Genomic DNA, 71,241 nt, shown 5'->3' with positions numbered 1-71,241 from the left:
GGGATCGAAAGAAAAAGGCAAGTAACCAAATTTGAGGTGCCAAAAAAAACTCCAAGAAAAGAAAGTTTTATAGTACATAGAGGATGACATGCGGGTCCCATTTAGCAGCAGCGGTATCACCGTTTGAGAGGCGGCAGGGATCGAAAGAAAAAGGTAAGTGACCAAATATGAGGTGCCAAAAATAATTCAAGAAAAGAAAGTTTTATAGTACATAGAGGATGACATGCGGGTCCCGAGTTAGCAGCAGCGGTATCACCGTTTGAGAGGCGGCGGGGATCGAAAGAAAAAGGCAAGTGACCAAATTTGAGGTGCCAAAAAAACTCCAAGAAAAGAAAGTTGATTGCACATAGAGGATGACATGCGGGTCCCATTTAGCAGCGAGCGGTCTCAACGTTTCCAAGGCGGCAAGGGATCAAAAGAAAAAGGAAGTAGCCGAGAAATCGGGGGTCAAAAAAATCCAAGAATAGAAAGAATTTTGGTTCATAGAGGATGACATGCGGGACCCATGATCCTGCATCGTAAACGGCTCGATCGGAGAACGTTGAACGAGATGGCGCGATCGAGAAAAAAAACAATGCCGGAGAGGCTGCCATCCGGGCCCTACATCCCTCGGCGGTGCGGATTTGCGTTGACTCGGCCGGCGAACCCGAGATTTCGAGATGCACCACGTCCCGGGCCACCATACGCGACGTTTTGGCCGCTTTCGTCGGGCTAGGTGGCCTCAAAAACGAGAAAAAAAAAGTTTTGACATGCACCACGGAGGGACCAAAAATCGTCGGCCATGGTACACCAGCAACCACGGCGCGACTTCAACTTCGTCGGCCATGGCAACTTTTCTTGTAGTGATAGTTTCATAGCGGAAGCGTAAATAGAAGGGACTCTCTAGTCCACAGGCCAACGTCTGACGTCAGAAGATTCCCTAGTTGACGTAGGCGTCCTGCTGGTCATCCTCTTGATAGTTCTGCTCCTCTTCATAGTCTGGCCATTTGAATAGCCAGGGACAAAGCCGTGAGTACTTTAAAGTACTCGCAAATTAATACTAATGTAAGTGCTAACAATTCTAGTAAGGGGTGCTAAGCTCTAGTTTATTTTGCATAATGCCAATTTTAGTTCACAAACATTTTTGTAAACAACTCTTCATGTGCTAACTAACTCGAGTGGGAACATTAGTGTCATTCCCACAACTCTGTTGTGATTCGAAGTCAAAGTCACCTTTCAAATTCAAATTCACAAGTCACCATTCACCATTCATAGTTTTTAAAAAAGTTCTGATGCCGGAACAGTATGGCCTTCCCAACTGTCCATAACCGCGGACGCGGCTATTCGAATAGGTTTAACTCTGCAGAGGTTGTACACTTGTGCCACAACAATTGCAATAGCTCGTCAGGGGTAACTGGCCCTGATTTATCGTACGCAGTACGCGAACTACCAATCCTAACCTTTCATTTACATACCCTAGCATAGGCACCTCTCCCCATGAGCTTGGCCTCCCGGTGATAGCCAACTGTTATCCCGGGAACTGCACAGGGCTTGGCCGTACAATTCACCTCAATTCACGTCATTTCACTTTCAACGGAGGCAGCCTCGGCATAACCCCTATGACGCTTGTTCAGAGGGAACCCATACTAAGACACCTAAATTTCCAGCTAAGCCTTACCCAGATTCAGGTATTGTGGGGGTACTTGTAAAATTGGAATGGTATCGCATCCGAACCCAACCATCAGTTTTTGTAAAGTTCACCAAGTCATTCACAGATCATATTCACCTTCAAAATCTTTCAAATAGAATGACTCATCATTCCAAGGTTTTCAAAGTCATTTCATTTCACAAGTTCCCAACTAAGGTAGTCACTTTTAATTTAGCACTAGCATCTAAGTATGAGGGGGGCTAAGTACTTTGCTTTGCTTCTAGGCTAACCTTTATACTCTTGTACTAATCCAATACTAATCAAGTGAATCATAAATCAAAAAGTACTTTGATAAAACAAAAGTAAATAAAGCTTGTAAAGTAAAACTGGGAAATAGGATCATAAGCATAAGGTAAAATGGGGTAATGCCTTGCTCATGGCGAGCTTTGCACTTTGCAAGAGTATTATCTTGCCTTGGTTGAGGTGGTGGTCAAAGTTCTCTTCTCCTTCCTCTTGGTAGAAGACCTCCTCCTCCTGATAGTCTCCGGTACTAGCGTCTAAAATACGAATACGGGGTACACAATCATCATACCAAACTTATTTACTAACTAAGCACACACATGATTCACACAACTTAAACTAGCATCACACATTACTATTGAGTTGGTGGATGTGTTTTTCTTATTTAAGAAAAATAATTTCCTCTCATACTAACTTAGATGTTATTTTCAATTACTTAGAGAAATAATTTCCTCTCGTTATCTTATTAAGATTTAATTTCTCTTATGAATAATATATGACCTAGGTTGACCAAGGTCAACCTCTTCATACTTATCATTTAGGAAAATGATTTAAATGAGGTGAAGCACCTCATACAATTTAATCCTAATATGGTAAAGATTTAAGATCATCAAACAATTCATATGAGACCAAAATGACCAGAGTCTCTACCTCATTTTGAAATGTTTGGGACAAGATTTAAATTCCTCAAACAATCATACATGAATTCATGTTGACCTAAGTCAACCATTCATTATCATCATTTGAGAAAATGATTTAAATGAGGTAGAACACCTCATACTATTTAACAATGCTTATTAAGATTTAAATTCACCAAGTATTTCATGTGAGAGTATTTGACCAGGGGTTCAAAATTCATATGAAAGTACTTGGGACAAGATTTAAATGAAGTGAAACACTTCATACATTTTGCATAATAGTTTTGGACAATATCACTTAAATAAACTAGCCATATTGTCCATTAATTACCCTAGGGTATGATCATGCAAAGTGACCACACCATTTTCTTGCAGAGACAATTAGTGTAAGTCAAATGTGAGCTATTGGAGTTGGAATTAACTTAATATCTATTTTGGTTGATTTTTAATAATTATTTGAATATGAAAAAGTCCCTGCCTTCATCTTTTTATTAGATTAATTCTACAATAGATCTTGAGGTGGGACCAGTGGCAGGTTGTAGATCTTTTCTCTAGCTTTTCAACAACATAAAATTCATCAAATTTGGTTGGGTAGATTTGAAACTATTCAATCTCTACAACAGGATCAGTATTTAAATTTCTGCCAAATTATTTAACCAGAAAAGGAGAAGTGGGCCGGCGGGAAAATAGAATGGGCCGAAAGATTCAAATCACTGGATGGCCAGCCCAACTAACGACGCGGGCCAGCTGACAACAGGCCCCACTCGTCAGCGAGCCAGGCTTACCGAATCGGTACCGTTCAACGTGCGCCGTCGGATTAAAAGCAGATCGTGCGGAGGAGCGTCGTCGTCGTCGTCGTCGGGAGGAGAAGCTTGCTGGAGCGGCGGAGGTAGGTGGTCGACGGCCAGGTGGAGCTCCGGCAAGGGGCGGCGACAGTTCTAGTTGACGTTGTCGTCGACGGCGAGTCTCCTGGTACCGGTGGCGTCGCCGATGGTGCTCCAATTCGTCGACGGTGATCTCAGGTCCGCCGAGGGCTCCGGCGATCAATTGGGCGGCTCCGGCGAGTAATTGGGCGCGAGAGGTGGTCGAGGAGGATCAGAAGAGAGAGGGAAGCGAGGTTGGTGTGAGGAGTTGGGTGCGGGAGGTCCTCTTTTTATAGGCGCCAGGGTGCTGTGAGGCGCGGGCGAGGTCGACGGCGAGGTCGTCGTTCCAAGGCGGCGAAGGGGCAAGGAAAGAGGCGCAGGAGGTAGGCGACATCACGGCGGTACTTTGAGCATTAATGGCGCGGTACGGCGAGTCGTACGACTGTCGGGCGAGGGCGCGTACTGGCGCGGCCAACGCGGGATCGCGTCGTCGTCTCCGGTGGCGGCGGGCAAGGGTTGCGGTCTTGCGCGTGTCTGGCGGGATCGTGCTGTCCTGGCGATGCTCCACGCGTCGAGAGAGGGTCCAGGGCGGGCGCGAGGTGGCCGTGCTGCGCGTGGCCAGTGGTGCCCACACGTGCACTGCTGCGACGTCAGCGGCATGGTCTGGGCGATCTGGGCGCGCGAATGCCGGGGTGTGTCGGCGTCCTTGCAATCAACGGCGAGCACTGTCGTACTCAGGAGATCTAGGGGAACTTGGAAGACAAGGTGGTCGTGGTTGGGAAAGTGAGGAGAGGAGGGGAGCATGTCCATGTGTGACATGGCCGGCATGGCCATGCCATGCAAGCTTGGCTTGCCCTCCTTTGGGTTTTGATGCTAGGGAGTGAGAGAGAGAGGGTCAGGAGACAAGTAGGAGCAAGGTGGTGCACTAGGTTTGGGCCAAAACACTATTTTAAATAGGGTTTGAAATTATTCCATATTTGAAATTTGTAAAGTTTGCCCAAATTTGGTTGAGCTCCATTGGATTCAAAATTTGAAAGTGGTGAGTTTTGTTAAGTTGTAAATGACCAGAGACAACTAGGTGTGGTGGTGGAATTTTAAAAAATCAAAGAATTGCAAAATTTGACAAAGTGGGATTGTTGCTCATATTAAAAAGTCTCAACTTTGCATGAGCATAGTTTTTGATCCAAGATGAATTTGGCAGGGTGGTCTTTACCAAAGTTGTTCACCTTGATGTTCTCTTGGATGACATGCAAAGAATTGGGAAAGTTTAGTTTGAAAAACTTGAGATAGAGGGGCTCAAAGTAGTGACCAGATTATAAAAGACAGATTTGACCATTATTCTATGTGAGCACAATTTGAGTTTGAAATTGATTTGAATTGTGTTTCTTTGATACCAAAAGTTGTAATAAGGGTTTAGTATCATATTACAACTAATAGTGAAGACCAAAATGGTCTAAGTCAAAGATTTAGAAAAATGGCATAAACCATATGTGAGGGTTTTGTGAATTTCTAACTTTTATTCTTTTATTTTTCTTTGCTTCATTTTGATAAGGGTGAGGTTTATTTGGTGTTAGAATAAGTGGGATAAAGGGTTCAAACCATTTTGAGGCAATGGAAGTGCCTATGTCAAGATTGGATATTTTGGCTAAGTACCACATATGCCTCTATGCATATGTTTGATTTTATTTTTCCTTCTCACTTGAATTGGTTGGTAAATACTTGGTTGAGTGTGTTGATGTATTTTCAATCACCTACCAAGGTTAACACTCAAGGTGGGAGCATTTGCAAAAAGTAGCCATAGGCTTGCATATGCCTTTTTCTTAGTTAAGATCATTTCTATTTATTTTGTTTTTCAAAGGTTGGTGAGAAGAGAGATGAGGTTTTAGGGTTTAGTGAGGTTCACCACTATTTAGCAAAAATAATAAAGGTAGGGTTCCAGATTTACCTATTAGGGCTATATGCCCACATATGTTTTTTTTTCTTTATTTTGGTTTCTCAAAATAGATCCACTTGGATTTGAGAAGGTTAGGGTTTAGGGTTTTTCTTATTTGATTTCTTTCTATTTTATTTGGTATGTGATCTTCACTTGATCACTTTAGGGTTTTAGGGTTTATCACACAAACATAGTAACACTCATCATGGCAAAGCACAAGTATCAGGTATGAGCACTATGCATAGTACTCTAGGTAAGAAAAGTTTTTGTTGGTTCTCATTTTTGGAAAAAGGACATTCATTTTCTCTTTGTTTTAAAATTTGGGATGTTACATAAAGCATATGAGATGAATGCAGCGATTCGAAGCAATGATGAAGATAATGAATAAACAAATGAATCATATAACAAAGACTTTTCATGACTAATACTTTCAAGACAAGCATCAATAAGACTTGCATAAGAGTTACTCATAAAGCAATAAATTCAAAGTAAAGGCATTGAAGCAACACAAAGGAAGATATAAGTTTCAGCGGTTGTTTTCAACTTCAACATGTATATCTCATGGATAATTGTCAACACAAAGTAATATAACAAGTGCAATAAGTAAACATGTAAGAATAAATGCACACAGTTGATACAAGTGTTTGCTTCTGGGATAGAAAGAATAGGCAAACTGACTCAACAATAAAGTAGAAGATAGGCCCTTCGCAGAGGGAAGCATTGATTACTATATTTGTGCTAGAGCTTTTCATTTTGAAAACAAGAAACAATTTTGTCAACGGTAGTAATAAAGCATATGTGTTATGTATAAGATGTCCTATAAGTTGCAAGCCTCATGCATAGTATACTAATAGTGCTCGCACCTTGTCCTAATTAGCTTGGATTAACACGGATTATCATTGCATAGCATATGTTTCAACCAAGTGTCACAAAGGGGTACCTCTATGCCGCTTCGTACAAAGGTCTAAGGAGAAAGCTCGCATTGGATTTCTCGCTTTTGATTATTCTCAACTTAGACATCCATACCGGGACAACATAGACAACAGATAATGGACTCCTCTTTAATGCATAAGCATTCAACAACAATTAAAATTCTCATAAGAGATTGAGGATTAGTTGTCCACACAGAAACTTCCACCATGAATCATGGCTTTAGTTAGCAGCCCAATGTTCTTCTCTAACAGTATGCATACACAAACCATTTGATCATGAAAATAGCTCTTACTTCAGACAAGACGAACATGCATAGCAACTCACATGATATTCAACAAAGGTAAAGTTGATGGCGTCCCCAGAAACATGGTTACCGCTCAACAAGCAACTTATTAAGAAATAAAACACATAAGTACATATTCTTCACCACGATAGTTTTTAAGCTATTTGTCCCATGAGCTACATATTGCAAAGGCAAAGAATAGAAATTTTAAAGGTAGCACTCAAGTAATTTACTTTGGAATGGCGGAGAAATACCATGTAGTAGGTAGGTATGGTGGACACAAATGGCATGGTTATTGGTTCAAGGATTTGGATGCACGAGAAGAATTCCTCTCAATACAAGGCTAGGCTAGCAAGGTTGTTTGAAGCAAACTCAAGTATAAAAGGTGCAGCAAAGCTCACATATAACATATTTTAACTATTATAAGACTTTACATTGTCTCCTTGTTGTTCAAACACCTCAACCTGAGAAAATATCTAGACTCTAGAGATCAATCATGCAAACCAAATTTTAACAAGCTCTATGTAGTTATTCATTAATGAGTACAAGGTACATGATGCAAGAGCTTAAACAAGATCTATATGAGCACAACAATTGCCAAGTATCACATTATTCAAGACATTAAACCATTTACCACATGCGGCATTTTCCGTTTCCAACCATATAGCAATGAATGAAGTAGTTCAACTTTCGCAATGAACATTAAAGATAAAGCTAAGAACATATTTGTTCATACGAAACAGCGGAGCGTGTCTCTCTCACCCAAACAAAGAATGCTAGGATCCGATTTTATTCAAACAAAAACAAAAGTAAAAACAAACAGACGCTCCAAGTAAAGCACATAAGATGTGACGGAATAAAAATATAGTTTCACTAGAGGAACCTGATAGGTTGTCGATGAAGAAGGGATGCCTTGGGCATCCCCAAGCTTAGACGCTTGAGTCTTCTTAAAATATGCAGGGATGAACCACGGGGGCATCCCCAAGCTTTGACTTTTCACTCTTCTTGATCATATTGTATCATCCTCCTCTCTTGACCCTTGAAAACTTCCTCCACACCAAACTCGAAACAAACTCATTAGAGGGTCAGTGCATAATTCATATATTCAGAGGTGACATAATCATTCTTAACACTTCTAGATATTGCACAAAGCTACTGAAAGTTAATGGAACAAAGAAATCCATCAAACATAGCAAAACGAGGCAATGCGAAATAAAAGGCAGAATCTGTCAAAACAGAACAGTTCGTAAAGACGAATTTTAAAGTGGCACCATACTTGCTCAGATGAAAATGCCCAAATTGAATGAAAGTTGCGTACATATCTGAGGATCACGCACGTAAATTGGCAGATTTTTTTGATATTTCTACAGGGACTACTGCTCAAATTCGTGACAGCAAGAAATCTGTTCCTGCGCAGTAATCCAAATCTAGTATTGGCTTTACTATCAAAGACTTTACTTGGCACAACAATGCAATAAAATAAAGATAAGAATAGGTTGCTACAGTAATAACAACTTCCAAGACTCAAATATAAAATAAAGTGCAGAAGTAAAATAATGGGTTGTCTCCCATAAGCGCTTTTCTTTAACGCCTTTACGCTAGGCGCAGAAAGTGTGTATCAAGTATTATCGAGAGATGAAGCATCAACATGGGTGTTGGGAGTTTTCTCAACTATGCATTTTATCTTATCTATGTGAGTTTCGAGGCTCCCTTTTCATTATTCTTAGGTTTGCTATCCTCGTCAAACAAATTTTCGTGTACAAGCCAACCATAGTTATTTTCTAGAGCGTCATTCATTCCTAGGAGCTTACAAGGTATTGTTGTCTTAATCTCCCCACCATCATTAATATTATTAGTGTACCTTACTCTCTCCATGTCCATCTTTTCAAGGATACTAACAAAATTGGTATAAGAGCCAAGCATCTTATATTTAATAAAGACCTTTCTAGCCTCTCTTGCTACACCACCAAATTCTTTAAGAAGGGTTTCTAAAACAAAATCTTTCTTTTCCCCTTCCTCCATATCACAGAGTGTGAGAAACATGTGTTGGATTATAGGATTAAGATTAACAAATTTAGTTTCCAACATGTGTACTAAAGAAGCAACAGCAATTTCATAAGTAGGAGCAAGTTCTACCAAGTGTCTATCTTCAAAATCTTCAGCGGTACTAACATGAGTGAAAAAATCTTCTATATTATCTCTCCCAATTATAGACCCTCGTCCTACCAGTATGTCTTTCAGAGTGAACTTAGGAGGAAACATGATGAAATAAACTAAAGGTAAATAAAGTAAATGCAAGTAACTATTTTTTGTGTGTTTTTAATATGGAGAACAAGACAGTAAATAAAGTAAAACTAGCAACTAATTTTTGTGTGTTTTTGATATAAGAAGCAAACAAAGCAGTAAATAAAGTAAAATAAAGCAAGACAAAAACAAAGTAAAGAGATTGGAAGTCGAGACTCCCCTTGCAGCGTGTCTTGATCTCCCCGGCAACGGCGCCATAAAAAGAGCTTGATGCGTGCAGTCGACACGTCCGTTGGGAACCCCAAGAGGAAGGTGTGATGCGTACAGTAGCAAGTTTTCCCTCAGAAAGAAAATAAGGTTTATCGAACCAGGAGGAGCCAAGAAGCACGTTGAAGGTTGATGGCGGAGGAGTGTAGTGCGGCGCAACACCAGGGATTCCGGCGCCAACGTGGAACCTGCACAACACAATCACAGAACTTTGCACCAACGTAACAGTGAGGTTGTCAATCTCACCGGCTTGCTGTAAACAAAGGATTAGATGTATAGTGTGGATAATGATGGTTGTTTGCAAAGAACAGTAAAGAAAAATTGCAGTAGATTGTATTTCGGATGTAAAGAATAGGACCGGGGTCCACAGTTCACTAGCGGTGTCTCTCCCATAAGATAGCGGATGTTGGGTGAACAAATTACGGTTGGGCAATTGACAAATAAAGAAGGCATAACAATGCACATACATATATCATGATGAGTACTATGAGATTTAATCGGGGCATTACGACAAAGTACATAGACCGCTATCCGAGCATGCATCTATGCCTAAAAAGTCCACCTTCGAGGTTATCATCCGAACCCCTTCCAGGTATTAAGTTGTAAACAACATACAATTGCATTAAGTATGGTGCGTAATGTAATCAACACAAATATCCTTAGACAAAGCATCGATGTTTTATCCCTAGTGGCAACAACACATCCACAACCTTAGAACTTTCCGTCACTCGTCCCAGCATTTAATGGAGGCATGAACCCACTATCGAGCATAAATACTCCCTCTTGGAGTCACAAGTATCAACTTGGCCAGAGCCTCTACTAGCAACGGAGAGAATGCAAGAACATAAATAACATATATGATAGATTGATAATCAACTTGACATAGTATTCAATATTCATCGGATCCCAACAAACACAACACGTAGGATTACAAATAGATGATCTTGATCATGATAGGCAGCTCACAAGATCTAACATGATAGCACAATGAGGAGAAGACGACCATCTAGCTACTGCTATGGACCCATAGTCCAGGGGTGAACTACTCACACATCGATCCGGAGGCGATCATGGCGATGAAGAGACCTCCGGGAGATGATTCCCCTCTCCGGCGGGATGCCGGAGGCGATCTCCCCGAATCCCCCGAGATGGGATTGGCGGCGGCTGCGTCTCTGGAAGGTTTTCCGTATCGTGGCTCTCGGTACTGGGGGTTTCGCGACGAAGGCTTTAAGTAGGCGGAAGGGCAGGTCAAGAGGCATCACGAGGGGCCCACACAATAGGGCCGCGCGGCCAGCACCTGGGCCGCGCCGCCCTAGTGTGGCGCCACCTCGTGGCCCCACTTCGTTTCCTCTTCGGACTTCTGGAAGCTTCGTGGAAAAATAGGCCCCTATGCGTTTATTTCGTCCAATTCCGAGAATATTTCCTTTGTAGGATTTCTGAAACCAAAAACAGCAGAAAACAACAACTGGCTCTTCGGCATCTCGTCAATAGGTTAGTGCCAGAAAATGCATAATAATGACATATAATGTGTATAAAACATGTGAGTATCATCATAAAAGTAGCATGGAACATAAGAAATTATAGATACGTTTGGGACATATCAGATACCGCTGTTTCGAGGGTGATAAAACTTCATTGATGAAATATACTGGCCTCTGCACTCCATGGAGTTTTCCTTCTTCCTCTCTTTCGACTACGAGTGCTGTGCTGACCACCTGAGGCGTGGCTACGATGTATAGCAAGAGAGGTTCCTTCTCCTTAGGCGCCACGAAGATTGGTGGTGTCGAGATTGTGCGCTTGAGATCCTCGAAAGCTCTGTCTGCCTCTTCGTTCCATTGAAAATTCTCTCCTTGCTTGATCAAAGCGTAGAACGGCAACGCCTTTTCTCCTAGTCTGGCGACAAATCTACTCAAAGCTGCGACTCGCCCAGTCAGCTGTTGTATTTCTTTCAACTTTGTTGGCTTCCTCATTGTTATGATACCTTGAATTTTCTCTGGATTAGCTTCGATTCCTCTTGCTGAAACTAGGAACCCGAGAAGTTCTCCTGTAGGAACGCCAAAGGAGCACTTTGTCGGGTTCAGCTTGAGGCAGAATTTGTCAAGCTTGTCGAAAGTTTCCTTTAAATCTTCGATCAATGTTGACCCCTTCTTTATTGTTATGACGACATCGTCGATGTACACTTGTACGTTTTTGCCAATCTGTGTTGCAAGACACTTCTGCATCATCCGCTGATATGTTGCCCCCGCGTTTTTCAGACCAAAAGGCATTGTTCTGTAGCAGAACACGCCATAAGGCGTTATAAACACTGTTTTGACCTCGTCATCTTCTTTTAGTCTGATCTGGTTATAACCAGAATATGCGTCCAGGAAGGAAAGACGTTCACATCCTGCCGTGGAGTCGATAATTTGATCGATCCTTGGGAGGGGAAAGTGATCCTTTGGACAGTGTTTATTGAGACACGTGAAGTCGACACACATGCGAAGGACTTTTGTGTTTTTCTTCGGGACCAGCACTGGGTTAGCTACCCACGTGGCCTCTGTATGTAACTCTTTGATAAAACCAGCTTCTCTGAGTCGATCAATCTCTCGACGAGCATGGCTTTGCGGTTTGGTTCCGAAAAAAGCCGCAAAGGTTGTTTAATTGGTCTCGCTATTGGATCCAAGTTTAGGTGGTGCTCGGCAAGTTCCCTGGGTACTCCTGGCATGTCTGCTGGACACCATGCGAAGATTTTCCAGTGCTCACGGAGGAACTCGATGAGCGTGCTTTCCTATGCGAGGTCCATGTTTGTTGCAATGGACATCGTTTTCTTGGGATCTGTCGGGTGAATCTGTACTTCCTTAGAATCCTTGGTAGTGCTAAAGGTTGGTTCCCTGAGTGGCCTTCCTACATCTGGCAACACATCATAGTCAGTTGTTAGCCTTGACACCATATATTCCGCTTGCATCCCGAATGTTTCTGACAGTCGATGAAAGTCCTTATCGCATTTATCAGCTAACGCGAAACTGCCTTTGACTGTAATCGGTCCCTTTGGTCCAGGGAGCCTCCACAACAAGTATGTGTAGTGTGGTACCGCCATAAACCTGGCATACGCTGGTCGTCTCAACAAAGCGTGATACTGTGACGGCTAATTCACAACTTCGAACTCTAGCCTTCCTATCCTGTAATTTTCTCGGGTTCCAAACTGAACGTCGAGATTGATCTTCCCCAGCGGATAACTTGGCTTGTCTGGCGTGATACCATGGAAACGTGTGTCAGTTGGTTTTAAGTTCGTCAGGGATATGTTCATCTTCCTTAACGTATCTGCATACATAAGGTTTAGACTGCTGCCTCCATCTATGAATACTCGAGAAACGTCCAATCCTGCGATCACCGCTGGTAAAATAAGTGCTGATTGCCCTGGTCGAGGAACTTGCTGCGGGTGGTCCGCTATTGTGAAGCCAATGTCCTGTCCCGACCAATTCGGGTACTCAATTGTTGGTGGAGGCATCTTCTCTGCCATGAATACTTGACGCGAGATTACTTTCTGGGCCCTGTTAGATGGCCTAGCTTTCTGAATCATCGAGACCGCGCCGTTGGCGTTGGTGTCGATATATGGAGGTGGGTGTGGTGCTGCCGCTATTCTGAGGTAGTGCCGATTTTCATCCGTAATTGCGGGAGGAGGCGGAAGGTGGATCTCACTCCTTGGCCCCTAGGGGTTTCTATTCGTTGCTTGAGCATTAGCTTGCCCTGCAAATCTCAACATTGCTTGAAAATTCCGACAGTCCTTCTGCAGATGTCCTGACTGCCTCTTCCCGTTATTATCAAGATAAAAATACATCTGACACGGTCCATTCATCATATCTTCGGGAGATATATATGGTCTCTGGAACCTTGCTCCACTATTTTGTCTGTTGTTACGAGAATCGTCTCTATTGTCGCCTCGCTGCTCGCTACTCCTTTGGTAATCATCTCGATTGTTTCCTCCAGTGTTTCCTCGAAACCCAGCCGATATTTGACCAGGAGCATCATAACTCGAGAACTGTCGAGAGAATCGTCGTCTATTTTGAAAGTTTCGACTGCGGTCCTCCTCTGGCGACCTATGTCGCTTGTTGTGTACAACATCTTCTCCATCTGCCCACCTGTTCGCTATTTCCATTAGTGCTGATATTGTCCTTGGGTTGGTTCTCCCCAAATCTTTGACAAAATCTCTCCGTCGAATTCCTGCTACAAACGCATCTATTGCTCTCTCGTCAGATATGTTCTCTGCCGAGTTTTTGATGATATTCCACCTCTGGATGTATTTTCTCATTGATTCATCATACTTCTGCCTGCAAGCCCTCAACTCCTCTAGTGATGCGGGTTTTTTTGCATATGGATCGGAAATTCTTCACAAAAACGTCCTCGAAACTATCCCAACTGTCGATGGACCCCGGAGGCAACTTCTTTATCCATGATCGTGCGGCTCCACTCAAGTGTACTTGGATGCTCTGCATAGCTGTTGCTCTGGTTCCACCTATCAGCTTCACCGTCTCGAGATAATCAACTAACCAATCCTCGGGATCTTGTAGACCATCAATTTTTTTGAAATTGTCGGGTAATTTAAACCTTGACGGGACTCGAGTTTTTCGGACTCGTCACGTAAAGCACAGGAGTCCACACATATCTTCTTCATCAACTTCTGGTGAATGCCGATGTTCCCTTCTGTCCTGTCGCGCTCTATCCACCCTTGCCTGAGTCGCTGCATCTCTTGCCCCACTCGCTCTCGGGGGATCCTGCACTGCTGTAGTAGATCGCGGACTATTTTGCCTTGCAGCTCCTTCGGGAGGTGTAGTTGCGAATGCTGTTCCCATGGCTCCAACTCCTGCCATGGCCATGTTATACAACGCTTCTCTTGGATCCCTGATACGTCTCCGACGTATCGATAATTTCTTATGTTCCATGCCACATTATTGATGTTATCTACATGTTTTATGCACACTTTATGTCATATTCGTGCATTTTCTGGAACTAACCTATTAACAAGATGCCGAAGTGCCAGCTTCCGTTTCTCGCTGTTTTTGGTTTCAGAAATCCTAGTAACGAAATATTCTCGGAATCGGACGAAATCAACGCCCGGGTTCCTATTTTTCCCGGAACCATCCGGAACACCCGAGAGCCGCCGGAGGGAAGCCCCGGGGGCCCCACACCACACCCCGGCGCGGCCGGAGGGGGGCCCGCGCCGCCCTATGGTGTGGTGGCCCCGAGCCCCCTCCGAGGCTGCCCTTCCGCCTATTTAAAGCCTCCGTCGCGAAAACCCTATTACGTTGGACGAAACCCACGAAACCTTCCGAGAGCCGCCGCCATCGCGAAGCCAAGATCTGGGGGACAGGAGTCTCTGTTCCGGCACGCTGCCGGGGCGGGGAAGTGCCCCCGGAAGGCTTCTCCATCGACACCGCTGCCATCTCCACCGCCATCTTCATCACCGCTGCTGCTCCCATGAGGAGGGAGTAGTTCTCCATCGAGGCTCGGGGCTGTACCGGTAGCTATGTGGTTCATCTCTCTTGTAACGGCCCCGGGTAGCACCCCTATTAGTTTTTGCTTGCTCTTTTTCTTTTGTGCATCATCATGGATCATGCATCATATCATCCACAAGTTTTTATCAAATAAAAATTATTTTAAATAAAAACTATTTTGTTTCTTCCTCTCATATGGTTTAATTAATAAACCTCCTCTATGTCTTCTCCTTTAACAAAACCCTATCACCAAAACTATCTAACAAATAAACTTATTTTAAAATGTTTTAAAATTCAATATTAAAAATTGTTTGGTTCTGGTTTTGATTCAAGTTGGTTTTTCAAAAACAGATTCAAAATAAAAATGAAAACAAGTTTTGAAATAAATAAAAACAAAACCTAACCTAACCCTAGCTAACAGGCCGCAGCCCCCTGGCCCATCTCTCTCCCTCTCTTCCCGGCAGCCCACTTCCCTCTTCTCCCTTCCTCTCTTTCGGCCTGGCCCGGCCCGAGACGAACCGGTACCTCCCCTTCTCGTCTGTCGTCTTCCTGGACGAGTCACGCAGAAGGCGTGCTCGCCCTTCGCCACCACGCTGTGGTCCTCCACCACAACCTGCTCCCCTCCCCTCTCCTTAACCCTCTCCGAACCCCCACCAAACCCTAGAGTTCTCCTCCTCCCTCTGCGCCGCCAGCAGTCTCTTCCTCACTCCCTTTCTCTTCCAAAAACGGAGAAACACCTCGCAGCACCCCTTGGCGCTGCCGCTACAGGTGCTCCCCCTACGAGACAACACCACCACCAGACGCGCCTCGTCCTCCTCGTCTTCCTCCCCAAGCGAATCAAGCCGTGGCCTCTCCATTCGCCCCAATTTTCGCCGTTCCCCTTCCTTCGGCCACCGGTGTTTCTCGCAGAATACGGCGATCACCGTCCTCCTCCGCCCTCCTCGTCACGTCCTACAAGTCCCCGGTGAGATGGCACACCTCTCTGTCTTCTTCTCGCTCTTTCCCCCTCACTGGTTCGTCATCTCGCCGTTGACCGCCTCCGGCCACCCGCAGATGTCTTCGCCGGCGTCGCCACGGTGCTCCCCCGGCTCCGAAATCGCCACGGGAAGACTCCCCTTCTTCTTCCGCTTCGAACCCGCACCCGCGCGCATCCAGGGGGCCTCCACATCGCCCGCGCGCGTCACGTCCGCCGCGGTGACCACCCCTGCCTGCGACGCGCGTGGCACAGACCTCCGTCGAGCACCTTACGGGCAGCAGCAGAGACGCTTCACCACGTCAGCGCCAGCGTGGCCGTGGGCCCCACCCGTCATCCTCTCTGGCTAGATAGCCCTCGGTGAGAAAAATCCCCACCTCTCCAGATCTGAAACTTTCGCAGCTAGGCCCCTCCAGCTTTTCAGAAATCAACCCGCGGCCCATTCTTCAGCAGTTCTTGCGAAAACCCCCTGGAAAGTCTGTAAATTAACCCGGGGTCCTTCCCCCTTTCAGAAATCGTTTCTGGGTCCTTTTCTAATAAAAATAAATCTGTTTTTATATTTTAAAATGATAAAAACTAATAGGTGAATAACTTTTAATCTGTAACTCCAATTGAAAAGTGTTATATATGAAAGTTGATCAGAAAAATGTGTTGAACATTAATATGCCATCCATTCATCTGTTTGCATTCCGCATCATGTCGCACGTTGATAGTTGTGCTTTTCCACCTCACATATATGCGGAGTATTTCGGAATTCCAACTAGGTTTTCCCCGCTCCGTTTAATATTGAAGTAGCTCACCCCTGCCATGTTTGCTATGCTAATCCACCCTTAAATTTGTCGGTAGAAAATGCAACTCCAACCTAATTTGATTGTCCGGGGTTCCGACTCCGATTAAATTGGATAAGTGCATCGCATCATCCTTGCCATGTCATGCATGCATATCATATCTGGAGCATGCCGATTCTTCTCCGTAGTTGTAAGAATTGCATACGTTGTGTGTTCCAACGATTTGCTTCTTCCCGGATAGGATCGCGAAGTGGTGTGGTAAGATACGACAAGTTCTCCGGATGTCCCTCGGCAAGCTTTAACAGGCAAGCATTTCCCCTATACTTCTGCCTCTGCAGAAGTCGCTCACCTATTTTATTTTTCCTTCTCCCTCATGCTATCCTTAAGTTGCGTTCTTGTCACGTGTCCCTTCCACTTGTTATCTCAAGCAGCCTATATTGACTCCACCAACCACCTACAGCTATTGTTTGGTTATCGGGTCTGCCTTGCGAGTCGTAGTGCATGCTAGTGCTTGTTTTATCTCGTTACCGTTGTTGTTATCTTATCGGGATATGTTGGGTTGTTGGGAGGTTATCACATGCTATATCGGTTGTTGGAGATACACATGCTTTACTTAATTGTTAACAACTAAAATTGTAAGCAGAGGCATCTGTGAGCCCCTTTGCGAAAGCATCGGAACTTTGACTCGCTAATGTCCCCTAGGACCCGAGTTCTTGTTATCTGTTCCGAGAATGAGCGCTCTACCCATGCGTGGGGATTCACTGGGACCCCCCCACCCATTACCTTTTCTCAAGTTAGTTGAAAAGGGGGCCACAACCTTGGTTTTATTTGGTGCACGCATATTTATTACTCGTTGCCTTCGGGTGTTTACTTCTGTTGCCTTCGGGTGGTTTATTTCCGTACTGTACCGCATAATTGCTAGACGACTTATCTAGTGCTTGGTCGTTAGTGCCCGCCTAGACGCCTACGCAACCTCCGGGTCCGTCTCGGAGTACGGCCGGACTTCGTCACGGGTAGCTTAGTTGGGTGGCCCCCTAGACTTTCTTGTTGAAATGGGAACGGTCTTGTTGTGAGACTCCGCCGTAATTAAGCGGGTTCGAGCATGCGTATGGTTACATTTGGGTAACCCCTGCAGGGTGTACATCTTATCGATAAGCCGTGTCCGCGGTTATGGACGACTTGGAATTGTATAGCTTGATCATAGAACAACTTACACTTTTATCTTGTTGCTAATAATCTGATAATAACTTGCGTAGTAATATAGCCTTACTACAACCGTTACCCAATAAAACTTGTCCACCGTTGAGTGCCTTTTACATTGCCTCTTCGCAATTGTTGGAGGGGATATGTGTAATCGGCAGGGTTATGTTTGTGTAGTATTTTATCTGTTACCTTATGCGCTCTCTCACCTTCTCTGATTAGACGAATGTTGTAGAGTGTCTCTATAGGTTTTTTTAGTGCTTGCGCTGCCACTTAACCCCACCATATTGCCTATGACGTTCCTCTTGCGTCCTCTAAGTCCCCTGCGTGCCTCAAGTACAAAGGATGACTGGTTGACGAATGCTTATACGTCTTGAAGTCTTGTTAAGTACGAACCCGTACTTATTGCCGCTTCTACGGGATATAACCGGGCAGGTATGAAGATATGTTCGATGAAGACGACGTTAGCAAGGTTACCCTTCCGGCTTGGCATCAGGCGGGGTTATGGACGCCATCTGGTTATCTTCAGGACTCTTAGTCCAAATTTGTATCTTGTCCGTACTCGGACGTATTCGATCTTCTGTATGATTTGGATCTTTGTATGTATCTATTTGTATCTTGACTCGTTGGAGTCGTTGTTGTAATATATGTATCTTGTGGGCTCTATTGTAATCCTGTTGTAATGTTACCGCTCGTGTTAATTCCTCTGGCATCACGTGTGTGATTCATCGCGCACGTCGTGTCGGAGGGCGTCTCCGAATCGATATCGTGCGGATTTCGGCGGGTTCGCTGGGATCCTCATGGTACCGGTTTGGGGCGTCACAAGTTGGTATCGAGCTCGGGTTGACGGTACCCCACTAGTCCAGACTCGTAGGATAACCTTGCCAACGGATGTTGTGTCTAGTGTCAAAACTATTTTCTAAAATTCGTTGGATAGATCTGATTAGCTCTATTTTTCTCCTTATCTATATTCTTTCTCCTCTTACCTTTACGAGTTTTGAGCCTTCTCTCTTATCTGCTTCTCCGAGTCTTAGGTTCCGACGTGGGTTGGACGATCTATGCCTTCACCTATTAGGACTAATCTCCGAAGATTTTTGACAGAAGAACATCACCGGCGGCTAACCTTCGTCTTCTCCATTGATGTCATCTATGCCTCTCTGATCCTTCTACAATTCATTGTTCTTTGGCTCCGTCGAATCTTCGCTGGCAATGCTTGTCGTTATCGTCAATCAGAATTCTGGGAGCTGTTACACGACTCTCCTATTCATGTGCACAGTAATACTTTGAGTGCGGGATGGGCTGATCACCATACCGACTACTCTTATTATTCGCTCTTGTTACGATGAGTTGGTGGATCAGTGTGACTGTTACTCCTTCCTTTGTTTCTCCGGAGCCATCATCGTCACCGGAACAACGACTTCTTGTTAGTGGTGTCGGCCGATCAGCATGGAGCAACAATTCTTGTTAGTGGTGTCGAGGAGATCGACACGCTGCCTGAAGATCCGATAGTTCACCTCTCTCCCCCGTACCTTGAGGTGGAACCTCGGGGCGAGGTTCCTTGTTAGTGGTGTCGATTGTAACGGCCCCGGTAGCACCCCTATTAGTTTTTGCTTGCTCTTTTTCTTTTGTGCATCATCATGGATCATGCATCATATCATCCACAAGTTTTTATCAAATAAAAATTATTTTAAATAAAAACTATTTTGTTTCTTCCTCTCATATGGTTTAATTAATAAACCTCCTCTATGTCTTCTCCTTTAACAAAACCCTATCACCAAAACTATCTAACAAATAAACTTATTTTAAAATGTTTTAAAATTCAATATTAAAAATTGTTTGGTTCTGGTTTTGATTCAAGTTGGTTTTTCAAAAACAGATTCAAAATAAAAATGAAAACAAGTTTTGAAATAAATAAAAACAAAACCTAACCTAACCCTAGCTAACAGGCCGCAGCCCCCTGGCCCATCTCTCTCCCTCTCTTCCCGGCAACCCACTTCCCTCTTCTCCCTTCCTCTCTTTCGGCCTGGCCCGGCCCGAGACGAACCGGTACCTCCCCTTCTCGTCTGTCGTCTTCCTGGACGAGTCACGCAGAAGGCGTGCTCGCCCTTCGCCACCACGCTGTGGTCCTCCACCACAACCTGCTCCCTCCCCTCTCCTTAACCCTCTCCGAACCCCCACCAAACCCTAGAGTTCTCCTCCTCCCTCTGCGCCGCCAGCAGTCTCTTCCTCACTCCCTTTCTCTTCCAAAAACGGAGAAACACCTCGCAGCACCCCTTGGCGCTGCCGCTACAGGTGCTCCCCGACGAGACAACACCACCACCAGACGCGCCTCGTCCTCCTCGTCTTCCTCCCCAAGCGAATCAAGCCGTGGCCTCTCCATTCGCCCCAATTTTCGCCGTTCCCCTTCCTTCGGCCACCGGTGTTTCTCGCAGAATACGGCGATCACCGTCCTCCTCCGCCCTCCTCGTCACGTCCTACAAGTCCCCGGTGAGATGGCACACCTCTCTGTCTTCTTCTCGCTCTTTCCCCCTCACTGGTTCGTCATCTCGCCGTTGACCGCCTCCGGCCACCCGCAGATGTCTTCGCCGGCGTCGCCACGGTGCTCCCCCGGCTCCGAAATCGCCACGGGAAGACTCCCCTTCTTCTTCCGCTTCGAACCCGCACCCGCGCGCATCCAGGGGGCTTCCACATCGCCCGCGCGCGTCACGTCCGCCGCGGTGACCACCCCTGCTCGCGACGCGCGTGGCACGGACCTCCGTCGAGCACCTTACGGGCAGCAGCGAGAGACGCTTCACCACGTCGGCCGCGGCGTGGCCGCGGGCCCCACCCGTCATCCTCTCCGGCTAGATAGCCCTCGGTGAGAAAAATCCCCACCTCTCCGGATCCGAAACTTTCGCAGCCTAGGCCCCTCCAGCTTTTCGTAAATCAACCCGCGGCCCATTCTTCGGCAGCTTCTTGCGAAAACCCCCTAGAAAGTCTGTAAATTAACCCAGGGTCCTTCCCCCTTTCAGAAATCGTTTCTGGGTCCTTTTCTAATAAAAATAAATCTGTTTTTATATTTTAAAATGATAAAAACTAATATGTGAATAACTTTTAATCTGTAACTCCAATTGGAAAGTGTTATATATGAAAATTGATCAGAAAAATGTGCTGAACATGAATATGCCATCCATTCATCTGTTTGCATTCCGCATCATGTCGCACGTTGATAGTTGTGCTTTTCCACCTCACATATATGCGGAGTATTTCGGAATTCCAACTAGGTTTTCCCCGCTCCGTTTAATATTGAAGTAGCTCACCCCTGCCATGTTTGCTATGCTAATCCACCCTTAAATTTGTCGGTAGAAAATGCAACTCCAACCTAATTTGATTGTCCGGGGTTCCGACTCCGATTAAATTGGATAAGTGCATCGCATCATCCTTGCCATGTCATGCATGCATATCATATCTGGAGCATGCCGATTCTTCTCCGTAGTTGTAAGAATTGCATACGTTGTGTGTTCCAGCATTTGCTTCTTCCCGGATAGGATCGCGAAGTGGTGTGGTAAGATACGACAAGTTCTCCGGATGTCCCTCGGCAAGCTTTAACAGGCAAGCATTTCCCCTATACTTCTGCCTCTGCAGAAGTCGCTCACCTATTTTATTTTGCCTTCTCCCTCATGCTATCCTTAAGTTGCGTTCTTGTCACGTGTCCCTTCCACTTGTTACCTCAAGCAGCCTATATTGACTCCACCAACCACCTACAGCTATTGTTTGGTTATCGGGTCTGCCTTGCGAGTCGTAGTGCATACTAGTGTTGTTTTATCTCGTTACCGTTGTTGTTATCTTATCGGGATATGTTGGGTTGTTGGGAGGTTATCACATGCTATATCAGTTGTTGGAGATACACATGCTTTACTTAATTGTTAACAACTAAAATTGTAAGTAGAGGCATCTGTGAGCCCCTTTGCGAAAGCATCGGAACTTTGACTCGCTAATGTGTCCCCTAGGACCCGAGTTCTTGTTATCTGTTCCGAGAATGAGCGCTCTACCCATGCGTGGGGATTCACTGGGACCCCCTCACCCATTACCTTTTCTCAAGTTAGTTGAAAAGGGGGCCACAACCTTGGTTTTATTTGGTGCACGCATATTTATTACTGTTGCCTTCGGGTGTTTACTTCCTGTTGCCTTCGGGTGGTTTATTTCTGTACTGCATCGCATAATTGCTAGACGACTTATCTAGTGATTGGCCGTTAGTGCCCGCCTAGACGCCTACGCAACCTCTGGGTCCGTCTCGGAGTACGGCCGGACTTCGTCACGGGTAGCTTAGTTGGGTGGCCCCCCTAGACTTTCTTGTTGAAATGGGAACGGTCTTGTTGTGAGACTCCGCCGTAATTAAGCGGGTTCGAGCATGCGTATGGTTACATTTGGGTAACCCCTGCAGGGTGTACATCTTATCGATAAGCCGTGTCCGCGGTTATGGACGACTTGGAATTGTATAGCTTGATCATAGAACAACTTACACTTTTATCTTGTTGCTAATAATCTGATAATAACTTGCGTAGTAATATAGCCTTACTACAACCGTTACCCAATAAAACTTGTCCATCGTTGAGTGCCTTTTACATTGCCTCTTCGCAATTGTTGGAGGGGATATGTGTAATCGGCAGGGTTATGTTTGTGTAGTATTTTATCTCGTTACCTTATGCGCTCTCTCACCTTCTCTGATTAGACGAATGTTGTAGAGTGTCTCTATAGGTTTTTTTAGTGCTTGCGCTGCCGCTTAACCCCACCATATTGCCTATGACGTTCCTCTTGCGTCCTCTAAGTCCCCTGCGTGCCTCAAGTACAAAGGATGACTGGTTGACGAATGCTTATACGTCTTGAAGTCTTGTTAAGTACGAACCCGTACTTATTGCTGCTTCTACGGGATATAACCGGGCAGGTATGAAGATATGTTCGATGAAGACGACGTTAGCAAGGTTACCCTTCCGGCTTGGCCTGGGCAGGGTTATGGACGCCATTGTTTATCTTCAGGACTCTTAGTCCAAATTTGTATCTTGTCCGTACTCGGACGTATTCGATCTTCTGTATGATTTGGATCTTTGTATGTATCTATTTGTATCTTGTCTCGTTGGAGTCGTTGTTGTAATATATGTATCTTGTGGGCTCTATTGTAATCCTGTTGTAATGTTACCGCTCGTGTTAATTCCTCTGGCATCACGTGTGTGATTCATCGCGCACGTCGTGTCGGAGGGCGTCTCTGAATCGATATCGTGCGGATTTCGGCGGGTTCGCTGGGATCCTCATGGTACCGGTTTGGGGGTGTCACAAGTTGGTATCAGAGCTCAGGTTGACGGTACCCCACTAGTCCAGCCTGTAGGATAACCTTGCCAACGGACGTTGTGTCTAGTGTCAAAACTATTTTCTAAAATTCGTTGGATAGATCTGATTAGCTCTATTTTTCTCCTTATCTATATTCTTTCTCCTCTTACCTTTACGAGTTTTGAGCCTTCTCTCTTATCTGCTTCTCCGAGTCTTAGGTTCCGACGTGGGTTGGACGATCTATGCCTTCACCTATTAGGACTGATCTCCGAAGATTTTTGACAGAAGAACATCACCGGCGGCTAACCTTCGTCTTCTCCATTGATGTCATCTATGCCTCTCTGATCCTTCTACAATTCATTGTTCTTTGGCTCCGTCGAATCTTCGCTGACAATGCTTGTCGTTATCGTCAATCAGAATTCTGGGAGCTGTTACACGACTCTCCTATTCATGTGCAGAGTAATACTTTGAGTGCGGGATGGGCTGATCACCATACCGACTACTCTTATTATTCGCTCTTGTTACGATGAATTGGTGGATCAGTGTGACTGTTACTCCTTCCTTTGTTTCTCCGGAGCCATCATCGTCACCGGAACAACGACTTCTTGTTAGTGGTGTCGGCCGATCAGCAAGGAGCAACAATTCTTGTTAGTGGTGTCGAGGAGATCGACACGCTGCCTGAAGATCCGATAGTTCACCTCTCTCCCCCGTACCTTGAGGTGGAACCTCGGGGCGAGGTTCCTTGTTAGTGGTGTCGATTGTAACGGCCCCGGGTAGCACCCCTATTAGTTTTTGCTTGCTCTTTTTCTTTTGTGCATCATCATGGATCATGCATCATATCATCCACAAGTTTTTATCAAATAAAAATTATTTTAAATAAAAACTATTTTGTTTCTTCCTCTCATATGGTTTAATTAATAAACCTCCTCTATGTCTTCTCCTTTAACAAAACCCTATCACCAAAACTATCTAACAAATAAACTTGTTTTAAAATGTTTTAAAATTCAATATTAAAAATTGTTTGGTTCTGGTTTTGATTCAAGTTGGTTTTTCAAAAACAGATTCAAAATAAAAATGAAAACAAGTTTTGAAATAAATAAAAACAAAACCTAACCTAACCCTAGCTAACAGGCCGCAGCCCCCTGGCCCATCTCTCTCCCTCTCTTCCCGGCAGCCCACTTCCCTCTTCTCCCTTCCTCTCTTTCGGCTCGGCCCGGCCCGAGACGAACCGGTACCTCCCTTCTCGTCTCGTCGTCTTCCCGGACGAGTCACGCGGAAGGCGTGCTCGCCCTTCGCCACCACGCCGTGGTCCTCCACCACAACCTGCTCCTCCCCTCTCCTTAACCCTCTCCGAACCCCCACCAAACCCTAGAGTTCTCCTCCTCCCTCTGCGCCGCCGCCAGTCTCTTCCTCACTCCCTTTCTCTTCCAAAACGGAGAAACACCTCGCAGCACCCCTTGGCGCTGCCGCTACAGGTGCTCCCCCGACGAGACAACACCACCACCAGACGCGCCTCGTCCTCCTCGTCTTCCTCCCCAAGCGAATCAAGCCGTGGCCTCTCCATTCGCCCCAATTTTCGCCGTTCCCCTTCCTTCGGCCACCGGTGTTTCTCGCAGTCACGGCGATCACCGTCCTCCTCCGCCCTCCTCGTCACGTCCTACAAGTCCCCGGTGAGATGGCACACCTCTCTCGTCTTCTTCTCGCTCTTTCCCCCTCACCGGTTCGTCATCTCGCCGTTGACCGCCCTCCGGCCACCCGCAGATGTCTTCGCCGGCGTCGCCACGGTGCTCCCCGGCTCCGAAATCGCCACGGGAAGACTCCCTTCTTCTTCCGCTTCGAACCCGCACCCGCGCGCATCCGGGGGCTTCCACATCGCCCGCGCGCGTCACGTCCGCCGCGGTGACCACCCCTGCCTGCGACGCGCGTGGCACAGACCTCCGTCGAGCACCTTACGGGCAGCAGCAGAGACGCTTCACCACGTCAGCGCCAGCGTGGCCGCGGGCCCCACCCGTCATCCTCTCTGGCTAGATAGCCCTCGGTGAGAAAAATCCCCACCTCTCCAGATCTGAAACTTTCGCAGCTAGGCCCCTCCAGCTTTTCAGAAATCAACCCGCGGCCCATTCTTCAGCAGTTCTTGCGAAAACCCCCTAGAAAGTCTGTAAATTAACCCGGGGTCCTTCCCCCTTTCAGAAATCGTTTCTGGGTCCTTTTCTAATAAAAATAAATCTGTTTTTATATTTTAAAATGATAAAAACTAATATATGAATAACTTTTAATCTGTAACTCCAATTGAAAAGTGTTATATATGAAAGTTGATCAGAAAAATGTGTTGAACATTAATATGCCATCCATTCATCTGTTTGCATTCCGCATCATGTCGCACGTTGATAGTTGTGCTTTTCCACCTCACATATATGCGGAGTATTTCGGAATTCCAACTAGGTTTTCCCCGCTCCATTTAATATTGAAGTAGCTCACCCCTGCCATGTTTGCTATGCTAATCCACCCTTAAATTTGTCGGTAGAAAATGCAACTCCAACCTAATTTGATTGTCCGGGGTTCCGACTCCGATTAAATTGGATAAGTGCATCGCATCATCCTTGCCATGTCATGCATGCATATCATATCTGGAGCATGCCGATTCTTCTCCGTAGTTGTAAGAATTGCATACGTTGTGTGTTCCAGCATTTTCTTCTTCCCGGATAGGATCGCGAAGTGGTGTGGTAAGATACGACAAGTTCTTCGGATGTCCCTCGGCAAGCTTTAACAGGCAAGCATTTCCCCTATACTTCTGCCTCTGCAGAAGTCGCTCACCTATTTTATTTTTCCTTCTCCCTCATGCTATCCTTAAGTTGCGTTCTTGTCACGTGTCCCTTCCACTTGTTATCTCAAGCAGCCTATATTGACTCCACCAACCACCTACAGCTATTGTTTGGTTATCGGGTCTGCCTTGCGAGTCGTAGTGCATGCTAGTGCTGTTTTATCTCGTTACCGTTGTTGTTATCTTATCGGGATATGTTGGGTTGTTGGGAGGTTATCACATGCTATATCAGTTGTTGGAGATACACATGCTTTACTTAATTGTTAACAACTAAAATTGTAAGCAGAGGCATCTGTGAGCCCTTTGCGAAAGCATCGGAACTTTGACTCGCTAATGTCCCCTAGGACCCGAGTTCTTGTTATCTGTTCCGAGAATGAGCGCTCTACCCATGCGTGGGGATTCACTGGGACCCCCCTCACCCATTACCCTTTCTCAAGTTAGTTGAAAAGGGGGCCACAACCTTGGTTTTATTTGGTGCACACATATTTATTACTGTTGCCTTCGGGTGGTTTATTTCTGTACTGCACTGCATAATTGCTAGACGACTTATCTAGTGCTTGGCCGTTAGTGCCCGCCTAGACGCCTACGCAACCTCTGGGTCCGTCTCGGAGTACGGCCGGACTTCGTCACGGGTAGCTTAGTTGGGTGGCCCCCCTAGACTTTCTTGTTGAAATGGGAACGGTCTTGTTGTGAGACTCCGTCGTAATTAAGCGGGTTCGAGCATGCGTATGGTTACATTTGGGTAACCCTCGCAGGGTGTACATCTTATCGATAAGCCGTGTCCGCGGTTATGGACGACTTGGAATTGTATAGCTTGATCATAGAACAACTTACACTTTTATCTTGTTGCTAATAATCTGATAATAACTTGCGTAGTAATATAGCCTTACTACAACCGTTACCCAATAAAACTTGTCCACCGTTGAGTGCCTTTTACATTGCCTCTTCGCAATTGTTGGAGGGGATATGTGTAATCGGCATGGTTATGTTTGTGTAGTATTTTATCTCGTTACCTTATGCGCTCTCTCACCTTCTCTCGATTAGACGAATGTTGTAGAGTGTCTCTATAGGTTTTTTAGTGCTTGCGCTGCCGCTTAACCCCACCATATTGCCTATGACGTTCCTCTTGCGTCCTCTAAGTCCCCTGCGTGCCTCAAGTACAAAGGATGACTCGGTTGACGAATGCTTATACGTCTTGAAGTCTTGTTAAGTACGAACCCGTACTTATTGTCGCTTCTACGGGATATAACCGGGCAGGTATGAAGATATGTTCGATGAAGACGACGTTAGCAAGGTTACCCTTCCGGCTTGGCCTCGGGCAGGGTTATGGACGCCATCTGGTTATCTTCGGGACTCTTAGTCCAAATTTGTATCTTGTCCGTACTCGGACGTATTCGATCTTCCGTATGATTTGGATCTTTGTATGTATCTATTTGTATCTTGACTCGTTGGAGTCGTTGTTGTAATATATGTATCTTGTGGGCTCTATTGTAATCCTGTTGTAATGTTACCGCTCGTGTTAATTCCTCTGGCATCACGTGTGTGATTCATCGCGCACGTCGTGTCGGAGGGCGTCTCTGAATCGATATCGTGCGGATTTCGGCGGGTTCGCTGGGATCCTCATGGTACCGGTTTGGGGGCGTCACATCTCTCCTATGTGCTTCAATACAATAATCTCATGAGCTGCCTTACATGATTGAGATTCATATGATGATGCTTGTAATCTAGATGTCGTTATGCTAGTCAAGTGAATTTTACTTATGTGATCTCCGGAGACTCCTTGTCCCACGTGTGTAAAGGTGACAGTGTGTGCACCGTGTGGGTCTCTTAGGCTATATTTCATAGAATACTTATTCACTGTTATGAATGGCATAGTGAAGTGCTTATTTATATCTCTTTATGATTGCAATGTGTTTGTATCACAATTTATCTATGTGCTACTCTAGCAATGTTATTAAAGTAGTTTTATTCCTCCTACACGGTGTAATGGTGACAAGTGTGTGCATCCGTGTTAGTACTTGGTGTATGCTATGATTATGATCTCTTGTAGATTATGAAGTTAACTATTGCTATGATAGTATTGATGTGATCTATTCCACCTACATAGTGTGAAGGTGACGAGTGTGCATGTCTGTGTTAGTACTTGGTTTAGTCGTGTTGATCTTTCATGCACTCTAAGGTTATTTAAATATGAACATTGAATTGTGGAGCTTGTTAACTCCGGCATTGAGGGTTCGTGTAATCCTACGCAATGTGTTCATCATCCAACAAAAGAGTGTAGAGTATGCATTTATCTATTCCGTTATGTGATCAAAGTTGAGAGTGTACACTAGTGAAAGTCCGTTCCCTAGGCCTTGTTCCTAAATATCGCTATCGCCGCTTGTTTATCGTTTCTATCGCGTTACTACGCCACCATATTACCACCATCAACTACACGCCAGCCAAGCTATTTTCCGGCGCCATTACTACTGCTCATATTCATTCATACCACCCGTATTTCACTATCTCTTCGCCGAACTAGTGCACCTATTAGGTGTGTTGGGGACACAAGAGACTTCTTGCTTTGTGGTTGCGGTGGTTGCTTGAGAGGGATATCTTTGACCTCTTCCTCCCTGAGTTCGATAAACCTTGGGTGATCCACTTAAGGGAAACTTGCTGCTGTTCTACAAACCTCTGCTCTTGGAGGCCCAACACTGTCTACAAGAATAGAAGCTCCCGTAGACATCAATCTATTTTCTGGCGCCGTTGCCGGGGAGGAAAGGTAAAAGGTACTCACACTCCGGATCTCGGCTACTAAGCTATTTTCGCCGTTGTAAGTACTCGAAGCTATTTCCTTTAGATCCTGCAATTGCATCTTTTTGTTTCTTGTTTACACTAGTTTGGCATAATGGACAACAATGAGCTTCTTATTCTATTTCCTGATTTAAGACATGGATGGTTTGATGCGAAAATTAAAAAACCTATGGAACATATTAGTATGAACGCTTTGAACACCATTGTTGATAATGATATAGAAAGTTCTAAGCTTGGGGAAGTCTGGTTTTCATGATCTTTTTAGTCCCCCAAGCATTGAGGAGAAAATTTTCTTTGATGATACTTTGCCTCCTATTTATGATGATTATAATGATATTGGTCTTTTAGTACCGCCTGTTATGGAGGATAAATTTGATTATGATTACAATATGCCTCCTATATTTGATGATGAGAATAATAATGATAGCTACTTTGTTGAATTTGCTCCCACTATTACTAATAAAATTGATTATGCCTATGTGGAGAGTAATAATTTTATGCATGAGACTCATGATAAGAATGCTTTATGTGATAGTTATATTGTTGAGTTTGCTCATGTTGCTACTGAAAGTTATTATGAGAGAGGAAAATATGGTTGTAGAAATTTTCATGTTACTAAAATGCCTCTCTATGTGCTGAAATTTTTGAAGCTACACTTGTTTTATCTTCCTATGCTTGTTACTTTGCTCTTCATGAACTTGTTTATTTACAAGATTCCTATGCATAGGAAGCATGTTAGACTTAAATTTGTTTTGAATTTGCCTCTTGATGCTCTCTTTTGCTTCAAATACTATTTCTTGCGAGTGCATCATTAAAACTGCTGAGCCCATCTTAACGGCTATAAAGAAAGAACTTCTTGGGAGATAACCCATGTGTTATTTTACTACAGTATTTTTGTTTTATATTTGAGTCTTGGATGTTGTTTACTACTGTAGCAACCTCTCCTTATCTTAGTTTTATGTTTTGTTGTGCCAAGTAAAGTCTTTGATAGTAAAGTAAGTACTAGATTTGGATTACTGCGCAGTTCCAGATTTCTTTGCTGTCACGAATCTGGGTCTACCTCCCTGTAGGTAGCTCAGAAAATTAAGCCAATTTATGTGCATGATCCTCAGATATGTACGCAACTTTCATTCAATTTGGGCATTTTCATTTGAGCAAGTCTGGTGCCCTAATAAAATCCATCTTTACGGACTGTTCTGTTTTGACAGATTCTGCCTTTTATTTCGTATTGCCTCTTTTGCTATGTTGGATGAATTTCTTTGATCCATTAATACCCAGTAGCTTTATGCAATGTCCAGAAGTGTTAAGAATGATTGTGTCACCTCTGAACATGTTAATTTTTATTGTGCACTAACCCTCTAATGAGTTGTTTCGAGTTTGGTGTGGAGGAAGTTTTCAAGGATCAAGAGAGGAGTATGATACAATATGATCAAGGAGAGTGAAAGCTCTAAGCTTGGGGATACCCCGGTGGTTCACCCCTGCATATTCTAAGAAGACTCAAGCGTCTAAGCTTGGGGATGCCCAAGGCATCCCCTTCTTCATCGACAACATTATCAGGTTCCTCCCCCGAAACTATATTTTTATTCCGTCACATCTTATGCACTTTGCTTGGAGCGTCGGTTTGTTTTTGTTTTTGTTTTGTTTGAATAAAATGGATCCTAGCATTCACTTTGTGGGAGAGAGACACGCTCCGCTGTAGCATATGGACAAGTATGTCCTTAGGCTCTACTCATAGTATTCATGCCGAAGTTTCTGCTTCGTTAATTGTTATATGGTTGGAAACGGAAAATGCTACATGTAGTAATTGGTAAAATGTCTTGAATAATTTGATAATTGGCAATTGTTGTGCTCATGTTTAAGCTCTTGCATCATATACTTTGCACCCATTAATGAAGAAATACATAGAGCATGCTAAAATTTGGTTTGCATATTTGGTCTCTCTAAAGTCTAGATAATTTCTAGTATTGAGTTTTGAACAACAAGGAAGACGGTGTAGAGTCTTATAATGTTTATAATATGTCTTTTATGTGAGTTTTGCTGCACCGTTCATCCTTGTGTTTGTTTCAAATAACCCTGCTAGCCTAAACCTTGTATCGAGAGGGAATACTTCTCATGCATCCAAAATCTTTGAGCCAACCACTATGCCATTTGTGTCCACCATACCTACCTACTACATTGTATTTCTCCGCCATTCCAAAGTAAATTGCTTGAGTGCTACCTTTAAAATTCCATCATTCACCTTTGCAATATATAGCTCATGGGACAAATAGCTTAAAAACTATTGTGGTATTGAATATGTACTAATGCACTTTATCTCTTATTAAGTTGCTTGTTGTGCGATAACCATGTTTCGGGGACGCCATCAACTATTCTTTGTTGAATATCATGTGAGTTGCTATGCATGTCTGTCTTGTCTGAAGTAAGAGAGATCTACCACCTTAATGGTTGGAGCATGCATATTGTTAGAGAAGAACTTTGGGCCGCTAACTAAAGCCATGATTCATGGTGGAAGTTTCAGTTTTGGACATATACCCTCAATCTCATATGAGAATAATAATTGTTGCCACATGCTTATGCATTAAAGAGGAGTCCATTATCTCGTTGTCCATGTTGTCCCGGTATGGATGTCTAAGTTGAGAATAATCAAAAGCGAGAAATCCAAAATGCGAGCTTTCTCCTTAGACCTTTGTACAGGCGGCATGGAGGTACCCCATTGTGACACTTGGTTAAAACATGTGTATTGCGATGATCCGGTAGTCCAAGTTAATTAGGACAAGGTGCGGGCACTATTAGTATACTATGCATGAGGCTTGCAACTTGTAAGATATAATTTACATAACTCATATGCTTTATTACTACCGTTGACAAAATTGTTTCATGTTTTCAAAATAAAAGCTCTAGCACAAATATAGCAATCGATGCTTTCCTCTTTGAAGGACCATTCTTTTTACTTTTATGTTGAGTCAGTTCACCTATCTCTCTCCACCTCAAGAAGCAAACACTTGTGTGAACTATGCATTGATTCCTACATACTTGCATATCGCACTTGTTATATTACTCTATATTGACAATTATCCATGAGATATACATGTTACAAGTTGAAAGCAACCGCTGAAACTTAATCTTCCTTTGTGTTGCTTCAATACCTTTATTTTGATTTATTGCTTTATGAGTTGACTCTTATGCAAGACTTATTGATGCTTGTCTTTAAGTACTATTCATGAAAAGTCTTTGCTTTATGATTCAGCTTGTTTACTCATGTCATTACCATTGTTTTGATCGCTGCATTCATTACATATGTTTACAATATGATCAAGTTTATGATGGCATGTCACTCCAGAAATTATCTTTGTTATCGTTTACCTGCTCGGGACGAGCAGAACTAAGCTTGGGGATGCTGATACGTCTCCGACGTATCGATAATTTCTTATGTTCCATGCCACATTATTGATGTTATCTACATGTTTTATGCACACTTTATGTCATATTCGTGCATTTTCTGGAACTAACCTATTAACAAGATGCCGAAGTGCCAGCTTCCGTTTTCTGCTGTTTTTGGTTTCGTAAATCCTAGTAACGAAATATTCTCGGAATCGGACGAAATCAACGCCCGGGTTCCTATTTTTCCCGGAACCATCCGGAACACCCGAGAGCCGCCGGAGGGAAGCCCCGGGGGCCCCACACCACACCCCGGCGCGGCCGGAGGGGGGCCGTGCCGCCCTATGGTGTGGTGGCCCCGAGCCCCCTCCGAGGCTGCCCTTCCGCCTATTTAAAGCCTCCGTCGCGAAAACCCTATTACGTTGGACGAAACCCACGTAAACCTTCCGGAGCCGCCGCCATCGCGAAGCCAAGATCCGGGGGACAGAGTCTCTGTTCCGGCACGCTGCCGGGCGGGGAAGTGCCCCCGGAAGGCTTCTCCATCGACACCGCTGCCATCTCCACCGCCATCTTCATCACCGCCGTTGCTCCCATGAGGAGGGAGTAGTTCTCCATCGAGGCTCGGGGCTGTACCGGTAGCTATGTGGTTCATCTCTCTCCTATGTGCTTCAATACAATAATCTCATGAGCTGCCTTACATGATTGAGATTCATATGATGATGCTTGTAATCTAGATGTCGTTATGCTAGTCAAGTGAATTTTACTTATGTGATCTCCGGAGACTCCTTGTCCCACGTGTGTAAAGGTGACAAGTGTGTGCACCGTGTGGGTCTCTTAGGCTATATTTCATAGAATACTTATTCACTGTTATGAATGGCATAGTGAAGTGCTTATTTATATCTCTTTATGATTGCAATGTGTTTGTATCACAATTTATCTATGTGCTACTCTAGCAATGTTATTAAAGTAGTTTTATTCCTCCTACACGGTGTAATGGTGACAGTGTGTGCATCCGTGTTAGTACTTGGTGTATGCTATGATTATGATCTCTTGTAGATTATGAAGTTAACTATTGCTATGATAGTATTGATGTGATCTATTCCACCTACATAGTGTGAAGGTGACAGTGTGCATGATGTGTTAGTACTTGGTTTAGTCGTGTTGATCTTTCATGCACTCTAAGGTTATTTAAATATGAACATTGAATTGTGGAGCTTGTTAACTCCGGCATTGAGGGTTCGTGTAATCCTACGCAATGTGTTCATCATCCAACAAAAGAGTGTAGAGTATGCATTTATCTATTCTGTTATGTGATCAAAGTTGAGAGTGTCCACTAGTGAAAGTCTATTCCCTAGGCCTTGTTCCTAAATATCGCTATCGCTGCTTGTTTATCGTTTTATCTGCGTTACTACTGCCACCATATTACCACCATCAACTACACGCCGACAAGCTATTTTCCGGCGCCATTACTACTCGCTCATATTCATTCATACCACCCGTATTTCACTATCTCTTCGCCGAACTAGTGCACCTATTAGGTGTGCTCGGGGACACAAGAGACTTCTTGCTTTGTGGTTGCAGGGTTGCTTAAGAGGGATATCTTTGACCTCTTCCTCCCTGAGTTCGATAAACCTTGGGTGATCCACTTAAGGGAAACTTGCTGCTGTTCTACAAACCTCTGCTCTTGGAGGCCCAACACTGTCTACAAGAATAGAAGCTCCCGTAGACATCAATCCCCAGGAGGTGTCCTGGATGCGAGGATAAAAGCTTGCGTTGCCATGTATCCAGCTTCCGGTGTTTTGGGGATAATATTCCCCCTCGTGTCGATTGACATAAAAGACATGTCGAGGTTTTGAACTAAATTCTCTCTGTCTGCCTCAGGTATGTTTTGCAGCCGAGATCTTGCTCTGTTTCGAGCTTCTCTGTGACTATCTCCCGAAGTTCATAAATGTTGTCTTAAATTCGCCCTTCGCCTGCTTGACGCGGAAGCCGCCTCCCTTCTTCTATTCAGGACAGCTGTCTATTTTTCTAATTCTCCGCCAACACGAGCGAGTCTGTATTGGTAGGCTTGCAATTCTTCTGCTGTAGCAGCTGTGGTCATTGGTTCTGTACCATCCATGGCCCTTGCGGCTCTGTCCCACGCTTCTTGTGGGAGTTGAACCCTTAGACGCGGTGTAGGCCCAACATATTTAGTGCCTAAACCTCGCCTGAGATCAGCGGGATCGACATATGGGTTTCCCGCATCGTCGAAAGCCTCTGATGTCTCCGGCTCTGCTCGGCTTGTTTCTCCAATTGCATAGATTTGATGGTATTTTGAACTTTGATATTTGTCAGGATTGGTGACACCATCATATAGATTGCTGAAGACCTCCCCAACGAAGAATGGATCCGTCGATGAAGTTGAAACTGTCGATGCTGTCTGAGTCGCTGCTTATATCAGAGTCAGCAGACGACTCGAAGGACATGTCGCCGAAGATCTTGGCGAGCTTTTCGCTTGCCATAGTGTTGATGAAGCGTGGTGGAGAAATATCCTCTTCGCCTGACTCGATTGATGTCGTTGAGTCCGAAAAGTCGGGATCGACCGCTGATAATCCCGACGAGATCGGAATTTCGAGGCGATACGATCCTTCCTTCTCGACATGGAAGTGGAATTTGCCGAACATCATCTCCATGGGCTCCTCCAGATACGCATATGCATCCAAACGGGAGGGTGGGTGAGTAACAAAATCGACTAGACCAGTTTCGATCTGTTTACCTCTATCCATCGCGTTGCTTGCTACCGATGAACTCGACGATCTTGAACGTGCCATCGAGATCAGCTCCTTGTCGCCTCTAATCCCCACAGACGGCGCCAATTGACAAGGGATTAACTTGTCAATGCCTACGTATTGTAGACTAGGGTTTAGTTGGAAGTAGAGGGCAAGAAGATCTCGAAGGTTTCAGCCGAAAAGTACTCGACGATTAAGAAACTAGGGTTGTGTTGACAATGGATTCGATCCTCTCTTTGTCCCTCGACCCCCCTTATATAGGAGGCGGAGCCGAGGGTACCATGTTACACAAGATTACAGATTCCGGGAGACTCTCTGAGTTCAACCCGCAAAGTTACAAGTCTATATTTCCTAATACAACTCTAACTTTCCTTAATACTAACTGGGCTTCCGAACTTCATATTCTTTGACTCGTGGGCCTTCAATAAACCCCGGATACCATCTTTGGCAGGCCCATTGGGAATGCCTATGTCAGCTAGTCTAAGGGAGGACGGTTATAGCCACGAGAGATAAGACTAGCCACAATTGGAGTGGTATCATGTATGCCATGTTGGAAAAAATCTAATGTGGTGCACCAATTAATGAGGTGAGAGATAGAAGTGGGTATCATAATATGATACCGTATCATAGCACTAAAACTAGAAACTTAATGGCAAACACATCATATACACAAATTTGCATTGAGATCCTACAAAACATTAAATATGATGATACTATGATACTATCTTATGATACTATGCATTGTGGGGGTAGTATCATAAACTAGTATCATGTGCATGATACTTCCCATTGTGACTAGTCTGAGAAGGGGATGCTAGGGGTGCTCTAGAGGGGAGGAGCTAGCCCGGATAAGGTAGGGCGACGAACACTAGTCGCCATATGCTCCTACATGGGGTGCGCTACACAATGGGAAAAAAGATCTGGAAAGTTAGGAGGAAACATGCGAGTGGGGGCTAGGTTGTGCTAGGCTTAGACTATCTCTAGCAAAGCCCGTAAACTGGGCAAAACCGAAAAATAATCGCCAGTTTACGGGTTCCGTTCGAAAATCGGCGCACGGGACGAAACCGAAAATTTTTTACAGGCCGAGCCCGAAAACCAAACTCTGCCCCTATTTGTAGGGGTTCGAAAGTCGAACCGAAGGCAAACCTGTATTCCTAGTGACGTTTTGGCGGGCTAAAACTTCAGCTCCAAACACTGCAGTTCACCGGAGGACTCCCGGAATACGACCAAAATTCGGTAAAATCCGGCCACGAGTTCACCCAGCGCGGGCGGGGTGGCCCTGGAGGCGTCAGTGACTAGGAGGGGTCGAGTTCGCCGGAGCAGGGCATGCCGGGGCTGGCTGGGGCGAGGAGGGGCAGGGGCACGCCGGGGCGGGGCGGGGCATGGGCAGGCTGGGGCGGGGCAGGCCGGGTCGAGCTCGCCGAGGCTGCACGGGGCAGGCCAGGGTGCGGCGGCGTGGGGTGAGGCGGGTCGCGGCGGGTGCGGGGCGCGGCAGGGGGCAGCGGGCGCGGCGGGCGCGGCATGAGGCGGTGCGCAGCGGGCGCGACAGGGGGCGGAGCGCGGCGCGGCAGGGGCGGGATGGGAGCGGCTCGCTGGTGGCGGGCGGGGCGAGCTCGGGAGGAAGAAGTTAGAGGGAAGAAGAAGATGGCCGAGAAAAAAGAAAAAAGAAGGAAAAAGGAAAAAAAAACTGACAGATGGGTCTTTAATAGTATATTTAGAGCATATGTTATTTTACAGTTTTCGTTTACGGTGTCTGTTCTGCGCCAGCAATTTTTCGACCCGTAAATACAAGTTCGGTGAATTAAACTCAGTGTTTTCAGTTCACGTATTTACGGACTCTGCTAGAGATACTCTTAGCTCATGTGGGTGCTCTTGGGACGAATATGGAAAGGGACCGTTGCGCGTGACATGTGAAGAAAACACTATTTCCTTTATTTTTATATAGGGAGCCTCTAGGTATCAGGCGCCTGATTTTTAGTAAATCTAAGTTAACTTCTTAATCATTTGATTTGCATGGGCACAATTAAATAGAATACCAGTTAAAATGTGTATGTAACTGAGAATAATACCAGTTACAATTTATGTACAACTGCTAAAATACCAACCCACATCTGTGAAAATATTAGTTGCAATCCATGTGCACAATTTAGAAAATAACAGTTGTAACCCATTCATAACTAAGAAATTACCAGTTAATTGCGGAAAATATTTGTTACAACTCATGCGCAACTGAGAAAATATCAGTTGCAACCTGTGTGCAAGGAAACAACAATTTCAACCTACTTGTGCATGTGTTATCAGCACGGATCACGAGTCAAATCAGAAATAGACTTAGACATAATAAAAATTAGGCGCCTTGTTTCTAGCAAAACTAATAAGTACAACATATATACTCCCTCCGTTCCTATTTAATTGACGCGGGAAGAGAAGGCTAATGAACAAATAACGTATTGATAGAAGTCAATTAAATCCGGACAGAGGTAGTATCTGGCAAATATAAATAGTTAAACTATAGAAGTCTGGTTTCGAGTCTGGTTTCGAGAGGCCATGCTAACAAGTCTCTCAAGTTAGCACCATATCGCGCATGAGACAAACAAAACAGAACAACTTAGGGAGGGAAGCGCAAGGTTGCTCAAGGGCAGCAACCAAAAAGGTTATTGATTGTGTTGTCCGGTTTACCGGGCAACATCTCTCTTAGAGCATCTCCACCGAATAGCAATTTAGGGTCGACGGTAAAATTAGGCTCACATCGGCGTGTCTAATAAAGCACCGACGCTGTTTCAAGCATAATTAAACTGCCAGCAACCCCGTGCCGGTCCCTTCGCGAGGGGCGGTCGCGCCGGCGCCTCGCATCACGTAGGAAAACGCCCGCGGGCTAGCCATGTCTGCGACTCAACGGCCGACGCCTTTATAAATGTGATGCCTCGTATGCTCTACCGCCAGTTGCCGATGAAGCCACCGGTTCTCCACTCGCAGACACCGCCGTAAATGCGATGCCTCGGATGCTCTGCCGTCTATTAGCTTCGCCTATTTATACCGCACTAGCCTTTCCTCACCACCACCGAGTAGCCCCTCCGCCCCACTAGCCTCTCCTCTCCACCACCGACGCTCTCCTCTCCAAAACAATGCCGCGGCGGCTGGCGACCACGTACTCCATGCTAGGCTGGAATGGCCATGCGCCGCAACCACCACCGCAACCACAGCCGCTGCAGCATGAGCCAGTGGCCCCGCCGCAATCCGGCGCCGAGTTCGAGCTACCGGACTTCAACTTCGATGACTCCCAGTTCAACGAGTGGAACGAGGCGTTCATTGAAGATGCAGAAGCCGAGGCGGCGGAGGAGGTGGCGCAGTGGGACGAGAAGTAGCAGGTCCACGGTGACCCGGAGCAGGCGGCGATCCTGGCCTCCTTCAATGTGCAACGCTTGCGAAGGCTGCAAGAGGAACAACTCGAGTAAGTCAACTTCACCAACTTCGAGCATGCCGTCAAGATCTTGTGCCAGCGGGCGGCCACGGAGGAGGCGGGTCGTCTTCTCATGGTGGCCCAGCGGCAGAAATTGATTGAGCTCAATGCTCGGTGCCAAGCCGAGGCGGCCGCCCGCAAGAAAGCGAGGCTCGCCCAAAACGAGGAGTTTCTAGTGTAGGGGGCAGCGCCGCCGGCAAGCTCCAGCGTCGCCAGCGGCCATGCTCCACCGCCAGATGCGGGAGGCAAGGGCAGAGAGGTAGACACTGCTACAGGCGGCAAAGGGGAAGAACAACGACGAGGCAGGCCCGTCGCGCGCCGCAACCTACTGCCAGTAGATTAGGGTTAAGTCTAGTTTGTAGTTCAAGTTTTATTAAATTTTATGTAAATTTGAATGAAATTCTGCAGTTTAATTATATTTGCTTGTTCAAAGTTATTTTCGGGGGACTCTTTGAGGTTGCTAGTGTGTGCAACCGCTCTTTAAATTGGGGAGTAGGTGTCGGTGACCCCCATATCGCGTTGTCGGCGCACCTACCAACGTTTATTTAGGGAGCGCCGGTGGAGATCAATGAACAAAATAGCGCGCTAACACAAATAGCGTGGGCTTCAGAAAAACGCTATAGCGTGCTATTTTTCAAAATAGCGTTTAACAAAAAAAAATGAAAATTCAGGATTTCAGCATATATATAATAATAGATATAGCAGTCTGCAGCTATAAAATCTCGGATATGATATTTTGCAGCCAAACATCAACCAGAGATTGTTCACATAGTCCATAACTAACTTGATATGACATAGTCTCAAAATCACAAACCATAGTTCATATTCACATTATCCCGAACTAGAAGGATTGGAGGAGGGGAACGGAGGTACGGGGTGAAGGCGTGAAGGTGAAGCTAGGCGTGGTCGCTTACCACCGATTGACAGAGGAGAATGGGGTGGAGCTGCACCATCACGTCGTCGCCTGCCGGGCAGAGCAGGTGACAAGGAGTTGGGGTGTGCGCGATCTGAGTTTCTTAGTCTAGGATTGCCTGGATTATAGGGATTTAGGATACGCAAGTGGGTCAAAATGTGGAATGAGCTACTAAAAACTACTCTGCAAAATAGCGTGCTATGCGGAATAGCGAGTAGCGCCAAATAACGTGAAATAGCGCGTCTTTAGCGCGCGTAGCGTCATAGCGTGCCTAAAATGCATAGCGTAGCGTTCAACTCGCAAATACGGTATAGCACCGCTATTAACGTGAAATAGCGCACTATTTTTTTCGTTGGTGGAGATGCTCTTCACCAACAATCATGGCGCGGCTTTTGACTACTTAGTTGCGATTAAGACGTAATGACAAGTTTGATCCATATTTTGAACTCAAAATTCAAATGATCTACCAGAGAAAATTAAAAGTTTACATCAAGTCATATATGTTCAACTATGTACTATGGGAAAGTTTCGTTTCATTTGAATAATAATTTTATCTTTTCAGCAGTTTGAATTTTTATTCAAATTTTGATTAAGCATGTCCGACCACTAGACACGGTGACCACGGATGCACCAGGACAGAGGACACCTCACTCCCAGTCATCGTCCCCTCAAAAGAATAATAGTAAAAATACTAAAGTAAAAATAAATTCCAGGGCATCGGAATCCCTGCACTGCGCTACTGATCCTTCCACGCCGCCTCCCCTGCGCCGTCCTCTCTCAGTAACGGCATCAATGGCGGCACGGCGGTGATCCTGCGGCGACGGCAATAGCATGGTCGAGTTGCGACGGTGACAACGACGTCAACGATACCCGTGGTATGTTGCTCCTCTGTCGTGCCTGCAGCGAATTAGGGGAGCGAATTCGAACCCCGATCTAGATTGGCCAAATTGGGGTTCAATGGTGGTTTGAATTATATGTTCCAACATCGGATCCAGCTTTTCCTTGGTAGATGTTATTGATGAATGAGCAAAGCAATTTCTTGTTTGGCAGATTCAGACGCTGTAGTTGACTAGTAGTTCCCATTAGTTTGAATATGGACATGGCATTACCGATTGTGAATGCCACAGCCGCAGTGCTTGCTCGTGTTACATCTGCATTCAACGCCCCTCTAGCCCGTGCGGTCGTCTTCGGGGTTCACATTGATGGTAAGACCTGCTGCCCATCAACTAAGAACTTACTGTTGGATGACGGTAACGTTTTGGGGGTAATGGTATGTTTCAGGACACTTGGTTGTGGAAGGGCTTCTTATTGCAGTCATACTGTTTCAGCTTTCCAGGAAGAGCTACAAACCACCAAAGAAGCCACTTAGTGAAAAGGTGGAGGTTTTTTGTGCTCATTGCTCTCTCTTTGTTCATGTTAGGAAGTACTAATCCTGTTCATTACTTCATGAATTTTCTTGTGAACCTTTGCATTTAAACTCTGCAGGAGATTGATGAGCTATGTGATGAATGGGAGCTAGAACCTATATGTCCTTCAGTCAAGCAGAGGACCCGAATAGACATGCCAGCGTTGGAGAGGTTTGTGTGATGACCTGATTTCTAATGATATATAGTCCTCCACCTTATGAGCCACTCACAGTGACCCGAATAGACACACCAATTTGATACTTTAATTCAGTAGTCGATGCAGTGATGTTGGAATATTAGAACTCTATGTTGTTTCTTGTATGATGTAGATTTAGTTTTTCAGATCAATTTTAGTTGTTACTGAAGACTTTATTGATCACTATCGCAGGGACTTACGATATTATCAGCGATCAAAATCATGGGGCAGTTCTTGCTAGAACTACAATGTGAAAAGGCATGAAAACACGATTTCCATGTTAAAATCTGTAATGTAAAACTTTGCTTAGTTTAAAGAACTGCAGAGCATTGTGAACACTTGCAGTATAATTTTAACTCCCTTGCTGCTTAAATCCCTCTAGATTTCAAACTCCAAGGGTGGAAACTCTGCACAATTTATTTTGTCATTGATTTCAATATGTCTAATAAAAAGAATAGATATATCTAATAAAAATACTTAATTGATGATGCCAGATGGTGTCTTAATAGCATTATCTCAACAAGCATGTAAGTTCATTTAATTATCACTTATCGGTGATATTTCTGCGCCTATGTTACACTAATAATGGACATTAACTTCATGAGTTAAATGTTTTCTATATCTGCTCTAGTGTGTATGTTAGAATGTCTTTTGCTTTAAACTTTTAGGAATAACTTCAAACTCCCAATCACAGCGTTATTTTTCCTGAAGCAATTTCCATTGATGGAATATTCTTCCGTTGTCATCTGCATAAGTTGCTATTTATGTATGTGCAAATGATATTTAATTTGTTTGAGTGATGCTCATTCTATAGTTCTAGATTTATGGAATATGAAACATAGGTAAATATACCACTTGAGCAAGTTATCATTACATGATATCTATGGTTGCTGGGCATATATAGTTTGTCCCGAGTTCTGCTGGTCAGAATTAACAGCTATTCTGTTTTTCTATTCTACAGTGCTGCTGGACCACATACGACAATTGATGGGAAAGAAGTTGTGAACTTTGCATCAGCAAACTACCTCGGTTTAATTGGCAACGAGAAATTCTTGTAAGGCCGAACTTTATTGTTTGAAAGCATTCTCAACAGTTGTATTCTTCTGGAATATCTGATCAAAGTTAGTGAACTGTAGGATTCTTGTGTTGGTTCGCTGGAGAAATATGGTGTCGGATCATGTGGCCCACGTGGCTTTTATGGAACAATTGGTCTGTATGCTGTCTCTTCACAGTATTTTACTGCTATTGCAAATATAGCTGACCTTATCTTCTATATGCGGAACACATGCAGATATACACCTTGACTGTGAGGCAAAAATAGCTACTTTCCTGGGAACTCCAGATTCCATTCTGTATTCATATGGGATTTCAACAATATTCAGTGTGATACCTGCCTTTTGTAAGAAAGGAGACATCATAGTCGCGTACGTTAACCATCCTATTCTCCTAATAATATATGAAATATCAAGGTTGAGGGGGACAGAAAGTTGTTATGGTGCTTTATGTTTGACAGCTTTCTGAACATTTGTAATGTTTGAAGAAAAATTTCTTGCTTGTTGCATTGATGACACACTTGATTGACTTATGCGAAAGTTATGAATTTCTTTAGCTCATTAGCTTGACCAAAGTTGCTGGCTCTTTGTTTCGCTGTTGATCGGTCCCAGTCTTCTTCATGCCATTAACTATATCTGGCTCTTTGCACTAAAGGGCACTTTCCTCTCTTGAACTGACTCAAGTATTTTATGTGCATTGCAGTGATGAGGGTGTTCACTGGGCAGTGCAAAAAGGTCTCCATCTATCAAGAAGTACGGTTGTTTATTTTAAGCACAATGATATGGCTTCACTCGCGAGCACTTTGGAAAAACTTACGCATGGGAATAGACATACTGAAAAGATGAGACGCTACATTGTTGTAGAATCTATTTACCAGGTGAGGTGCCTTTTGTGACTTGCTTATGTTAGACAAGTGAAGGGGCTCTCCTTATTTGTTACTGAACAAATTTGCCACATAAAATATCTCTTCTGCTTGTAGAATACTAGAATGTAACAAACCCATGTATACCTAAGGTGATAAAATCCCTCTTACTGTTATGGTGACTGCAGAATTCTGGTCAAATCGCTCCCTTGGATGAGATTGTCAATTTGAAGGAGAAATATCGGTTCCGTGTTATTCTTGAGGAGAGTCATTCTTTTGGTGTGCTTGGCAAGTCTGGACGCGGCCTTGCTGAACAGTATGGAGTTCCAGTGAGTGTTTATCTATGCCTAGTGTTTTAAAAATATTTGTCTGCAACACCTAAGTAGTGTAAATGAAAAGATGGATGGCATAGGGCACAAGGGCAGGCACCAGTTAATTTACGAAGTCTGTCATACTGACTAGCTTTAGCTGCATTCTCACCATGGTCTTCCTAGTGGTGAAAAGTTATTGCATATGCAGGTTGACAAAATTGATATCATCACTGCTGGAATGGGAAATGCATTAGCTACTGATGGTGGCTTCTGCACAGGAAGTGTGAGGGTTGTTGATCATCAGGTAGATGCAAATACCAGATCCAGGGAACATCAGTTGAGATAGACTGAAATTGAGCTATTAAATGTTTCGGGCTTTGAATAATTAAGGAGCTACATTATTGCAGCGTCTAAGCAGTGCTGGCTATGTCTTCTCTGCCTCTTTGCCACCCTATCTTGCCAGTGCTGCGGTCTCTGCTGTAAACTACCTGGAGGAGAACCCATCAGTTCTTGCAAACCTAAGGAGCAACGTTGCTCTTCTGCATAAAGGTAAATATGATCCTTTATTTCTCTGACCAGAATAGGCTTATTTGAGATTTTTCGTGTGGTTCATGGAGATATATAGATCTATCCATGTGAATGCAAATACTGTTGCCTGTGTAGCATAAATTGCGGATCTTGTGTGTTTTCTTTGTAAGCTAGAATGGCATGAGTACTAGTTGTGGAAGCATATGTGCTACTCATGAAACAGTAAGGCATGCCGTAGGAAGATGTGATTGCTAGTTAACTATCCTGGGCACCAACTTGACATCTTTTACGTGCTTGATCTTCAGAACTATCAAATACCCCAGGGCTCGAAATTTCTAGCCATGTTCTGTCGCCTATCGTCTTCCTTAAACTGAAGAAATCGACAGGTTCTCTGACCACCGACCTAGGTCTTCTTCAAACCATTGCCGAGCAGGTAAGTTTGAATGGACCCTACAAGATTATGAACTGCAGTTTGCATGGATTTTCACTAGCAGGTACTCACACGTCCTTTCATTGACAGGTATTGAAGGAAGATTCAGTTTTTATTGTGGCATCCAAGAGGTCAAATTTAGACAGGTGCAAACTTCCTGTGGGAATCCGCCTATTCGTGTCAGCTGGTCATAACGAATCAGATATATCCCGGGTGTGTTTATCCTTGAAGAGGGTTTCAGCGTCTGTTCTTTCAGGTTACACATGACCTAGAACGAGCTCGGTCCTTTTCTATGGGCAGCGCGCTCTAGGCTGTGTGTTTTGGTGAATATACATAACCTGTACATTTCTAGATCTGATGAGTTAATCCTGTTGTGTTCATATCTACAGCACTTCAAATTTTGTAAAACAGTGATGTTAGTGTGCTGTACATTTGACCCGCTTCGAGGTGATAGTAAGCTAGGCAGTTCTTCGAGCTTGTACACTCTGTATCATAGTGGATCCACTTACCATATCTTTTTCTCCCAAAAATACAGCGCTGTTGCTGTCGTGGATAGAATACCCTTGGATTTTCTACCTTGATGATTTTCTACTATGTCTTCACCAAGCGACTTTCTCATGTGACTTGTCAAAGGTGTGTCTATGTCTCAGTTGAGTGAGATTTTTTTAAGTCTCAGTCACCTCAGAAAAGTGCAACTACAGCACATTTCCGGTAGAAAAGTGAAATTGCATTTTTTTTTACAGAAAAGTGCAACTCAAACACTTTTTTGTAAGTGACTTAGATTCAGTTAATTGAGATATAGCAAAACCGCTTGTCAAAAATTCACAAGATCTCCGTGGTGGCCGCGGAACAAGGTGATAACAACAACTGAAAGAGCGTATGTCAGATTTGTACGCCTAAGGTTGCTATACCTATTCGAAAAAAAAAAAGGTTGCTATACCTAATCTCAGTCACGCCACAGCTCATTAAACATCTGCTTGCTTGTTAGTTTGTCACGGCCATAGCTTGCCACATTTAGCTCTGTTTTAGAATCCATTGTTTTTGCCAAAGTTTATCACAACTGTGGGCTGTGGCCTGTGGCGGATATTTTGACTCCATGCTTTTGGTAGTTCACGATTTAAATCTTGTTGTGCTTGCCAAGTTGATAAAACCTCTGCGTTCACTGCAGTGTAAAGTAGGCTGTAGAATGTGCAGCCCACATAACGATCCACCTGATCCAGCCCACATGTAATAGCCCAACTGCCCAGGCCTTATTTCACCGAAACCCTAGCCCCCGGTATATAAACTGCATCGAGCTCGCCTGCCCGAGCCCTCGCACGCGCGCCGCCATCTCCCCGTCCACGCCGCAGCCGCCGCCGCCCGCTCGCCACCGCCGAGATGGTACGCTCCTCTCCTCCAGCCCTTCCTTTCGCTTGCGTCGTTATCTGCGGTTGGAACTCGTTTCCAGTATTCGATGCGGTATTTGTTGGGATATATCCTGCTAGATCGTAGAGTTTCTAGAAGCTAAATCAGGGGAGTTTTCCGCGACCAGATCATGTGCAATCATATGTTGAGCTCTCTCGAACACCCCCACCCCCTTCGATCATCTGTGTTAGGCTGAGTTGAGCTTGCTTCGAGCCTATGCATGCGTTCTTCAAGTCGCTTAGAGCCTGTAGGTGTGAAGGATGCGTCCCTGGGATCAAACGAGGCCCTTGGGGTAGATAAGAATGCATTTCTATGGTGCCCTAGGCTAGATGTAATACTCTCGACTTTGTCATCTTATATTGTCTTCGTTGTTTGGTTGATTCTAAGCATTCCACAGCTAAATTTTGTCAATTGCCTTAGGAATGTAATATGAAATTAAGTACTCTATGTCTAGTACTTGCTCTACTGATTCTGACAAACTGTGATCACAACTGTTCTAAATTATGACGATGCCTAAGTTTTTTCTGTTACATGTCTAATCAAATAATTTAAAAGTTTCTAACATTTTAAACCATTCTTAGTAAAAAAAGTTTTTTCAGTCAAATTCAGAAGTGTCAGGTATTTTAGAAAAGAATTTGTATGTAATAGGTGTAATAAGGGCTTGTATAGCTCAATGGTTTTCATCTTGTCCTTCAGTTTCAAAGCAAACTGGGTAGTATTCATTCGCTACTATTGTCAATCATACCATTTCGTTGGGTGGTATACCCGTCTAGTGTTAATCATTTAAGCAAATTCGTTGGAACTTTATTCTTAAGGTTTCACAAATTGATTATATTGTACGGTTCTCTATTATTTTGCTGTTGTGTAATTTGTTATTTTGCAAATTCTGTTCAGACGAAGCGCACCAAGAAGGCTGGAATTGTCGGCAAATACGGTATGCACTTCTAACATTTTAATCATTTCCGTGTTCACCTGTTTCTGCTATGTTCTGAAATTAGACTTTACATTGTTACAGGTACGAGGTATGGTGCCAGTCTGCGTAAGCAGATCAAGAAGATGGAGGTGTCTCAGCACTCCAAGTACTTCTGTGAGTTCTGCGGGAAGGTATGACTTCTATTACCTACTTGTTGTCTGAATAATACCTCCTGTTTATGATTTTGATAGTTATCTGGTATGCTGTATGTTTGACTAGTGAGTGCAAAGCTTTCTGTGCAGTATGTTTCCTTGTACTTATTGATGTTGCTTATATTTCTTTTCCCGCCCAGTAATATTTGTTTTCTGTAAAAGTTGTATTTAAGACCTCGTGCTTGTAATATCTTTTGTCAACCCATGTTGTATCGTCTCTTCGCTACCAAATATATCAACTTCTATTGTGTCAACAATCTCTTAGTACTTTCATTATACACAATCTTATTGCACATTGTTATTGTTTTGAATTAGTTCTGCACATGCAAGGAATTTGCCTTGAATTTGTTTAAGAAAGCTAACTTGTTATAAAGTATACAGTAGGTAAGATGACTGGAAAATTTGTGATAGTTGGTCTGAACTACCTTTTGTTTTGTTATTATATTACCAGTTCGCTGTGAAGAGGAAAGCAGTTGGAATATGGGGATGCAAAGACTGTGGAAAGGTCAAGGCTGGTGGTGCTTACACCATGAAGTATGTTTCCAGTTGCAAGCTCCTACTAAATGTCCTTTTCATTGTCATAGCCTTCTATGCTAACCTTGTACTACTTGTTGCAGCACTGCTAGTGCCGTCACTGTCAGGAGCACAATCCGTCGCTTGAGGGAGCAGACTGAAGCTTGATTGCACTACTGTTATCGGAATCTCAGGGATGGGTTTGCAGTGAAAGTCCGAGAGTTTCGAATCTCTGTATTTTGGCTATTTAGCCATGGATATCTGTTAGTAATTTTGGTGTCTGATTTAGGATCAACTCAAAAGCATGTTGCTACAGTTAACTTTTATGCTATCTTCTGTGGTACCAAAGTTTGTCTTGTTTTACACTTTGCTGAATGTGGCCGGAGCTCAGCGTTCTCTCGAGCCAATCACTCAACTGTCTACATAACTCCTAGACATCTCATTTTAGGGAATTTTGTTGATAGATGATGCTAAGCAGTATTTAATTGCAACTCATGACAGTATGCAAACTTGTATAAATCCAGCACTAGTTCCACCCATAGGCAAACCTTTCAAGCTCAGCACTAGCATATTAAAACACTACCGTAGACTTAATTACTTGGTTCAGATGCCCGTATCCGTATGACAGCAGAGCCTAGTTCATAGAACAGAATACAGATAGAGGAAAGGTATGATAAAAAATTGGCATTAAACATACCAATAGGTGCTGCAGATTAATCATTTGTAGTTGCAACAAAAAGTGCCTCATATTAGGCATGGTGTGTCCAAGATCGTTCACAGTAGGCCTGCATTCATTCATGCCTGCATTCATGCAACCCATTGGGATCTTGCACACTGAATGCAAATTAATCATAGGCCATAGATGGAACCCTAAACAGGGCATAAATCCTCAATATTTCATTCGGTCTAACCCTAAACACTCCATATCGCCAAATTGGGAAAAATGTATCCATAAAATCAAACCGGATAGATCTGCTAATTACCAAGCCCATGGACATAGTAGAAGGACAAGAAAGAGCATATGGATCGATAGTTAACCCTAACACTACAAATCTATCGTGCATGTCAAGACTAAGCACATACCATAGCTCGTACATACATATCTACAATAGTACAATCGAGTGGATTGGGGCTTACTGCTATTGTTGAACCTCGGGAAGTACAACTTGAGGCAGGCGAAAGGCATCGGCGTCGATAGTCTTGGCTATCGGTGTCGATGAAGTCTTGGCTGGTCTCCCGTCGTTGCTAGTTGCTGCGGTGTTCTTCAATCTACCGGCACCCGACAACAGTGCAACCGCCGACGGGGAGAAGAGAGAGGGGAGGACGGGTGTGAAAGGGGCTAGTGAGAGGGGACAGGATGCGTTCTAGACGTGTTGTGTCGTCACTCACTATTCCCCACTAGCGCAGCCGTGTGCGCATGGGCCTATCTCCCCCGCTAGTCCCCACTCGTGCAGCCGAGTGCCCCAGAGGATTCAGGTGTTCCTCGCCAACTAACTTTTGGCCTGCTTTGAGAAGCATACAATGGACACTTTCCCCCTCCACCGCTCTCAGTGCGCTACAGTAGTCTTGAGAGTCTCCTTCCTCTGACCGGGCTGCCGCTGGCCACTCCGCCAGACTAGCTGGCTGGAGTTGGTCGTGGTGTGGCGCCGGAGTAGTCTAGGCTTAGTTTTAGGTTGTTCTTTGGTAGTTTTGCGGCTTGATGCCGCCATTTGGGGGTTCTCCCCGTAGTGGAGTTGGAGTTGGGGATCAGCGCCGCCAGATCTCCGGCGATCTAGGGTTTGTGATGATCCTTGTGGTGCTCGTCTGGTCGGAGCAAATCAGGAGATTGACCAACACCATCTCCTTCAATAAAGATGCGGCGGCGGATCTCTACCGGATGCATGAAGCCCAAGACGTTGAAGTTCTCGTGGCCGGCCATGGAGGCGAGGAGGAGCGCTGGCCCGCCTTGGTGAGTCCTGCTTTGACTCCACTCTTGGCCGGCCTTGGTGGCGAGGGAGAGGGGAGTTGCAGCTCTTGGGTTCTGAATCTGCTCTTGAGATCCCTTCTTCTGGCTCGAGGTCGACCCTGGAGGATTTCTGTTGCGTCGCGCCTTGCTCTTGCCTACCGTGGTGGTAGGGAGAGCGGATGCAATGGTGGCAATCCCGACTGCCGTGTTCTTCTTCGAGCTGTGCCTGCGGGGTGCTATGGAGATGCTCTGTCAAGCTCTCCCTGTGCGGAATACATGGCGTCCAAGTTCGGCGACATGATCCTTGGCCGGAAGGGTGGCCTGTTTTCAACCTCCATGTCGGAGGCTTTCTCTGGTGCTAGCTGCTGGAGCTCGGCACTGCTACACCCTCAAGTGGTTCGTCCCCGATGGTGCGGCGGTGACCAGCGGTGTAGGTACTTCGGGGCCAACGGAGCAAGCTGTCCACATAGCTCGGCGGCGATGCCTGAGTCCTTGATTGCTTTTTTATCCTTTTAGGGAGGGAGTTTTTTGTAAGGTTGGAGGCCCTTTCTTCAAATTTTAGGTTCTTTGTACGAGTGATGCCAAAGGGCTTCTATGTAAAATGTACCCGCCACGTGTGGTTCTAATGGAGTTGCATCGGGGTTGTTCTAGACCCATCCCTTTGTTAAAAAAAAAAAGCATACAATGCACAACCAACTCATAGCTGCTCTGAGAGACTGAGAAGCATACAATGCACAACCAACTCAGAGCAGGGACAACCAAATACCCCAAATTCGGCCGAAACAGGCCCCTCATTCCTCGGTTTGGAGTGCGTATCCTCGTTTATGTGAGTTTGATGCTAGTCAAACAACTGGCCTCATCAAAATTATCCTGAATATTGTACACATTGGGGGATGCAGCTATTTTTCTTATATAGATGATACAAACAAGCTTGTTGAGTTCTAATAATGGACAAAAGTACAAAACAAATTTCTCTCTTCAACGGTCCCTATGCTGCCTTTGCAATTCCTGTCGAGAAAGTTGTTCATATCATTTTGAGAAGGGCTTTCAGATGTGGCTGTAGACTGTTTGTGATTGTTGCCATCTGAACGATGTAAGATAGCTCCCCGTTCACCACCTGAAATGACCTAGCGATCTGCTTCACCTGACGAGATTACACAAAAATTTTAGACTGCAATTTTCATGTTGGAAATCGATGCGATCAAGTTATACACACATCGACATCGGTGACAGGGAGCTGCAAGAATGTAAGCTACTAGTACATAACCTTGAAGGTGTCACCTCCTATGAAGGTCAGCAACAACAAGACAGACTTACTTTTGAACTTTAAACAAATGGGACAACTGAGATGAGAGCAGTGTATTGCTTTCCTTGTCATTTTGTTAAATACAGATTGCTGGGTGCAAAAATAAAATATTAGCTCCTCCAAAGACAAGATAAAACCTTTGTATATCGTGAGTTATCACCTGAACAGGTGAACAACATCAGCCCATCCAATTCAGATTCATACTAATTAACAGAAAGTGCCTAAGCACTTTGGACAAATGATACCGCACAATATGGATAGAGTTGATCACCGAAGAGCAATTTTTTTTTTATATTTGCTTGGAGGATGAAACGAAAACAAAATCTTAGTGCTGCAGCTCTTTTAAGGTAATTAAATGCTGCAATTAGGCATGCCTCAGCATACTAGAAGTATCATCACACAATCAAATCAAAATTAACCATCCGAAAATCAATAAAGAACTCAAAATAGACCCAGCAAGAGAATTCTGATTAGTACCTTTGATGCATTGCCAACAAGTTCGCTTTGGAGTGTCACTGTTTTCTTTTCAGCATCATATGAACCCTTCTGCATATTTTAGAAGCAAAGTCATGTCAATACATCAACACTACAGTTTAGAAAAGGTGAAGGAATATAAATAAGTAAACTAACACATCAATTTATTCATTCCTTACAAATTAAGACCTCTTTGCATAGTGATAGAGGAATCACATGGTGCGATGAATATTGGTTCCTACAATAACCTATCCGCCCAAGGCAACCTTTTGGCACTATAAGCGACCTAAAAGAGGACAGCTATTATTTGGATATATGTGATCTCCATTTACCAACAAGCTTCGAGGGTTGGTTCTTGGTATTTTCTAGTATCAGCTGTTTAATTAGAAATAAACAACGAGGAAGGGACTACAATTGTGCAATGAACTTGAGAAAGAGAATATCACAGTAAGTGTAGTACTTTATCGTAGGGAAGTTCACCTTACTGTTGGATATCTTAATCACACAAGTGTTGTACTTTAGGTGTCTGATTTCGAAGTTACCAAATTCAGATTCCACATAAACCACGATAAATTTCAATGAGATCAAAGCTTTTCTGTCTCTTCGTTGCACACCTTAGTAGATCAGCTAAAAAGGATACTTAAAATCTGCCTATATATCTGGTGCAAGCAGCTAAGCTAAACTGTGGTTCAGTATCCAGTTCAGAATATTCAGAACCAGGTAAACTGCGCTATGCAGACAGTAAACAGAGCCTGAGCATGTTCAGGAAGTAGGGACGCACCTGGACCTCGGCGAGGCCTGTGCTCTGGGCGATGACCACCTCGACGGAGCCGTCGGGGCGCAGGCGCCAGTACCCACTCTCGGCGTGCATCGGCTCGCCGGACGCCGCCTTCCACGTCTTCTGCGTGTACGAGATCACCGGCTGCGCGCACCCACCCACGCCGAGCCCGGCAAAGGCATGCAAAGCTCTAAGAATCGGCTAGCCAAAGAGAAGATGTTTGCGATGGAGAGGGGAGGGACACATATGGGATGTGCGTACGGCATACCTTGGAGGGGTGGTGGGAGAAGAGGATCTCCTCGCCGTAGCGGAAAGGGGCGATGGTCGGGAAGGTCCCCTCGCCTTCCCCGCGCCACTTGCCCAGCAGGAACGACAGCGGCGCAACCAGCGGGTGCGGCGCCGGCGGCAGCGTGGGTGAGCCGGCGGCTTCCATTTCTTGGGGTCTCCGGTTGGATTTTCAGATTTGTCTGACGGTCAGGACTCAGGAGTCAGGTCAGGACCCCTCTCTCTTTGTTGGCGCGGCGGTTACTATGTGAGCTGAACTGACGGTGTCAAACCCTGAATCTGCATTGTGTTATTTTGTGGACTACGATAGAAATTTGGGGCACGTTTACCAGGTTTAAAAGCAATGTTAACCTGCAAACATTTCAGGCCCGCATTGAAGGAATTCTACAGAATTTCAACCCGTAGAATTTGTTTTTCTATAGATTGCATTTGCATATTGAATCGATGAAATTTCTATGTAATCTATTTCTATGCTCTCCATTTCATAAGAACATGATCTAAAACCTTATTTTATTTTCTCTTTGAAAAGTTCAATGCATTATCTACTCTCTCATTAATATTTAATATTGTACTCCCTCTAATCCATATTAGTTGATTTCTAGTGTAGATGTATCTAGATACATTTTAGTTCTAAATACATCAATACTAGTGGCAAGTAATATGAATCGGAGGGAACAATATTATTCCCTCCTTTTTATATATAAGTTTGCCATGTAGTTTGGCGCTTTGAGGTAGCTTTGACTAATAATTTAACTAACCTAATATGAGTTATATGTCACCAAAAGTATACCATTAAATTCGTATTTTGGAGAGTCACCATATATAAATTATTTGTATTTGCACTATCATGGAGAGTCACTGAATACCATTGGATTCGTATTTAAAGGTGTTTCCAATGATACTTTTTTTTGCGTTATTTAACTTGCTTTCTATTAATAAAGTTGCTAGTCAAAGTTTTAGCTCAGAATAGTTAGTGGCCTTATATATAAAAACAGAGGGAGTACCATGTTTGTTTCCTGCGCACCATCCAAAAGCAACTCTTGCAAAATTTATGTGTTTTAAAATCATGTAGTATTTTGAAATACAAAACATCTCAATTCTGTTTTTTTTTTTCCTATTCCTTCGATTTGAAAATCATGCAATCCAAATATGCCCTCAGTCTAATAGCAGACAGGAGATTCTAGATAGCTCATTTCATCTTCTTATGGTAAAATTTGGATTGTTTTCATTTGTGACACATCAGTGTCCATACAATCTGAAGGATCATGTAAATAGTGAAAAACGTTCTGACTTGAAAAAACCCTGAGAGTCACTGAATGATGAGACTAAGAGTATCTCTAGTGGCTCCTCTATATGATCCTCTAAATATGTATAGATGACCATTAGCTGAAAAAATGTTTTCAGTGGCTCATCTAAACGCCATTTAAATATAGAGGATCATCCATTTCCTCTACTTAGAGCATCTCCAGTCGCGTCCCCCAAAGCTATTTTGGGTGCGCCGGACAAAAAACCCGTTCCAGCCGCGTCCCCAAAGCCGAATTTTGTCCGGGGCGGCCCGATACGGTGTTCAGCGCCCCGAGCCCGTCCCCGTCCCACAGGGACGCACCGGTCACGTCGGACACAACGAAAAGCGAGGCGAAGCGACGCGGGCCCGACGCGTCATCGACTCATTCAAGTTTGGACCTAACCGTCGCCTACCTCGCGGCGGAAGTTATTCGCGCGCAGCGACACACGACGGCATCTTTGCCTTAAGGGCATCTCCAACGGTGCGACGCATATTTATGTCCGTTTCCGTCGGGGACGGACACAAAAAACGTCCGCATGTCCGCATGCGTTTGCCCTTTCTCCAGCGGCAGGGACGCATTTATTTGACCGCATGTGTGATTAGAGAGGAGAGAGAGGGAGAGATTCTATTTGTGTGGCTAGGAATGACCGCATGCGTGAATAAAGGAGGAGAGAGGGCTGCATGCAGTCCAACCGGACACAAACGGACGCGCGAACGCGTCCGCACAGACCTGGCGCATATTTGGTCCACGTTTGCGTCAGGACGGACGCTCCGGATGTTTTAGGTCTAGCCGCTGGAGCGCGTTTTTTGTCCGCGCAGACGCAAACGGACAAAAAACGTCCGTTTGCGTCGCCCCGTTGGAGATGCCCTAATGGTGACGGAGGGGCAGGCGAGACGTCTCGTCGGTGCTGCCGAGCCTCCACGCGTCGCCGGCTTTCGCACACCACCGCCCGTTCCCGCGCTTTCTTCCCGCTTCTTCTCGCCTCTTCCCGCGCTTTCTTCCCGACGCTGGCGTCTATAAAAGGCCCTCCCGGCTTAATGGCAGCCACCACAGCCGCCGGCACCCCTTTCTCCGCCACAAACACAGTCCTCGTCGCTCCACCACCGTCTCCTCCACCACCAGTGCGCAATTACGAGCCGCCCCGGCGATGGCCAGTTCCCTCCACCGTCGTCTCCTCCAGCACCTCCTCCACCACCGGACTCGCAGTTCGGCATCGATGTCGCCGCCCGGGAAGAGCGGCGGCGGCGAGGGATGGAGAACTGGCGTGCACATCGTCGTCAGCAGCGGGAGGCACTCGAGCAGCAGGCCCGCCAGCAGCGTGAGCGGTGCACGCGGCGGATGTAGCGGCGTTCAACGCCCCTGGACCCGCAGCTGACAAGGCCGCGGCGGCAGCAGCGTGGCACGAGGAGGCGCTGGCAGACACGTTGCGGCGTTCGACGCCTCAACGGCAGAAGAGGCGTGACAGCGCCGGACAGAGGAGATGAGCCGGCGGTGGGTTGATGAGCGCCGCCGCCAGCGCGAGGAGCGGGAGGCGCTGTACGTGAACGGCGGGAGGCGATCGAGTGCCGGCGGCGGGAGTCGATCGAGCGCCAGCAGCAGCTGGCGGCAGAGGAGCGTTAGCAGCGGAAGGCGGCGCTGGCGGCGATCTGGGGGAGGCGAGCGGACGAGTTGGCGGCGGAGGCCGACGCGTTGGCGGCGGCGATGATGGAGGCGCCAATGGATGTGGAGGAGGAGGAGGAGGCCGAGGCGGAAGAGGAGGAGACCGAGGTGGAGGACGACGACGACGAGTTCGAGTGGTCCGACGACGATGAGCCGTACCCGGACGAGACGGCCGATCAACAATGCGCGCTCATCGAGTCCTTCGAGTCGGAGAAGAAGCTCCAGGACGACGCCCGTGCCCGCGAAGAGGCGCAGATTCGTCACGCCGTCGAGCTCTCCCTCCAGGTGGCGCAGCAGGGGAGGGCGGACGTCGACCCGTTGCTGGAGCAGCGGCGTCTGGCCACCGCCCTACGCACGGAGAGGCGGCGCGCGCAGCAAGAGCTGCGGCGGAGGGGAGGCGACGACGGGGCGAAGCCGTCGAACGCACCGCCGGGCAGTCAGTAGTCTAGGTTTAGATGAAATCCTTTATTTTCGTGCACCAATATTCATTTGGGGGCGGCGTTTGGGGGACGCGGTTGGGGAGCGACGTCCCCCAAACGCGGCACGAACAAAACACGTCCCCAAACGTTCGATCCGGCGCGTTTTGGGGGACGCGGTTGGGGAGCGATGTCCCCCAAACGCGGCACAAACAAAACACGTCCTCAAACGTTCGATCCGGCGCGTTTTGGGGGACGGTTTGGGGGACGCGACTGAAGATGCTCTCATCCTCCAAATCTGAAGGACAGAGCGAGGACCATCCAAAGCAAAATCCTTTCCCAAGCACACATCCCCACACTCATGTGAGATTAAGAGGTCTACTTGACAGTGACTAAATCAAAAATATGATCTGACAGTGAGTAAATTTAAAATATGGACGGTCTAGATATAGACGTTCCACCGAAAAACTTAAACATCTAAAAGAGAATCTTTATAGATAATCATCTATATTCATCTATATTCATATAGAAGTCCTCATTTAGAGGAACCACACTAGAAGATGCTCTAACATGACACACAGCAAGATCATCCGTGTTCCAGGTCACACGACAAACCATCGTCTGGCCACGTTCCCTCGTGCCAATATGGTACTACACCGGATGAGGAGTTGCTTAGTTGCTACGTGCTGTGGAATAAAGTGAGAACCGATGCACCAATCTGGATAAGTTAACAAGGAGCTCTGGACTATACATATTCACCAAAATGGAACATCACATGGATGAATGGAGAAAAAAAAGGACGGAAGACTGATTACAGCTTATGATTTCTGCAAGGCACATTTCTCATTGCAGCATTAGTGTAGATCTGAACAGGGGGCAAAAACAAACAATAATCAGATTTCAGAGAGACCACCACCACCACCACAATGAAAAAAAAACACAACGAGTGGTTGTTTGAACGATCGGCGCCGCCACGCGCGGCTATGAATCAGTGCGTGCACCGCGATCGTTTGAACCGGAGCCGCCGGTTCTTGAGGTCGAATTCCCAGAGGTGCTCCTGCTGCAGGATGTTGCCGATGACGGAGATCCCGGGCCAGGGCCCCTCCTGCACGCCGATGCACTTCACCCCTGGCGCGGCGTCGATCACGTAGCTCTTCCCCGGGGGCTCCAGCCGGGCGGAGCCGGCGAAGTGCACGGCGAGCTTCGGCAGGTCCACGTCAGCGTCCCTGCCCGTGGAGGGCGAGGTCCAGTTGTAGCAGTACTCGAAGGGGTCCATGATGACCCTCGGCAGGGCAGCGAGTTTCTTGTCCAGCGCGGCCACCACGGCGCGGTAGGCGGGTTTCGCGAGGACGGTGAGGCTGGTGCCGGAGTCGAGGATGACGCCGCCGCCCGCGTCGACGTCCCAGACGGCGCGCGGGATTTTGAGGAACTCGCCGTTGACGGAGATGGCCTTGATGGAGACGTCGTAGAAGGGTCGCATCCGGGCGTCGAGCACCAGCGGCGTCTCCCGCGCGCGTGGCTTGGCAGCGCGGGGGCATGAGGAGGAGGAGGTGCGGGAGGAGACGGCGGGGTTGGGTCCGAATGTGAGGTAGCTGGTGGCGTTGCGCGGTGCGAGGTGGTCGACGAGGCAGTAGGAGAAGCGGCCGGCGAAGCGGGAGGCGGCGTGGGAGGCAAAGGAGATGTCGCTGTAGCCGAGGCTGAGGACGCCGTCGGAGGCGTCGAAGCTGGGCCCGCTGTAGGAGGTGGAGCAGCCCAGCACGAGGCCCTTGAGCTTGGCCTTGCTCGGCGCCGCCGCCGGCCCCGACAGCGCGATCGTCGCCGACTCCGTGCCCACCGTGCCCAGCGCCGCCGAACCGTCCTTGTACCTGTAAGATGCGCGGCGGTTAATTAGTTAAGCGATCGATCGTGCATGGCACATGGCGCGATTCGAGGATCTCTATTGCTACCTCGGTTTCGGTTAGTACGTGCTGAACTAAAAAAAAAAAAAGAAGCTACTCTCGCAGATTACAGACAGCTGGTTGCATGTACGTACGTACTCTCGTCAAAACATCTCCTGAATACCAGGTTTGACCTAGCGGCGTTGCCTGCCTGTCCACGAGAACCGTGCAATTTCCACTATGAAAGATATGATATGCCATGTATGCCCACATAGGTAGTATAATATCACAAGTGTCAAGTGGTACAGCTCAAAACAGTTATAATTAAGCCAACACGACCGAGCGATACGCGATAGTAAGCTACCCCTTTGACAAAGCACATAACCAAGTCACACCGAATGCCTGAACTTCAGGAATGCCTGAACTTCGGGCCATGCCCTAGGTCATCTAAGCTCCCGACTGAGTATGGTAGAAAATTAGAAATGCAACTAGTACATGGGTTTTTGCAAGTGGTACACAAGGACCGGCTTGCAACCAAATGCAAATCCTCTGGGGCACAATCATTCAACAGGTGGAAAGGGTAATGTCTTTTCCATGAACTGTATTGCAAAGAACCCCAACCAGTGGACCTCGCAGATGTATGTCCTACCTTCAGCAGTGTTGATTATTTTTGGCGAATGCGTGCCGACCGAGACCTGATTGCATTTGAGCTGGAGGATCAGGTAATTTACTCCAGTCAAAACAGGTACGGTCAAAGTCTCCCGGAGAAAACTCTGTGCTCGTATCCTAGAGCTGATAGAGCATTTGACTTTGGATAGCAGAACCCTGTAGAAACCATGGTTTCTCTGCAGGAACACAACATGGTAGAGGAGGCGTAGGCAGCCAGGAAAGGTAGCAAAATTGAGACCAGGCGTCATGGTTGAGGAAGAGAAGGGTTCGGCACGCCATGTCTACCCCTTTTACAAGCAGACAGGCAGGCAGCACAACGTGATTAGCGGTACAAGAACAGTCTACGAGTACAATTCAGAAAAGAAAAAAAAACAGTCTACAAGTTGCATGTTCGCCATGGACGCCCATAGCCCCAAACGTACTCCTACGCGAGATCAACTTGTTACCGTACCGTCTCTAATGCTAATAGCGTAATGAGAAACATCTCGATCGGTGAGGATTTGTTTCCTGTGCCCCCTTTCCTACGGAAAACGTCGAGTGTCCTGACACAGCCGCTGATGGAGTACAACCCAATCCAGCGTCGCACATGGCGAAGTGAAGTCGAGTAGTATAGTGCAACTGGCTGCTACCGCCGCGTCCGGCCGTGCGCCGTTCTAGCTGTTCTCCCCCCCCCTTAAACAAGGGTTGCCAGGAGTGGCAGGATATGAAGGAAGAACACCCCGGCACCGTGCACATGCCGCAACAGCCCACAGATTAGGGTCCAAAACTAGATAACCTGTCCTGCCTGCGCGACATGGGCATGGGAGATGCGGCCCCTTTCTGCTTGCTTGGATCCAATGCATATGCGCGCATGTGGTGTGATCGGTCCATCTCGGAGCTCAGCGCCGCCGAGCCGTTCCGGTTCATAGTCATCATCGCCTTCCCGAGCGGAGCAGAGTGACGATGGCGCGTTATGTCAGTGTGCGTGCGTGTGTCGTGCTCGAGTGTCACCGACCCGGCTTGATGCAATAAATATGCTCCCCGAGAAAGCGACGATCGTGTATCGCTGAATTAGCAGCAGAGGCAAATCGATCGGGGATTGGAATGGAAAAGAGGAAGCTCAATCAGGAACACCTCCGTGAGACGAGAAGGGACATCGTCGACCCACACGGCCCGGCTAATGAATGCATGCCGCGCCCTGCCACTGCCACTGCCAGCACCGGTGTGGCGAGGCAGGCCAGAGCAGGGTTGCGTCGTGCATCAATGGCAACGCATTAAATCATCAGACGCGCGGTCGCCCCCTCCGGCATTGCAAATTGCAGTCGCCCTGCGAGATCCGGCTCGCCCACCAACCAGCCTACTAATGGCGGCTCCTGCCTCCTCCTGCGGCTGCTCGCGTGTCATCAATGCGAGGGCCAATTAACGCCGTCCCGCCCAGATCGATTCAGCGATTGCCAATTAAACGCGCGCGAACAGGGATTTAGCACTGCTGAATCGCTAATTGCTAGGAGGAGGAGTACGAGGGAAGTGCGTGCAGGCTGGCGTTTGTCTGAAGGCTGTACAGTGGTGGGGAGAAATGCAGAGAGCTGGGGAACGAGGGAGAGGGAGAGGGTGGCAGACTGACCGGTAGTCGTAGGCGCAGGCGGTGCCGGGCGTGGGGCAGGTGGCGAGGGAGAAGGGGAGGGACTTGACGCAGGTGTCCGACGCGCACGAGATGGGCGCCCACGTCCTCGACCTCTCCGGCCGGAACGCGCGCCCCGTCCCCGTCCCCGCCGCCGCCGACGAGGAGGAGGAGTTGCTGCACTTGACCCAGGTGAGGTCGCTGCCTGTGTCGGCCACCAGCAGGAACGGCTGCGCGGGCGTGCCCACGCGGAACCGCACGAAGTACTGCCCGATGCCCGTGTACGCGCCCGACCCCAGCGGCATCGCGAACGCCGCCGCCCGCGACCCCGCCGCCGTCTCGCGCGTGCGCCGCCGCTCCGATAGCCGCAGGCGCGCGGCGATGGTGGACAGCCGGTACCGGTCGTGGAACGCCTGCTGGGCGAGGGAGCTCGACCCGAGGCGGAACAGGTCGAACTGCGCCGACTTGCTCGCGCGGGCGCCGCTTGCGCCTTCCAAGAAGGCGGCCGCCGCGACCGCGAGGAGAAGAAACAGGCGGCGACCCGCCATTGTGGACGGCGCCGGCCGCTCCCTGATCCGCAGCTTGCTGGCCCGCCAACGCGCCCTGTTACGGCGATATGTGGCCGGCCGACCGGCGACCGTATGCGACGAATGCGCGCGCGCGCGCCTCTCCCGGCTAAGTAAGCCAAGCCCAGCCGCCTGCCTGCCGCTGCGAGCGCCGCGGCGGTGCTCCCTGGTACCGGTGTTTTTGTCTGAGCTCGCGTTTTCGGGCCGCGTGTATGTGTGTGCCGCAGCTTTGGAGTGCGTATTTATCTTGCTATCTTGCGTGGAGGAGGCAGCTTAGTTTAGTTTTAGTCTTACTACAGGATTAGTTTTTTGTTCAGGGTGCCGCGCTTGGCATGTTGGCTCCTGCTGGTGGTGCGACGCGACGCGCTTCTGTGCAACTGCTATGTGCGCGCCGCGCTGGCCACTGCTCCGCCCGCGCGCGCGCGGGTCAAAGTTTTCCGGGGAGTACATTGACTGCACGGTTGGGTCCCCGGGACCTGTTCATCGCTGCTCTTCAAAATGCTAGCTACAGTGGGGGGAAATTTTAACCCCAAACCCTAGCCCCTCCACCCACTATCACCTTCCTCCCTGTCCAAGAACTAGTCGCCGGGCTAAGGGCATCTCCAACCGAGCGACCCATCCCGCGCCCACGCGTCCGGATGGATCGAGCCGGACAAAAAATCGGCCCAGCGTGTGGTGACCCGGCATACCACTGCATGGTGTAGTATGCAAGTCTGATATAACACCAATGAAACACAGTTCCACGAGTATTATATCGCTCAGAGTGGTACAACAGAAACATATGCGGGTCCAAGGCATGTCTATAGAATTACAACATCGACTCTGTTACATAAGATCAAGCACGACCTCCTACTTTACAATGAGGTAAAACTGCAGATAACTCCAGAAGAACGACTCGTAGTCTAATCCTAACACGAACTCTATTTGTAGAGTATTTAACTAGCTACTGAGGCTATGAATAGATTCTAGCTAGATAGGAGCTAGTTTAGGAAGCTAATTCCTTTCTATTGCTAATCTAGGTTTCTCCTTGTTGGATGTGGTATCTGACTCCTCTGACAGGGTCCTGTCTCTTGATGTAGTTGTTGACTCCTCGGCCTTCGAGTTGCACTGTAGATCCTCCTTTGATGTCTTCATATCTAAGCAGGGGATTTAAGAGTGGGATGAGTACGAGCGTACTCAACAAGTTCATTATAGGAAAGAGGTGTTTAATGCATTAGCTATGGCATTAGACCAGAAAGTCTAATACCAATGCAGGTTTTCATAATCATTTCTTCAAGAGGTTGCTTTTATTCAGAAGAACTATGTCCGTCAGCCTTCACCGGTTTACTAGAACTTCATGGAGCTCCTTTCCGGCAGCAGCGTTCGCGAGTTCCATATCCCGAACGAGGAGTGACGAGTCACGGTTCTTTACACTCGCAGAGGTGTGTTGCTTTACCCATAAGAGATCTTAACCTTGGTGCCAACCAAGCCTGCGAGCTTGTCCACACTTCCTATGGTGTGAGGCCCGGTATAAGGTCTAGCCAATCATGTTCCTCCGCTACCTCGAACACCCACCCGTTGTTGCATGCGCCGACCCTGGGTCCACGTCGGTCCCATTATTCCCGTAATTTCAGGGTGGACCCCGACCACGACAACATAGCTTCGGGCTCTTACCATACACTCCTACGCCGGTGGCTGCAACCCATCATAGACCGCATTACCGTGGGGAATTAGAATGGGATCCCCACCCTCCGGTTGTTCCGCAAGACACAACCGCTACGGCAAGCAATGCTTTACCGTGGGGAATTAGAATGGGATCCCCACCCTCCGGTTGTTCCGCCGGATACAACTCGCTACGGTAAGCGCATCCGTTGATGAACGAGAGGTGGAAACACTTTTGACTACTCCGTCCCACTCCGGATCTTATGGTTAACACGGGTATTACGGCACAAGAATCACTGGCGACATTTGTTGTTTAATCCTAGATGGATATAAACCCGTGTAATGGAACCTCCACCATATCAACACAATCCATGGTTCCATTGCCCACCACATAGTCATATTCATAGTTATGAAAGTAGTGGTTTTGGTTTTTATGCAATAGTGATAACCATAGTACTTTGCAAGTAATTTGATAAAAATACTTCAAATGACATGAGCAAGTGATGAACTTGCCTTTCTTGGCTGCAAGATTATGCAGACAAGGTCTTCGATACGCAATAACTCCAAATTCTGAAATATCATCATCGTCCGGTAAGGACGATGTTTAAAAGATTGGCAAGGATGCAATAATGCATAAGTATGAGATGCAATCGCTCTAAGCGTGATCTAACCCCGATGATTTAGGATCAGTGAGTTGTAATGATTGGTTTATGGTGTATTGCACTTTTAGAGTGATTCACATACAAGGTTTTTATTCAGGTGTGATTACTTGGTATTATTAACAGGTAGACAATAAAGAATAATAATTAATTGAGCACACAAAGAATGATAATTGACATAATGTTATCAAGTAAAGAACAGTGGTCAGTTTTAGTACTAGATGGCAGGGTTAATGATTAATTATCATATACTTTAAAAGAATAACTTTTGAAGAACATGTTCTTTAATAAAGAACAAGTATGATAATTAAGTGGGTGGTTTTCTTTGGTTGACTATGGCTGCATGTAGTTGCTGGAATAGGTATTAGATGGATCCCAACAAAGTTGGATTCATCAACACCTAGGGCTTGTAGGGTTAAGATAAGCCTAGGCATCCTAAGCAATTCATTATACATGGTTGTTGTCAAGGTTGGTTTATCTTGCTAATGATAGCTGGCTAGGGTTTATAGGTCCTTATAAGCAGGGTTGATGATGGTTCCTTATTTTCTCCAAAAGAATAACTTTCGAAGAACATACTTCTTAAGTAATAAGAAGTATATCAATTAGGGTTGAGGTGGTCTAGGTTTTACTGTTGGTTCTATTAAGTAAGGTTTAATTGGCTGCTAAATAGGAGGGTGGATAAGTATCTAACACTAATAAGGTTTAGTGGAGTATGGTTATGGAATGCTCAAGATTTGGTATGATTAATCCTAAGGTTCATCACATTGGTGTGATGATAAATATGGATATTTAAAGTTGTTGCCTCTAAGTATAGGAACTAGTGTTGGTCCTATTTGATCATCTAGGTTGGATAGGTATGCCTACATGGACTACCAATTATTGATAATAGGGCTCCTACAATTTTATGTGGCATGGCAAGTATGTAATTGCTATTATGATTCTATGTATGAAAATTAGAACACCAAGATTATATGAGAGGATCTAGGGTTTAGGTTTTAGAAGTAAATTAGGGTTCAAAAGAATTAGTGGAACTATGGTTCCAATTTGGATTAGGGTTTTAGAATTGCACATGTAATGATAGGTTCCTAGTTTTCTACCATATGGAACTAGGGTTTACTATTTACCATGTAGTTCTATGATTAATAACTTCAATTTAAGATTGAAGTTATTAGTAACTTGTAAATAGATAAAATAACATTGAATTTGGCATTTTTCTATTTTAGAACAATTAATAATTAGGTCAATTAGGTTTAAATCCTTCTAATAAGGATTTAACAAAATAATAAATTAAGAAAATTAGTTTTAATGTTTTCTTTCTTTAATTACTGGTTTTTATTTAATTTTGGAAATTTTTACTAATTATTGAATTTTAATTGAATTTAGAATTAAAATTAAAGGCTTAAATAATAAGTATTTAACAATTAAATTTTTATTAAAAATAAAAATTTCATATTATATTTTTATTAAATAGAATTTACTTTTATAAGAATTTTGATGTCTTATTTTTATTTTTCTGACTTAAATTGAATTTTCTAAATTTGTTTGAAGTTGCAGCAATTTTCTGGATTTAAATTTGAAATGAATTGGTTAAGTACACCCGGCTAGGGTACACCCACAGTCAATGACTGGTGGGGTCCCAGCCACGTCACTAGCCACGGTGGCTTGACTGGTCAAAATCGGGACGTGGCCAGGGAAACCCACTGCCGGCGATCGGACGGCGAGGGCGCCGCCGTTCCAGTGCTCGCGCGGACGGGGTACCCACGCCAACCGATTCAGCACGCCAAGACGAACCTATGGATACCAGCGCCGCTCCTAAGTGGTCGCCGGAGCTCGCCCGCCGGCGAGGCCGAACGGCGACAAACACGGGTACACGCGGCTAGGAGGCTATGGGCGACGGTTTGATGCAATAAGAGGCTCGTTGGATGCGTGGGCTCACCGTGAGCACGACGGGCATGACGGCGAGGTCGAGGGAGGACAGAGACGACGCGGCGGTCGCCATTTTCCCCGCGGTACTGCGGAAGGAAAAGGCCGAATTCGCCCTCCTCCGAGCTCCCCTTGACGCGCCCATTTACCAGGTGGACGAGGACATTGAGGCGGCCCTCCGGAGCTCATCGGCGAGCTACGGGGTGGTCGGAATCGGTGGTTTGCTCGAGCTGCTGGCGGGTTAGGGTTTCGACTTGTTGTTCGATTGAGGTGAAGGGGAAGGAAATTGAGGACGTCCAAGCCTTTTATATGATCTCCGGCGTGTGCTGTCGCTCCACAATGCCGGCGGCGACGCGGGACGTGGCGATGGTGGCTCGGTGGCGAGCTCCTGGGCGTCCAGAGAGGAAGACGAAGACGAGGACGCCTTCCTCGTGTTTATCCTTGCGAAGAGGTACGAGGGCTGGTGTTGGGCTGTGCTGGGCCAGTGCTTGTTGGGCTGCTGGTGGGCTTCTGCGGACAGAGGAGATCCAGGTGAGATTTTCTCCTCTCCTTTTTTTCCATTTCTGTTTTTATTTTCTGTTTTTCCTTTTCTAATTTGCATTCTATTTTAAATTCAAATTTGAACCCTTTTCTATTTTGCAGGTGTTTGATAACTGCAATTTTATGAGGACTAGTAAGAAAATCATTATGTTACTGCACTGTTCTTGAATAAACATTAATAGATATATAAATGTGGCCTTGCTACCATTTTTAATTAGGCAAGAATTTAGGTATTAGTTTTAATTTCCTTTTTCATTTATGATATAACTCTCTATTGAATAATTAGAGTTGGTTATGCCTCTTCCAATTGTTTTGGAAGTTATTATTATGACTTGGTTTCATATTTGAGGAGTTTGTCAATTGCACATGATTTTATGTGAGATCCAATGTATAAATTTAATAATTGAAGCTAAAGATTTTATTAATGTGCCATACTGGGATTCTATCAGCTCTAGTATAACCCCTTTGTTAAGGTTAATACTATCACTACATTTGAAAGTATCTTAGTAAGGATTGTTTCCATCATGGTTTATCTTGTTTACAAAGATAATTAGTTGATCACTACACATATGGGTTTAACCATATAATGTAGCACAAGGTTTTTCTTATTTTCAAGAGTTGAAGCATAAGATTTATTTGATGTGCAAATCTAGGGTTCAAATGCTATTTACCTAATGTCACATGGATTGAATCTTAATTGTGGTTTAGGTTTTATTTGTGATCACCCAAGTGATACACAAACTAGGGTTGAGATTTAATTCTAGGTTGTAGAGATGAGGGGACACCATATTGCATTTGCTAGGGTTTAGTCTCCCCTAACCATGGTAATATGGTTACTTGATTCATATCTTATGTGTTTCTCTAATCACTAAGGATTTGAGAATGGGCTCTATCTTATTCCATTGGACTTCTATTAGAATCCTTAATTCATCATTGAAGTAACTAAATTGGTTATATTTCTTTTTATAGTTAACTTTGGTCCTATGGATGTATGGTTTCTCACCATATAAAGTATAGAGTTTAACTCTAAAGTTTTCTTAGGTTCTTAAATCTATGAAATATAGATATGGTAGGATTCTACTTATGAGCACCAAGTGATTCACAAGTTAAGGTTGGAATATAAGCATATGGTTGCTTACTAGTGATCTCCCAGTAATTTCATGTGGAAATGAGATCTACTTATCCTATTAGGGTTTATTCTCAATACCTCAAGTTCTTAGGGTTTATGATCATCACTGAATTAATAATGATCAAGGTTTGGCTTCCTAAGGATCTCTCATTAAATGGGCTTCTCACTTCCATGATCAAGTATTGTCTTGATGAACTAAGGTATAGCACTTCTATTTTACTTTCTAGGACAGGCATATTATGGTTGTCTCAATAATTTATACCCCAGAAGAATTGTCTGGAGATATACACTTAGAGTTCTTCTTAATCAATGATGATATGGTCATCTGGTTATATGGATAGTTCTCTTCCTTACTTTATCAATTCATGGATAGGGTATTATTTCATGTGATATTAGGTTATCTCACCACTCCAAGGGAAATGGTTTACAACCTAATACTTCAGTTCAAAGGTTGTCCTTTGTTCATTACTAGGTAAAGCTAGGTTTAGAATAAATAGTCTCTCTCATATGGGAAGGCTTGAATAATACTCTAGGGTTGTCTTGAAGATGATGATTTGAATACTTGGATGTATATCCAAGGTTTAACTCAAGGTTTGTTATTGCTTCTTTAATAATTATCATAGAACTCTCACCTCTCTAGGTTTGATATGTAATATCTTGGAATGGAGAAGAATATCTATTTCTGGAGTGGATCTTCTTGTCTTGCTTCCAAGATTAAAGCAGAATGGATATCATAGGGTTCATGATAAGTGCATGGATTAGTTTAAGACATGGAGAAGATAAGTGAAGAATAGTTTCTCCAATTATTGTTACTTGATTTCCAAATAGATTAATGTTCATAGGTTATGGCAAGGAATACCTTATTATGATCTGTTATAAGATCAAGCAATTGATCATTGATTAAAGTGTTGTTGTGTTGATTATGAGTTCCATTTGATCTAACCCCTTAGATCAAAATCATCTCTACCCAAAACAAGGTTTTAGCAAAGTCACATTGAGGTTTATAGCGCTTGAATTGATGAGCTACTTCAATTTCACCAAGGTCAAGTGAAACTTCTGTGACTGTGACTGTTTTACTTTAAAGCGCGAAAATTCCCCAGATTTTCTATGCATGAATGCAATGCACACATCTGTTTCCTCTATTTTTGTAACCCCAATACCTGGGATATTACAGTCTCTACCCCTTAAACTAAACTTCGTCCTCGAAGTTTGATCTCTCTCATGTTTCCGAAGTGTGGATCTGACTTGTGCAAACTGCCACTTTTCTCGAACTCCATATTGATCTCACTAGATATAATTGAATATATCCCTTGTCCAGATTCTTCCTGGAATCCATTAGGGTTTGTCTCCGAACATTAGTTTCTAACTCCAGTTCTATGATTTTCTTCCTGGAATCTAATAATACTTGTCTCTGAACCATGGTTCTTAGTTTGATTCATTGATTTCTTCCAACTATTATAATCTTGTTTCCTTTCTCATTGAATATTCAATGATTGGAACTTCTTCTTGTCCTGACAGTCTTAATTGAGGACTAATTGGATAACAATCTCCTATTTGATAAAATAGGTCTTTGTTTTCCCTTACTACCAAAAGTGCAGTAATGATGCTTGGTAAGGTACTTAACATGGAATGGTCGTGATGGTTTATTTTCCTAAGAATGGATTAGACTCATTTAGTCCATCCAATCATGGTTTATAATTGATACCTATAACTATTTAGGGTTATTTAGGTTCCATGAAAGGAATCTTTCAAATAGACATTAGTTTTGGTATGGTCAATCTACTTCATTCTTTGACCTACTTGAGGTGTATTTGATCTATGGTATTTTCTTCGTCCAACTTCTTTATGCTTGACTTACTTGAGCTTTCGTACTTCTGAGTAAATATTACTCACTTGCTAAAGTTATAGTCCACTTCTTACTTCCTCGAGGTATGAATCTCGGCTTCTGGTCTGACATCCTTCTGAAAGTAGTGTTCGATAATCTTATGAAAATAAGATCGAACTTCCTCTCAGTTCAGACCTTCTTCTTCTATTATGCTCAAAGTATTGAGTTATTGTACATCCAACTCAATCTTTACTCTACCCCTTAGAGTTTTCTTATGGTCTTTAACTCCTTTTCTTCCAACTATTGGACTTATGATTAGAATAATTGGTCTAGGTGTAGCTTGTGGTTTATATTCTTCTAAGGTCTTGTGAAGAATCATTGTGGTGTATCCACTCAATTGTGGACATCCAATGTGAATCCTTCGACTAAATGTTTATGGATCTAGCTATTTGGCTGACAAGAGTTTTATTTGTTCACAAACTTTTGTTACAACTAATTAAATCGTGGACTATTTGTAATACCAACTGATACCAGCTGTGGTTATTGTACCAACTGTGGCTATTTGATATCTAAAAATGGTTTCTATTATAGGTTCTGATCAACTGGACGAGACATCTTCTACTCTATCTCGTAGTGTTGATCCTATACCAATTGTGGTCTTCTGATATCAACTATGGTCTTCTTATATCTGCTATGGTTTCATATATCATCTTCCTTCATTCAGGGTTTATTTTGCAAGAAAACCACTAGCTGACACTATGATTATAGTATCCTAAGTGATTTCCCATGCATTCCCTCTTCTATGTTGACTATGGATCTGCTTCAACTTCACCATAATCATTATATTTCTCACCTTCATGCTTCTTTCGTACAAAAGTACTCCTCTGTTGAGGTAAGCATGAGTTTCTGCTTGCACTTCCTTCAGAGTATTGTGGTTACTTCCCACAACTTAACTTCCTTTTTCTCGATGAACCTTCATCTTGTCTTTGAAATCTTCGAGTTCGTCACTTCCTCACACGTTTACCATTACCCTCTAGATCTATAGCATCAAGTTGGAACTTGATATTGCAACATGCATTTGCATATCAAAGTCAAACTTCATGTATGGATCTAGTCAAACAATGAAAATTCAATAAAATCCAAGAAGATTCAGCTTTGTGCTTATAATACACATCATAATAAGCCTGAATATGATTGTTGAGTAAGACATCTCTAAACATCAGGCTGAGATGTGTAGTATAAAACACCACATAAGATAGGTTTATATCGTGATACTTAGCACGAATAGATGGGATTCTACTATTTGTCTCAACTTTTACCTGAATTGCACATTTGTAATGAGATAAACTTGAAACAAAGTGGTATAGGATAGTTGTGGTTAACCTAATTTTCTTTGGAAGTACTAACTTAGCTTCCACTTTGTTGAGGACTACTTCAATGATATGTCCGGTTCTAACATCACTATTCTAGACACATAACTATTGGAATATAGCTCCTATACTTCCAAGTGTTTATACTATCACGAGACTATGGACATGATGTGCTTGGCACACTTCCCATATTTTTGGAACATAATTCTTACACTATTGTTTAGCACTTGGCTTCTTATTGTACTCCTCCAAAATACTTATAATATTCTATTCCATCACATAATGATTCTCAAGTGAATCATGTATGATTAACAACTCTACCATGTAAGTAATCATAATTTATTCATATCTCTCTTCCTTATCTCCCATGATTGACTCATCATGGTCTATACTACCTCACATGACTCATAGTTCTCACTTGTTATCAATTGTTTTACAAGTTGAGATATTTTACTTACTCATTACTTAGCTTGGTCTACATTCTCTATTAGGGTATCTTAATTATCTACATCACTTGTTATTACTTCTAGTGCAGGTCTGAGTAATTCTTATTTAACTATAACATGTGTTGGTACACATCTTCCAATAGGATATCTTCCTTATGGTTGTATCCTCTCTTTGGACTACCATGTATTGTATACCAACTGTGGTCTACTCATAATTATTTTAGGGTCTTAAGAGTATCCTACATAATTTGAGATTAGCTAACTAACATTACTTAGGAAATATAGGTAAGAAATGTTGACTCAAGTGTGTCAGGATTATTCTCAAGTGAATATCCATCTCAAGTCATAAGAAGTATTTAGTTTAACTAAGATGACTTCCTATAGACACTACCAATCCTATAGGTCTCCTTTAAAGGGTTTTAATCCTAAGGTCAAAGCATTTGCTCTGATACCAACTGTGGTGACCCGGCATACCACTGCATGGTGTAGTATGCAAGTCTGATATAACACCAATGAAACACAGTTCCACGAGTATTATATCGCTCGTAGTGGTACAACGAAACATATGCGGGTCCAAGGCATGTCTATAGAATTACAACATCGACTCTGTTACATAAGATCAGCACAGCCTCCTACTTTACAATGAGGTAAAACTGCAGATAACTCCAGAAGAACGACTCGTAGTCTAATCCTAGCACGAACTCTATTTGTAGAGTATTTAACTAGCTACTGAGGCTATGAATAGATTCTAGCTAGATAGGAGCTAGTTTAGGAAGCTAGTTCCTTTCTATTGCTAATCTAGGTTTCTCCTTGTTGGATGTGGTATTCGACTCCTCCGACAGTGGTCCTGTCTCTTGATGTAGTTGTTGAATCCTCGGCCTTCGAGTTGCACTCGTAGATCCTCCTTTGATGTCTTCATATCCTAAGCAGGGATTTAAGAGTGGGATGAGTACTGAGCGTACTCAACAAGTTCATTATAGGAAAGAGGTGTTTAATGCACTAGCTACGGCATTAGACCGTAAAGTCTAATACCAATGCAGGTTTTCATAATCATTTCTTCAAGAGGTTGCTTTTATTCGGAAGAACTATGTCCGTCAGCTCTTCACCGGTTTACTAGAACTTCATGGAGCTCCTTTCCTAGGCCGCTGTCATAGCCTCCATATCCCGAACAGGGAGTGACAGTGTCACGGTTCTTACACTCTGCAGAGGTGTGTTGCTTTACCCATAAGAGATCTTAACCTTGGTGCCAACCGAGTAATCTTCCCGTCCACACTTCCTTTGGTGTGAGGCCCGCATAAGGTCTAGCCAATCATGTTCCTCCGCTACCTCGAACACCCACCCTTTGTTGCATGCCCCGACCCCGGGTCCACGCCGGTCCCATTATTCCCGTACTCAGGGTGGACCCCGACCACGACGACAAGGCTCGGGACTCGAACCAAACTCCTTCGCCGGTAGCCGCAACCCATCATAGACCGCATACCGTGGGGACTTAGGACGGTCCCCACCCACCAGCTTGCTCTTCGCAAGCTGACAAGCTGCTGCTACGCACTGATGCCGTGGGGACTTAGAGGCTTCCCAACTCTCACAAGTTGCCCCGGCATGATACAACCGCTACTGGTAAAGCGCATCCGTTGATGAACGAGAGGTGGAAACACTTTTGACTACTCCGTCCCACTCCGGATCTTATGGTTAACACTGGATATTACTAGGCACAAGAATCACTCAAGACATTTGTTGTTTAATCCTAGATGGATATAAACCCGTGCAATGGAACCTCCACCATATCAACACAATCCATGGTTCCATTGCCCACCACATAGTCATATTCATAGTTATGAAAGTAGTGGTTTTGATTTTTATGCAATAGTGATAACCATAGTACTTTGCAAGTAATTTGATAGAAATACATCAAATGACATGAGCAAGTGATGAACTTGCCTTTCTTGACTCGCAAGATTATGTGTACAAGGTCTTCGATACGCAATAACTCCAAATTCCGAAATAGCATCATCGATCCTAGTAAGGACGATGTTTAAAAGATTGGCAAGGATGCAATAATGCA

General features: G+C 45.1%; 4 protein-coding genes across 4 annotated transcripts; 2 read left to right on the top strand and 2 right to left on the bottom strand.

Annotated features, from left to right (window-relative positions):
• The first annotated feature begins 40,056 nt into the window (after positions 1–40,056).
• Positions 40,057–44,010, top strand: LOC124663340 (long chain base biosynthesis protein 1a-like). Its single transcript, XM_047201058.1, has 12 exons — positions 40,057–40,162; positions 40,239–40,333; positions 40,443–40,534; positions 41,521–41,575; positions 41,696–41,768; positions 41,851–41,983; positions 42,315–42,489; positions 42,663–42,803; positions 42,994–43,089; positions 43,193–43,334; positions 43,619–43,746; positions 43,834–44,010. Exons 1-12 carry the CDS (start codon positions 40,057–40,059, stop codon positions 44,008–44,010), a joined length of 1,413 nt encoding a protein of 470 aa, XP_047057014.1.
• Positions 44,011–45,196: 1,186 nt separating this feature from the next.
• LOC124663339 (60S ribosomal protein L37a-1-like) lies at positions 45,197–47,073 on the top strand. Its single transcript, XM_047201057.1, has 5 exons — positions 45,197–45,201; positions 45,963–46,081; positions 46,163–46,251; positions 46,724–46,806; positions 46,890–47,073. The coding sequence occupies exons 1-5, from the start codon at positions 45,197–45,199 to the stop codon at positions 46,951–46,953; spliced, it is 360 nt and encodes a 119-aa protein (XP_047057013.1). The 3' UTR covers positions 46,954–47,073.
• A 2,496-nt stretch (positions 47,074–49,569) lies between these two features.
• On the bottom strand, positions 49,570–51,750 carry LOC124665530 (peroxynitrite isomerase Rv2717c-like). Its single transcript, XM_047202931.1, has 4 exons — positions 51,557–51,750; positions 51,292–51,432; positions 50,514–50,582; positions 49,570–49,874 (listed from the first exon to the last, which is right to left on the bottom strand). Exons 1-4 carry the CDS (start codon positions 51,719–51,721, stop codon positions 49,755–49,757), a joined length of 495 nt encoding a protein of 164 aa, XP_047058887.1. The 5' UTR covers positions 51,722–51,750; the 3' UTR covers positions 49,570–49,754.
• Positions 51,751–55,658: 3,908 nt separating this feature from the next.
• Positions 55,659–59,628, bottom strand: LOC124668012 (aspartic proteinase NANA, chloroplast-like). Its single transcript, XM_047205221.1, has 2 exons — positions 59,084–59,628; positions 55,659–56,799 (listed from the first exon to the last, which is right to left on the bottom strand). The coding sequence occupies exons 1-2, from the start codon at positions 59,626–59,628 to the stop codon at positions 55,923–55,925; spliced, it is 1,422 nt and encodes a 473-aa protein (XP_047061177.1). The 3' UTR covers positions 55,659–55,922.
• Positions 59,629–71,241: the final 11,613 nt, after the last annotated feature.

This window comes from Lolium rigidum, chromosome 6 (genome assembly GCF_022539505.1).
Source record: "Lolium rigidum isolate FL_2022 chromosome 6, APGP_CSIRO_Lrig_0.1, whole genome shotgun sequence".
Taxonomy (NCBI): Eukaryota; Viridiplantae; Streptophyta; class Magnoliopsida; order Poales; family Poaceae; genus Lolium; species Lolium rigidum.
Note: the sequence above shows the minus strand (reverse complement) of the source record. Positions and strands in the feature narration are given on the sequence as shown.

What these genes read in the sequence shown, in the direction of transcription:
- LOC124663340 (XM_047201058.1), top strand. Translation starts at nt 40,057, where the DNA reads ATGGCATTACCGATTGTGAATGCCACAGCCGCAGTGCTTGCTCGTGTT. An exon ending in CTGAACAGTATGGAGTTCCA is followed by an intron (nt 42,804 to 42,993) that starts GTGAGTGTTTAT and finishes TTGCATATGCAG; the next exon opens with GTTGACAAAATTGATATCAT. An exon ending in TTCAAACCATTGCCGAGCAG is followed by an intron (nt 43,747 to 43,833) that starts GTAAGTTTGAAT and finishes TTTCATTGACAG; the next exon opens with GTATTGAAGGAAGATTCAGT.
- LOC124665530 (XM_047202931.1), bottom strand. Translation starts at nt 51,721, where the DNA reads ATGGAAGCCGCCGGCTCACCCACGCTGCCGCCGGCGCCGCACCCGCTG. An exon ending in TCTCCCACCACCCCTCCAAG is followed by an intron (nt 51,433 to 51,556) that starts GTATGCCGTACG and finishes GGGTGCGCGCAG; the next exon opens with CCGGTGATCTCGTACACGCA. An exon ending in TTGTTGGCAATGCATCAAAG is followed by an intron (nt 49,875 to 50,513) that starts GTACTAATCAGA and finishes TAATCTCGTCAG; the next exon opens with GTGAAGCAGATCGCTAGGTC.
- LOC124668012 (XM_047205221.1), bottom strand. Translation starts at nt 59,628, where the DNA reads ATGGCGGGTCGCCGCCTGTTTCTTCTCCTCGCGGTCGCGGCGGCCGCC. An exon ending in GCCTGCGCCTACGACTACCG is followed by an intron (nt 56,800 to 59,083) that starts GTCAGTCTGCCA and finishes CGCATCTTACAG; the next exon opens with GTACAAGGACGGTTCGGCGG.
- LOC124663339 (XM_047201057.1), top strand. An exon ending in TGGAATTGTCGGCAAATACG is followed by an intron (nt 46,082 to 46,162) that starts GTATGCACTTCT and finishes ACATTGTTACAG; the next exon opens with GTACGAGGTATGGTGCCAGT. An exon ending in GGTGGTGCTTACACCATGAA is followed by an intron (nt 46,807 to 46,889) that starts GTATGTTTCCAG and finishes TACTTGTTGCAG; the next exon opens with CACTGCTAGTGCCGTCACTG.